At 38.7% G+C, this 71355-nt stretch overlaps 4 protein-coding genes and 1 pseudogene across 7 annotated transcripts; 3 read left to right on the top strand and 2 right to left on the bottom strand.

The window, feature by feature from the left end:
• Positions 1-26823: 26823 nt before the first annotated feature.
• On the bottom strand, positions 26824-33804 carry zdhhc18b (zDHHC palmitoyltransferase 18b). The gene is made up of 8 exons (XM_029514462.1): positions 32986-33804; positions 32279-32439; positions 30803-30952; positions 30500-30637; positions 30057-30108; positions 28256-28358; positions 27771-27880; positions 26824-27597 (listed from the first exon to the last, which is right to left on the bottom strand). The coding sequence occupies exons 1-8, from the start codon at positions 33234-33236 to the stop codon at positions 27345-27347; spliced, it is 1218 nt and encodes a 405-aa protein (XP_029370322.1). The 5' UTR covers positions 33237-33804; the 3' UTR covers positions 26824-27344.
• Positions 33232-43047, top strand: kdf1b (keratinocyte differentiation factor 1b). 3 transcript variants are annotated; one of them, XM_029514465.1, is made up of 4 exons: positions 33232-33379; positions 35452-36395; positions 36891-36977; positions 38938-43047. In XM_029514465.1, exons 2-4 carry the CDS (start codon positions 35471-35473, stop codon positions 39030-39032), a joined length of 1107 nt encoding a protein of 368 aa, XP_029370325.1. In that variant the 5' UTR covers positions 33232-33379; positions 35452-35470; the 3' UTR covers positions 39033-43047. The 3 variants fall into 3 exon arrangements, with proteins under 3 accessions (XP_029370325.1, XP_029370324.1, XP_029370323.1); XM_029514464.1 differs by lacking the exon at positions 33232-33379 and adding an exon at positions 34377-34533; XM_029514463.1 differs by lacking the exon at positions 33232-33379 and adding an exon at positions 34377-34558.
• LOC115051463 (nuclear receptor subfamily 0 group B member 1-like) lies at positions 39092-42416 on the bottom strand (annotated as a pseudogene).
• Positions 43048-44782: 1735 nt separating the features above from the next.
• LOC115051509 (uncharacterized) lies at positions 44783-61225 on the top strand. Its single transcript, XM_029514928.1, has 25 exons — positions 44783-44861; positions 44989-45118; positions 46779-46940; positions 47094-47231; positions 47883-48040; positions 50526-50629; positions 50747-50936; positions 51141-51272; positions 51374-51517; positions 52135-52270; positions 52871-53021; positions 53331-53467; positions 53957-54068; positions 54498-54561; positions 54817-55020; positions 55125-55270; positions 55739-55857; positions 56707-56828; positions 56918-57015; positions 57335-57471; positions 57718-57842; positions 58031-58176; positions 58773-58875; positions 59170-59306; positions 60244-61225. Exons 2-25 carry the CDS (start codon positions 44989-44991, stop codon positions 60368-60370), a joined length of 3222 nt encoding a protein of 1073 aa, XP_029370788.1. The 5' UTR covers positions 44783-44861; the 3' UTR covers positions 60371-61225.
• Positions 61226-62504: 1279 nt separating this feature from the next.
• nudc (nudC nuclear distribution protein) lies at positions 62505-67514 on the top strand. 2 transcript variants are annotated; one of them, XM_029514390.1, is made up of 9 exons: positions 62505-62679; positions 63255-63332; positions 63447-63656; positions 63752-63832; positions 64021-64134; positions 64391-64585; positions 65280-65363; positions 65487-65605; positions 67244-67514. In XM_029514390.1, the coding sequence occupies exons 1-9, from the start codon at positions 62605-62607 to the stop codon at positions 67293-67295; spliced, it is 1008 nt and encodes a 335-aa protein (XP_029370250.1). In that variant the 5' UTR covers positions 62505-62604; the 3' UTR covers positions 67296-67514. The 2 variants fall into 2 exon arrangements, with proteins under 2 accessions (XP_029370250.1, XP_029370251.1); XM_029514391.1 differs by having other exon boundaries at positions 62605-62679; positions 63758-63832.
• The last annotated feature ends 3841 nt before the right edge of the window (positions 67515-71355 follow it).

The following is a 71355-nucleotide window of genomic DNA, read 5'->3' as shown; positions in this document are numbered from 1 at the left end:
ATACCATACATACAGTGAAGCATGGTGGTGGCAGCATCAGGCTGTTGGGGCGGGGGGCGGCTCTCGGCCGCTGGGACAGGAAGACTTAACACAGAGAGGTCCTTTCAGAAAAACTTGTCCAGAGTGTGTGTGACCTGAGACTGCGGCGATGGTTCACTTTCCAGCACGACAATGAGAAGCATACAGCCAAGACAGCACTGGAGTGGCTTTGTGACAACTCTCTGTCCTTGAATGGAGAACATTAACAGTCGAAATTCAGGAGTACAACATTTGTTGGGCTTTGCCTTTAAAAATCCGAGGCTGCAACTGCAACCAAATTCATTCAAAGAAGGATCAGATAAATGTATGGTACAATAATAAAAAAAATTTGCAATAGGAATGTTTTTGAAAAATTTTGCTTCATGGGGAAATAAATGATGAAGCACTGGGGGCTTTTGTGACTGCGATGCTTGCTCCAATATTATTTTTGTAGCTGTTAAAGTCACATTTATAGAATGATTATATGAATGATTTGCGAGTACAACATTTTTCATTCACTGGTCATCTGACCAATTAAAAGGAAGTTTTTTATTATTATTATTACCTTTTTATCTATTTATTTGTTATTGGTGTGGTAGTTTCCATAGAAGTAACCAAAAAAAGGACTGTTTCCTCTTTTACATGTACTTTTCTGCTACTGCGCTTACACTCTCCATTCTTCCACTATTTATTGTTCATGCTAAATTAAATTTACATAAGTTAGTGCTAAGTATTAAAAAATTTTATACATTTAGTCAATTTATACAGTTTTTTTAATATACTTAGCTTTTAGTTTGTTTCATTTGGTTGCACACTGTGCAATGACAATGAAAGAGGTGAAATGAAATTTTTAATCTAGGAGTGAATTTGAGTGATTGACTATTACCAGTAGGGTGGGTGCAAAAAGAAGTTAATATTTCATTAAGATGAGCAGTTAAGTCTTGTTTATAGCTGGGCCAGCAGTGTGGGCCAGTGACACTATTTACTGTAAAAACCCATGACAGATGTAGCTGGCTGATCTCTTGCCATAGCAGGAAGAGAGAAAGTAACCATGGCTATGTCTTACTCTCACTGCTGTAATTGTTTTTAGTGTCAAACTACATCATTTTTTAAGCAGCCATTTATCAAAGAGCAGATGTTCCACACAGTTTACATTGGCTGCACTTATACCTTAGCAAGAAAAAGAAGGCGAGGATACCGCACAAACATCTGCAGCCCAGAAATCAGCACAGACTCGGATGAATACGAGGCCACCTGTGGTGTCAAATGTGAGGTCAGTGGCCTCAACCATCCAAAACCCAACCGAGGAGGAGGTTAGGTTGTGGTTGAAGGGATATCATGTCTCCTCTCATGCTCAGTCTTTGACGAGACCTGACTCCTCTGCTCTGTCTGCAAACATATGCCTCAGTAAAACTGCTGCTTTCGCTCCTTAAATGAATGTGAGACAACGATAGAAAAGCAAAAAACTGCAAGTAAATCCTGGCAAAGATAAACTGAAATTTCATGTTCAGCGCTTCAATGGACGAATAGTTAACTGCAGTGTGTTTTAAAGAAACCAATTGGAAGTATGAAATGGGCTGAAAGAGTCAGACATGTATTTTCTTCTTCCGATTTCCCACATTAACACAAAGAGGGAAATGAAAGCTGATTTGATATCAGCAGCCTATAAAGCTGCGGGAGGAACAACAAATGCCACACTGATGAAACCAGACTGCATCCAAACTGAAATTGTCTGACATTGACTACTTCCAGCTACTTCGTTTTAGTGTGATGTATAACTAACTTTGAGCTATTTCGATGTTTTGCATCATTACACAGGGACCATAACCATCCAGAAGGACTGCCAAGATTTTGCTTTTCCATAACCTTTATCCTATTGTGACATTAATCACACTCGTACTAGTTGTCTGGTTTTGTGTTCTTTGGTTATTTGCAAGACCATTTACATTTTAGAAGATTCATGAGAAGTCATTTGCTGCCACGTACTCTCTGCTGTACACTTTCTTTCCTTCCTGAAAGCTTTCTCATCAAGACTATTTGTCTAACACTGTGACTGTCAAGAGCTGTGAGACCTGAATGAGCGCAACACTTTCATATACATACCCAACGGTAGACTGAGAGGATTTTGTAATGCTTTCAAAATTTTGCAACAGCAAAGTGTGAAAACTTGTGAAGTCAAAGAAGGCAATGTTATTATTTCATGCCATTTTGTGATCCAGTTTCTTTCAAGTGATTCTACCTTTTCTAAGTCATATGGCCACATGTCAGGTCGTTCCCCATTTGTGCATTTGCACATTAATCTGAAGTGCCATTTCGCAATACACAAATACTCTTTACTTCTCACTTTATCAACTGATGTCATGCATAGCCTATCATGCTGCCGAGCACAGAAAATGAGTCAAAATCTGATGATCTGATGATCAAAATCTGAATATGAGAAGTTGCCATTTTATTGCTGCTATGAGGCAAAGATAAATGCCATGAATTTCCCATTGCCCGCCCCCCCCCAAAAAAAAAAATCTAATTAAATAAAGTCATAAATTGTTTGCCTTCATTGTGGTTTTGAGCATTCGGGGAAACACTTGGACTGAGATCATGTCCATTTTTTTTTAGGTTTTTTTAATCAACTTTCTGCACAAATGGCGACAAAATATAAATCTTTGCAATACAAAAATAAAGTGGTATTTGTGTTCTGTCCCACTTCAAGAGGGAGATGCATTTATGTCCCACTTTGTTATCGTATCGGAAGTGTTTTTTCCAGTTTATGACCTTGGGCTTCGAGCAGACCCAGCAGTGACTGACTTCCACACTAACTAGGTGTCCAAAAAGAACTAATCTTAAAAGAACCTCACAGTATGTGGGCTACGGAAACATTAGATCATGAAAACTAGTCAAGGCACTTTGTTGTTTTCTCAAATTTCCATCTTGTATTTCTTCTTGAATGTTTTGTTGCAAACTGTGCAGAAGTGTGTTAATGGGAGAACCCTGTGTTGTTTTCATGAATGAACTTGTTCACAAGTGTAATCTAATCTTCTTAGACACAAATACCCTAGGTGTGAAATAACTTTTTGTCATGATACACTATCTGCGGGAGTCAGTCAAGTGCATGGCTTTTTCTTCAAGGACAGATTCCCCCAACAAGACAGCAAGGACAAGGACATATGGCAGGAGCTCTCTCAAGTGGGGTCCTGGTGCTCCCTGGGGTGCTTAGGTTGGTTCCCAGGGCTGAATAATTACACATTACAACAGTCAAACTCATGTATTGTTTTAGCCATTTTAAATAAAGCATCTAAAAGGAAAAATCTTAGATGATTGGAACAGGATCCACAATCTGATTCATGTGATTTGTGCGACGCACACACATTTCTCTTGTTCTCATCAATTGAGATGTCTTTTTTTCTTTTCCCCCTAATAATCAGCATCAATAAGCAATCGTGCATTCCGATTGCTGAGATGCCTCTGAAGTTCAAGTTCAATTTTATTTATATAGCACGTCGACAGCAGTCAACTGAAGCGCTGTAAACTGCTTAAAACATAGTAAAACAATGAATAGATGCAAGAAAAGAGGATGATATATGGAACATTACAACAGTGCTCACACTGGATCAAACACCAGGGAGAAAAGGGAAGTTTTTAGAGAGGATTTAAACATCTGCGGGGTCTGGGAGGATCTAACATGGAAAGGGAAACTATTCCAGAGCCTAGGGGCAGCCAACGCAAAGGTCCTGACATCTCTAGCCTTTAGCCTTTTTTTTGGCACCACCAACAGCAGTTGGTCATAGGACCTTAAGGGGCAGGATGGGCTGCAAGGATGGAGAAGCTCAGAAATATACAAAGATTTTTTTCACAGTGGAGCAGATATTTGAAGTTAGGGGAACCAGAATATCAGTGGTATTGATGTGTAGTTTCAAAGCCAGAGTGAAACACGTCATAAATGTTGTGCTGAGCTAGGAACAACTGCAGCTGGGTATACTCTACTCTCCCTAAAACCTTGGATAAAAAGGGAAGCTGAGCTATTCGCCTAAAATGAGAACGAATTTTTCTTTTTAATTAACATTAACCGAGAAAGAGTATGGTACAAGGTAGGTATAACTGTGTGTCACTTTAACTTAAATTATACAAAGTGGGTTTCACCAGGAAGCTATCCAACTGGAGGTGCAGGTGGTGTTGCCACAGTTGCCTGTTGCAGATATATGACGCCATTTGATCAAGCTCTTCAATGGAAGTGTGTTTTAGGTGTGGCTAGAAATTAATCCACCAATTAACCACTAAATTCAGTCGAAATTCATCAAACTTTGGTGCGCCAGTAATTTACATGTTATTAACTGAAGCGCTACATAAGCAGGACAAGCAGATGTCAGTGGAAATGAAACCAGTGATTATTGCTGAGGGAACATCCTGTTGAACATCATTTAGTATTTTTCCCAGATGGAAATTTGCATTTGCTATGTTTTTGTGTCGAGAGCAGCAACAATAACCCCTGCATGCCTAAAGAGGCAAACGCGTCACTCTTATGCAATTCAACAGAATGCGGTCTGCTTCTTCTTTTCCATAGCGACTTTCCTCCTCGGAAGGAAAGAATGTGTTAATGTCTTGAGCACAATTCACACACACACAAGCTGGACTGCAGCGTATTAATGGTGCTGACAGGTTAAATAGTGACATTTTAAGCTAGCCTTTTGTTAAATGGGATGAATGGAAATTGCAAAAGATCTACTTATCTTGTCAGTGTGATTCCAGCTCTTAGCAGTTGACATTCAGTCAGATTTTCCTCATAACATTTATTTGATCAAATACCATTTCCACTGCCCTGTCAATCATATTTTAACCTTATTAATAAAAGCGCCATCATGTGGAGTCTATTGAAGTTGCACAGATAGGCTCGGGGATTGTTGGTCTAACCTTCGAACGTGTGAATGGCATGCATAATTTGTTCTGCAGTGAAAATGATATAATGAAGTGTTGAAAAAAAAAAAAAAAAAAAAAACCTGAATTTTCACTCAGCTGTGGAGGCCTCCCTGTCTGTCACAGCCATTCCTCAGGCAGAACGCTCAGCAGTGGCTGTGTCACTCCACCAACCCCCTTATTTACATTCACTGCCGCCCTTACATAAGAGCCTGCGTGTTTTTATGTCAACACGGAAACTATAGGTCAGGCCCACTGATATGATCAGCCTAGTTTAACATTTACTCAAGCTGCTGTTCCAGGAAAGTGTTGTACATACATGGGATTTTTGGCATTTTAGCCCCCAATACATACATGTGTGTGGCTGTGCACACATACTACATATGTCTCATGTCATTAAATTGGAGAGGAACTGAGGAACAGCTGCTGTTAAAACAGTTCTAGATTGGTCCAGTTCATACATATTTATGTATGCTTATATTGTAGGCATTATGTAGCATAAGATAGGAATTAACATTTTGAATGAAGGTGCATACATTAGTTAAATAAATAAGAATAACTAAAATATATGGTCTACTGTTTCAGAAACATTAATCATACATATGTTTTCCCCGCAATTACTAATAAAACATTTCACATTTCTTTCATATTGCTGTCATAAACCATCACCTTATAGGCGAAATATACGACAACTTTACTGGCACATACATCATGTCAACCAGTACCACAAATAAGATGAAGCAAGGTAAATAAAAAAGATGAAAATATACATCCAATCAGACACAATTGCATTCCTCCTGCGAAAAGGAAACAGACAAATAGAACAGACTGAAAGAGTCGTGAAACACGCCTTTCAAATGAATGCTCCTGGTGCTCTGTGGATGTGTAATACGTCAGTTTGTGTTAACACGTTATTTCAATGGACATACAGCTGTAACCTACATTTTTGGGATACTTCAAGAAGCCAATTTGGTTAGAGAGAAAACATGTCAGTCGCACAGCTGCCAGTAATAATATCCAGCTGCTGCTCTCACTTACAATATATGGACATAATTCTTTAAATATGTGAACTATGATTGGTTATCTGTTGTCAACACTTCCCAAATGACTCAGGTTGTTTTCGACACATATGTGAGTTAAATGAGGTGAAGGTAATGGCTGCCGGAATGGTGGGGACTCAAACCGCGAAAACATGCTTCACTTCAGAAGAGATTGGTTGCTGTAATATGTGCTGTGTGCCATTTGTAGTTAATGGACAAAAACATACAAAATTGCCAGCGTGTGCCTTGTAAATGAACCAACTATAACATTCAGAAGTGCTAAAAGTAATTCTCGTTTTTAGGATACTGTTGCTCACCTTTGATCTACCAACAACATGCTTAACTGTTCAAACTACAGTTTATACCAAGATGGTTTTAGCACTAATAATCTTATCTAATATCAAATGAAAGCGCTAAATACATTTCATAAACAATCAGACTAGCTTGTGTGCTGCATTAAAGAGAGAGGGGGTATATGCAACATTGAATCAGGAGAATAATGAGGACGTCAAATGGGTATCATGCTCCATTTCAATGTTAAATCACATGTTTTTACTTGCTTTTGAGAATGTCAGAAATAATGCCACAACCATGCAGTATATTTTCCTTTTTTTTGACAGAGTAAGCAGTTCTGTGCTAATTTGGGGCATATTTATATAACATAAATAATTAAAGGAATTGGTTGACATCTAATGAGTGTGTCATTTGAAATAGATACACTTTCTCTTCGAAAGAGATATACAGTGGCAGACAGCCTGTTGGGAGAAGTGGGACACTTCCCAGCGGCCTGGAGGTCATTTTTCGGCAGCAATAAATTTAACGAGAAGGAATGTGTTGACAAACGTCTTGCAGTCATGTGGTTTTTATTTACCTTACGTCAAAGCGAACGTGAGAGGGGACTGGAAAACTGCTGCCCTTCATGTTCATGTTAATGTGATACCAAGTGTCAGCCCACCATAACATCACTTGTTGGTTTGTGAGCTGCCATTTTGAAGCCTCTAGTCTTTTTATTTGTCTGTTCCCATGTTGGTTTTTTGAAACCATCACAAACAATATTTGGAGGAGAAAAGGTGGAGCGGAGGAGTGGGAGGTGGATTTGCTTTGTTCTCTATCCAGATTAGGTGGCACAGTCTGTCAATAAAATTGATAAAAAAAAAAATTGAGACTGAGACCATAAACTCATGAGTAAAAAATCAAGTGAAAAACAGGTACATTTTCCCATAGTCTTCAATACAATCTGACTTCTTTTTACACCCATGTTTCCTCTTAGATAATACAAATTCCTAACTAGTCTGGTACCCGTTACACTGACAACTAGCATTAGCTTACTCAGTTCGCGGCCTGTTTCTGAGGGTGGCCTGAGAGAGTTAAGTTCCTGGCCTGACATATTATTTCAGTTCAAACTTGGAGGAATACAAAATGTCAAAGGTGTTACTTCACTGTTACCAATAACAAGACTTTGTTGTCATAGTAACTTAGTCATTCATTTCAGTGTTTGCTTGCTTTCTTTATTGTGATATAACTACATCTATTAAACGACCAACTAAAAGACAGAAACATTAGCTGCTTTCATAAAAACGACATGCTCCAGTTTGACGGCACGCTCCATGGACACATTTGTATCCAGGAAACTCTGCTACTTTGACTGAAAACAAACAAGTGACTCTGCATTTTTCTTGCCAGACCACTTTGAACACCTTAATAGGTCACCAGTAGCAAGCAAGTCTGCCACAAAGGCCTGTTCCACAAGGAACAGAAAAAGGATAGCATTTGAAGGAAATCATAGCTGCTCCCATTGTTGAGTTGAACAATGTTTGTGAGCAACGGGGGTATCATTGTTCACAGAAACAATGAGAAAAGCCACTATTTCCTGGAATTACTATCCCTTAACCTCAAAAGCGTGTTTACATAACGCCTTTGCTTGCTTAGAAGTTGTGACCTATTAATAATCCAGATGAAGGTTCTCAAACAGAGTTAGTTTCTTTAGCCAAGAAAACCTTGTTCTACTTATTTATATGTACTATTCATTTTGATCAGCCAGTCACAAAAATTACTCTGAGTCTGACTTAATTTTCTTTCCATTGACTTTAAATGGAATAATGCTGGCTCCAAAATGTTTGATCAGCCTCTGTCCACTGAAAAGACAAATGCGTATGTCATTCATTACTCAACGGTAATGTCTGCGAGTTTGATGTCTGGTTGAATGAATAAAATGAAATGTAGCCACCTGACTACTGCAGCGTTATATGCCCTCCTGTGTGGGGACACAATAAGGCAGTGCAGGACATCCTTCTCCAGTTCTGGTTCCACGGTTGTGCTACCACATATAATATCCATCACATCTCACTTAGAGCCTCCAGTTGACCACATTATACTCAGGTCCAGATGTACAAGTTACCGACATGCACAAAGAGCCCGCTGCTTCTGAACATTATTATTTGTCTTTTTGAATATGGAATGTGCAACAACACTGTGATCACGTCACACTTACTCTTGCCCACATGTTTTAAAATACATTGAAGAGACATTTGAACATTTTACTGTTTACCAAGCCATAACTTCAAATTTTGCAATTTATTTAATCTGGCATTGCTTCTTCATTATTCTGTCTTCTTTATTCTTTACTATATCTTTATTTTTCGTTGTCAAACTTTCTGCTAATTCTTCATGAACCACAGTTCCGGATCCTGTCTGCAGCCTATTGAAGGCATCATTGATCCCCAGAAGTCTTTACAGATGAACTATTTTTATGAACTGAGTTTGTGAGACCAACAATATTTCCATTCTTCTTTCAGCTGTGTCTTGTGACATGTGGAAGAAAGAGCAATTGCACTGGCAAAATGATGGATTAAGGGAGTGCCATCATCTTCATATAGATAATTATGGGCGTGGAAGCAAGACCGGTGCACGTGCAGGAGAATTTCTAAAGTTTTACAAAAGGAAGTTGTGCATGCACAAACCCGATCACGCTGAACAAAGCTGACATTGTACAAACACACAACTTTAATCATGAAAGTACAGTAGTTTCATGCATCTGGCCCAAGGACTGGTGACTGGGCTGCACTTTGTTGTCCCTGATGTTTATACTGAGTTTGGATGAACTGATCTTGGCTTCTGAATTCACTACAAACCATTTAAGAAGTGATTCCTTGGCAACGCATAATCTCACATTCCTAATCTCTAATCTTTTCATTCTTTTCGGGTGTGCTTGTTTTAACTGATCATTGTCTTTACCCTATTTATTTAGTGCATTTATGTGTTTGTTTAAATTAATGTGTTTGCTCATTTTATCAGCTTGGTACAATTGTAAATTAGCTTTAAACCCAACTGAACAGTTTAAAGCCATCAATTGAAAGTGAAGTAAGTGAAGCGCTTGAAATTCACACCACATGATCAGTAGAGATCAAAACATGCTTTATGAGGTGTAATGGCAGTAAAAACTAATGAATGCTCCATTAGGGGTAAAGCAATTTACTCTACGGCATCAAACAACCAACAGGTCTGGTTTGACCTCTTGCAGCTCCAGCTCCACCCTGTAGTGTTGAGTAGCTGATGCTGGAGGCTGATCTGCTCACACCTGCCTGGGCCTTTGAATCAGTGGAAGACCCTCTTCTGGTTCATTTCCAGGACAGGGCTTTAGAATATGATAAGATGAGGCTTGCGTCAAGATTTCAGTTTCATTGCTCAAAACTCCTGGGTTTGATATCTTATCCACCTGTGTGATTGTATGGTTGCTGCTCCCCAGCTACTGCCTTTGAGGAGTCTTTATCAGATTACGGCACTGTTTAGAGGTGATTGGGTTTATACTGGCAGGTGGAGTGATGCGATCATCACCAGCATTGCCGTCATTTTAGAGCTTTAAAACTACAGTACTTCACTGAAGCTACAAACTAAACTGAACTTCCCAGCATGAATGATTTGTTCAGACTTGGTTGGTTGGGGCTTTTTCTGTGGGGGGGGTGGGTTTGGGATTGTATGTGTCTGAAGTGAAATTACATTAAGGAAGTTTCTTTTCACTCCATTGCAGGAAGTGAAAAAGGCTGACAAAGCTTTGGCATGCCAGTAAAGTTTCGAGTGACTGGAGTGTGAGGAAACTTTTCTTGTGAAAAGAAAAAAGCAGAATTCACATTTATTTGGAATGGTGTGAATGGTTTTCCTCTAACTCTATTTTGTTTTCCCTGAAATCCTGGGATAAATATTTCTCTACTATGCTCAGAGCCTGTACGTCAAACAGAGCTAATCTGAATGACGAAACAATGTTCTGAAAAATAAATCCTCTGAAAAATCTTTTTTGACTACTTCTTGCTGGCTAGGTCATAGCCTGTAGCGTAGCTTTTTAAAGGTTTGTTGTTTGCTATGGACTATGGTTGGAAAGGTTGGTGAGGGAAAGGTTTGATTTGAAACACTAAAATTGTTGTATTACACCAAAACAGTGACCTTGAAGTGGCTAAAATGCTGTTTTGGTCTGAGGGAAACTACAGAATCAGATAATAATTCTTTATGAGTTAACCACGAGGGGTCGCTCAGTTCACATTACACACACTGGACCAATTACCAATACCACATAAATCGTCACATGATTTTACATTACATTGTTTCATTTCATCAAAAGATTTTTCAGCGAACTGAGGAGCTTCCTATGTTTAGCCTCTTGTTGCCTCCACTGAAAAAGACAGGTTTTAACTTTTCACAGCTCCGAGTAGTTCCTTTAAAAAGACACAGTGCTGATTCAGAGTCCTTCGGCATCTAGACCGCTGACCGACAACCACCCAAGTGTTGAGTGCCCTTTGGTGGAGAAGTGTTGCAGAGCATCTTAGCTTTGTGTAAGCAGCTGCTGAGAAGACCGGCCCTATGAGTTCATGTGGTGCGGACAAAATAACAGAGGCACCACATGAAAAGGGCTTCCAGTTTGAAGTAACTGAGGTAACAATTACAAGAGCAGTCTGACAAACAAACCAAAATAAGTTAGCCTTAACATTCAGATCCTCTCACCAGGGGAATTGTGACATATTTTAGGAAATAAAGTAATTAACTCTTTTGCCAAAGGTCAGAGGTGAAAATCCACTCTCAAATATGAAGCCACAACCAGAAGCCAGTTAGCTTAGCAAACAACTTGCCTGTCTCTATACCCACATGTACTAAACACACAATTGTACTTAAGTTTCTTTGGTTAGCCAAGCAATGACAAGTCTCCATTATTAAAGCAAGACAAACCAAGCTACAATCTGGCACGCAACAACCCCCCACCCGAAAAAATGTGAATTCTTGCTTCAATACTGTTGTTGTTATGCAAACAAAACCATACAAATTGCTCAGTACTTTGGACAATGATGCCATATAAGATAGCAAATTTGTTCATTGGGGCAATTTTAATTTATTTAGTTGAAATTATTTAACAGGATATTCTGCATTTCATCTGCCATTCGGTGTTATGCTCTCATGGGAGATAAAACTGTGTGTCTGTAGATCAAGCTGTGGTTCATGTGTTCAGACTTGACCTTCTGATCTTGACCTTGTAGTGTGCTACAGTTTTAGCTCTGAACAGATCAGTGTTTCGGTCTATATGTAAAACCATGCAGGCTTGAGCTGTATGCTTTGCTTTTATCTGTGGTCAGAGGTGAGTACTGATGATCGAACCACATGGTTTTAGAGGTCACTAATAAGACCCCTACTTCAACAGCAGAGCCTCAACGCTGCACAGCTTCTCACTAATGTTTTCCATCAGCTGAATGACACATTCAGGCTTACCTGAGCTTCAGGCTCTGGCTCCTTCTCTCCTGTAGCAGAGAACAAAGACCCTGTGATCCTCATTACACGCCACACTGAAGATTGAGCACAGATGTCAGGCCATTTACGCTTAGCCTAAAACCTTTTTTAACAGCCACATAAATTCATCAGCGTCGATTCGTTTGATGTTCGTAGAGAGCATTTCCATCACGAGATTGATAAAATATAGGTCTTTGAAGTCTCGCTGTGATAATCCAGGTATTTTAACGTGTTATTGGAGGAAATCATTTTTGCCACATGTAGATTCCTTCTGCTGTCAGTCTATGCATAGTTTAGGTTCCTAGTTCTATGCTGTACGTGTCTATAATATGTGGGGACATGTCCTTCAATGGCAATGTCCAATTTTAACTCCAATGTAATGAACTGGGAAAAACACATTAGCCTTAAAAATAGAGATAATGTGATGAATGTGTTCAATCAGAGAATCTGGGCCAAGTAGCAGCTACATATTAATTGTTTTGATTATAGAGTTCCTTTTGTAATAGCACTACAACAATACACCTTTGTGCAGTTTTACATATTACACATATTACACTTAATTGCATAGCAGGATCTTTCAAGGGTGGTCTTCCCTCATTAGAGTTCCATGCAGATTTAGTATGGCCTCACAAACTTTGTGGGTTGATGATATAGGCCATGGCACCACACTGTGTTCACAGTACAATAGGGAGTGCATGGAAAAAACTGTGAAAAATGTGGAGGAAAGACCTCCCCAAGTGGCAGCAGCTCGAGGGCTCAGTTATTTCTTATGTAAAGTTAGCAGCTATATGAAGCTGCTTAGAATATCCTTAGGTTCCTGTTTCATACTAGCATTGTGGGCAACAGGCAAGGCTATGCTAGGCTCTTCACAGGAAGTGTTAAAGTAAGCATATATTTGCCAGCCAAACAACAAAAGGCTCACTGACGCCACTTCAGATCAAGATGTTAGATAACGAAGCAAAAATAATGCTATATTATTTTGTGGCGCGTTTGAGGTAACCTCCAATTCAAAGTTGAGCTAGAGCTACTTTAGGCAGCAGATCAGTCTAGCTGGTGTTTTGTTTTTAAAGACACACAACAGGAGCAGATTTACTATCGTGTTTTGCTCAAGCTGATTTATGAAAAGACTTAAAACAATCTGTATGGTTTGTTTGTTCGTTTTAATGCCATGTTACTCTAATGTATGCAGAATAAATGATAACGTACAATTTCCTAAAATAGAATGGAATAGAATAGCATTCACTGTTAGTGTAGCTCAGGTATACAACAAGGCTAGGAATGCTTTTGCTCGTGCTCAGTCCCTTAAAAAGAGTCGAATTACAAAAAGTCTGTCAACTTTCATATTGTTTAAGTGCTGTGCTCCTCTCTTTTCATTTATAGACCAGTCTTCTAAACTTGTGAAAATTGTAATTTTGTAATTAGATTTTTCTGTATGCTATTGGGAAACTTATTTGATTTCAAAAATAGATAAATAATCCATCCAGCCGTCCATCCACCTTCTACCGTTTATCGGTTTCCTGGTCACAGGGGTGCTGGAGCGCATCCCGGCTCACACTGGGTGATGGCGGGTAAAATATCATTGCCAAACAAACTAGAATGAGACAATGATTTCATTTTTCATTTGTCATCCTGTCATGTCGCTAGTACACTGCTTCTTAAGCATCTAAAGTGAATTAAACTGTGCACTCTTCACAATTTTGTCATCCACCTGATACTGGACATCTGCCAGGTTCATGATGTATATTGTCATCGTCAATAAAGTGACTCCCAGAAGAGGGAGGGTAAAAGGCAGGCATTAAGGAGTGGCCACAAAGCATTCAGGGTTTAATGTTGGTATATTTGTATCAGAAGGTGTGTTAGGGTTGCAACGCAGATGATTGTGGTATTTAACAGCATGTTTTTGGTGGTTGATAAAGGTATAGATACGTACTGTACTGTACTGAGGGCTGAACTACGCCATCTTCCTGGGACATACATGATAGAAATGGAAATACTTACAAATGTTTCTTAACAGTTGAATAAAAAAAAATAACTGGAACACATTTCATGCACTCAGTAACTAACCAATAGTGGGATTTTTCTCTTTTTGCAATCGATGCTATTTTAATTATTGAGCCCCCAATTTCTTCGGTGCGATCAACAGCATGAGCACAGCATCATATGGAAAATCGCTGTCCAAACTGCCCAACTGCTGTCCAAAGTGCTCATGTGGACACCAGATGGGGCATGATAATTTATTTATTTATTTACTTATATTGCTGGAATATTCAGAAAGCATTATTTCAAAGGGTTAGAGAACACAGGATTTTCTAAAGTCTTGAAAATGATGAAACCACAAAATGCCAAGAGAATTCAGTTTGTCCACTGCAAGTTGTGCCTATTTTGTACATTGAATCCCAAAGTTTAGACTAAGTTTAGAAGTTTAGAAGTAGTTCAACTCTGCCCGGGGTTTGGTTTAAGGCTGGGCAACTGAAACAAATGTATTTATGGCTTGGGCAAAGTTCTGGTTATGTTTAAGCGACTCAAACAATTTTGGTTAAAGTTAGGGAGAAGCTTTTCTTATGGTGAGACAACAAAAAGATTTACTCATAAATTAAGTCTTGACTCACAGTCTTCTCTCTATTAAAGTTGTGAATTAAAGGCCGAAGAATCCTCCCATCCACCACCTCGACCACACCACCAAACAATATTTTCTTTACTGCTCTTTCCATGTGCGACTGCTTTGTTTGACTGACTACATTTTTTCAGGTAATGTTTGTGATTTTGGTTTCATGTTGTTACATAGAATAGGAAATTTGATTTAGAAGGATTAAATAGTAGAATTGCATAAACCTTTTTTGAAACAGCTCACTTTCGTTCCCAGTCAGTCTTGGGCTCATCGTGGCTTGAAACAATACCTCTTTTTCCTTCACTATGTCAGCTGTGAGGTTCACAGCCGCTCTCTCCTAATATTACTGTGAACACTGTGGGGAATCCAACGCTTTCCTCTCACAGTTGCTTTATTTTGACTTGAATGGAGTCAAATACGGATAAGGAGCGGAGAGCCCTTTGATTATATTTTCCCACTGGATTATTTTTACTCTCACAACACGGCTCATTGACAGAATTGCATGCCTTTACTCTATTTTAGGCCTCTTATTTTCTGGTTCTTGGTTGGACTTGCACGGCAGGCCCGACCAAGGCTCAGGTCCATTTGTAGCCTCTATGGCCACCAACCTCCCAAGGTCAAAAACAAGCTCAGTAGTGTGTCATCTTTCATCACAGTCCATTCAAAAGTATTCTATTTTGTTCTTAAATATTCTATATTCTGCATAAATTATGAACTTGATACCTAATTGACTAAGTTGTTGAGTCTTTATTTGAGTTACATATTTAAATACATGATCTAAAACCAGCTAAAAAAAACTATTTGAGAACTGACTCTTTATTCAGCTTTAACTTTATTGTACAAAAGAATGTAAATGTATTTGGTAGAACAGTACAGAAGGTCCTCCATGAATAATAAAAAAAAAAAAAATGCCCCAATGCACATACAGGAACGTAAATATAACTGAAGCGAAAAATATATATATATTTTCTGCCTCTGTGTTGTTAGCATTTGGTTTTTACCATACACCTAGATATTGGTTGTATTATAATGATTTCTGTGCTGTTGGACCAGTAATGTCAACTTGGTCCAACAGAATTAATCACAGTAATGAATTGTTGGTTGTTGTTTCTTGTTTTGTTTTGTTTTTTTTTTTGTTTTTTTTTTTGTGGGCAGGGGGCTGCTTTTTCCCTACAGCAAGGCAGTTCTGTGACTTGCGTTTTGATTTGATTCCAGCTTTCACACCAACAAGTTAGTCTTCCTCGAGGTAATCTATCCACTAAAAACCAAGAAACACTCCAGTTTAAGCTTCGAAGTCACATTTCTGTTACATGTGTTTTTGAGTGTTGGGCTCATTGTTGCCAGTGATGTTGTCTTAAATCATTGTGGCTAAGTGGTTGTTTTGATGGTTGTTTGTGCACATATATAACCTCTACACTTTTGTGATGTCATCTATCAGGGGTAACTCCAGTGGTTGTAAAAAAAAAAGAAAAAAAAAGTAAGTAATTCTATATTGAGGTCTCTGGGAAAATGGTGCGATTATCCACTTCTTACATTCATTTCAAAATCTTTAACCAGTTTTAATGTTGTGTTTAGCTTTTTGTCATGAAATTGTTACCAGATTCAAACACATTTCAGTGCCTCTGTTGATTTAACTGCATTTTATTCATCTAATTTGCTACCACTGCACAAGCACATCTTGCACAGCGTGGCTATAAAAAGAAATGTTAAAAAGTTTGTAAAAATCAAGCAACTGCATGCGATTTCTCACTGCTGGGAAGAACCCAACCTTTTAACCTGCACATTCTCACCGGGCCATCCATTCAGCAGGTTTTTCACACTGGTGGACCCCACACAGCGTTAGGAGTTGAACAGTTGGTGGTGAGGAGGGTGAAGCAATACCAGCCCACACTGTAAAACTGGCCACAGTTTATACTAATTGTACCATGAAAAACCTGACACAGTCATTTTGTCACAGTGTACGGGAGGAGGCGGGGGCCTGAAGGTTGGAGAAAAGGGAAATAAAAGTTATCCAGTAGCCATTGGTCCTGAAACCCAAATGGAGAAATATAGAGGTAAGCTTTTGTTTTGCAGTGTCTACTTTCCAGCCCCAACCCAGGCAACACGTGGCCTCCAGGTGCGCCATCATAATTTCCATCAGCCAGCTGTGAGGCAGCCTGACTCTGATTACCAATCAAAACACACAAAATGACGGGGCACTTATCTGTTTTGGGATTGGCAGATTGAAGAGACAGGAGTGAGTGTGTAATGGAACTGAGTCAGCAGTGGATTTATGAAGTTGCGGATGTGCATGAACCTTCTTAAGGTTGGGGAGGCTGGCCAACATCTGTGTTGATGCTTTGGACATGTGACAAATCAGCCATTTCCTTCTTAGGAAGACAGTGCTGACTGAAGGAATTTTAGAACTGGACTGAACCCGTTCAATCACGCAGTGCACCAAAGACATTCAGTGAAAGTTACCCCTCACTGCTTTGATGTTTGAAAGATATGATTGTGGCCAAATCGGGTGGAGTTGAAACTGGCTTCTTTGGGACTGAGCCAGAAATATGAGTAGCAATAAAAGAAGTCATGCAGATATGAAGTGTCTGGATGCTGACTTTAATATACAGATGGTTGATTGTGGTGCTGATAGCGTCTACCTCAAACCACCTGTCCATAGATAAGATTTACATAAATGATCGAAATTGAGCTTTACAGATTCAAGAACACAGAAACTTAAGTTGTACTTTTTCCTCTCACTGTTAAAACAAGGCGAAGCTCAATCGAGACAAAATTTGCATGATGCCCACGGGTACGCTGGGAGGATATACAGGCCCTGGTGTTGAATCCTGCTTATTAACCAATTTGTTACAGCCTTCCAAGAATGAAATCAAGTGGGCCCGTGCTCCATTGGCAACTCACTGCGCTGAGAAAAAAAGAAGCAACCATTGGTGTTGAGTTTGAAGACCCTCACCTCAACAACTCATATGAGAAACATAGCTCAACTTCTTTTTCACAGATGTCCCCATCTTCATTTCATTTGTAATGTGCATGTACAGATCATGTAGGCGGTAATGCATGTCCCATCTGGACTAGGACAGTGTGGGATCCCACAGGAAGAACTGGAAAGCGTTGCCGGGGAGAGTGATCTCAGGCAACATTTTAACAATTGTGAAATGACAGGATTTTGCTGTTGTGCAACAATTTAATGGATGCACTGCATACTGCTAATAGCTAATATGGCAACATTCAAGGGCAATATGAAAATGTAAATAAAATGCAAACAAATATTGGCCTAAAAAAGACTTAACAATATTTGCTTTTCCCATACTTTATTGGATTGGCAAAGATCATATGTCACAGTACTGGGAGAGAATGGCATTGAGGACCCACACAGCCAGCATGGTTATATAACTGAACCTCCTTAGATGGTTGTCGTAGAAGATAGACCATCTGAAGTTACCAAAACTTTAAACTTCATTCTAATTTTGGGTTTTTTTCCTTTTCCTCCTCATATACCTCAATTTCAAATTCAGCCAAAAATGCAATCTATCACATAATCATCAGATTGCTGTACACTGTTCTTTTGTCAATCTCCTACTTCTTGTTTAACCCTCCAGGAATAAGTGTTAAACATCAGCTCTTTTCAGCCATATTGCATCCCTACCTACAAATGATTTTCTTTTACAATAATTCATTTTACCTTCAAGGTTATATGACTTTGAGCATGAATTGGGATTTTAGTTGAATCAAAACACCCACCTAAGGGGAGGGAAAAGGGTTATTGCGTTCACAAATGGGCAAGATTAAGCAGAGAAAGCACTTGGTTATGTTTCGAGAAAGTTCATGGTATTTGTCACATGTTGAAAAAGTCAATAGTGGCCTAAAGCGCGAGAGTCTCCGGTGTCAGTTTTGTGCTTTGTACGCCCAAGAATTCTCTCCGATTTCCTCCCTGTGACCTTTCTCTGCAGTGTGAGAACATCACACACATCAGACAAAAGAAAACGTCCCCCAGAAGACAAAGCAAATTGGTTGCATATGAATGTAATGCACGAGACATCAGTTAACTCTGAATAAATCAGACATGTTCATGTCCATGGGAGACAGCACAGCTGGAGAGGCCGGAGGATCTCCCCATCCTCCACCGCAAAAAAAGATTTCAAGTTCTCTCATAGTGAGCGGGATTTTTTACAGCACAGGGAAATTGCACAAGCAATATTTTGAGCACCAAATATTCCCTCAAAGTTCTCAAAAATTATAGTTGGTTTGTATATGGTTTGCTGGTCCACAACAGGTATTCTCCACCTCCGTCAGTTGCTGTAGTGTTTTTCACTAAAGATACATCATACATCACATGAAGCACTATAGTGTTACATAAAGCTGATCCAGATTGTTCCACTTCAGGGTCACAGCAGCAACTTGCTGAGCACTATCTCCTGACCAGATGCTCACCTCATCTGGGTCATTTCCACACTGAAAAGCCAGAGGTTCTTTTCCAACCTCCATTCAGATGTTCAGGCTCCATCATCCTGTGACTAAAATTAAGCTCCCTGTATGGTTTTGGTCTCCGCCATTGCTCTGTGGTCACCGGATATTTCTTTTCATATTGTAAACAGAGCTGATGAAGTTCTTGTTTGAGTTGACGGAAGTGCACGTTAACGAATCCAAGTGGTACAGAATTGTCAGAACATAGATACTGGGCTCTGTATGTGGTTTGCACATTAATAAAAAGAATCGATAAAATATCACAATTTTGCACAGGAAAATGCTTGCTGCAAGTTTTCAAGTTCTAATCAACTTGATATACCAAGTTCCTGCATCATAAATACAAATTCTCAGAGCTAAGTGGTGAACACTGACCTCGTTGACAAGACTGTTTAGAAGCTTTAGAAGCTTGGCAGGCTTCAACTCTTATGCTTGTCTTGGTTACAGCTAAGTCCACCAAGTCTGAATGCCACAAAGCAATGCTCACACTCTGTCACAAAACCTCTACAGACATCCAATGGGTTTGTCTGCAATGACTTAACACCCTTTCACACTCTTTATTCTGCCAACAAGACACGGATGCTTTTCCTCTTGGTTGCATGGAAACATTTTAAGAATCAAAATAAGCTTTAATGTCATTGCAACAATTTAAACTAAATCTAAAACAAAACCATAGACTCTGACAGAAAAATAATAATAAAAAAAAAAGAACGATTGGCAAAACATTGTAATGTGCAGTTATTTTTACCACTATTATGGTTATTGATACCAATATTATGGTTATTGATATGGTTATTGTCGGCTGACTAACCAACACCATCTAAATGTTAAATCTGTCGTCTGTTTTAGGTAATGAAGCAGCAACCTCCAAGGCGAATTATTGAAGCCAACACAGAAGTGCAGTTCCTCAAATTGCCATTTGATGGAGGCTCTAAAAGTGAGTCAGTCCCCACAAATAAGGATACATGGATACATATAAGGATACAACAACGTTAGCCTAATTCAGTAATGATGACCTGAAGTTCTGGAAACATTCCTACTCAGGTTGATCTTGACTGGCAGTGACTGCTCCAGGAGACCCAAACGCCTGGGTGAGAGTTGATCACAGGGCCTGATGAGACGTTATCTGTGCCAAGAAGTGAATGTATAGTAAAGGGTGGTGAAAAGCTCTAACCTGAAGCTCAAAGCGCAGACAAAGACACCACTCAGTAGACTGGGATGGGGGGATCTCCCTGGCAACAGTGCTGTGTTTGCATGACACAGTCATACACAGCAGACAAGGAAAGAGAGATTGGCTATTTTACACAGTGGTTCATAAACCATAAACATTTATTTGTTCTTCCGAGGAACTAATTAAAAATGGCAGACTCTTTTGGCCTGGAGCAACCTAATTTGTCTTAACATTCCTAAGAGGGTACACTAAGAGGGGAGCCCCACTTCCCTCGTAAGCTGCACGCATGTAGGACAAACAGGTAAACTGTCAGTTAGACAGCTGGAGAAAACCTGTAAATTGTTTTCTCTTGTTGCTCTTTAATATGATGAATTAATAATATTCTGTTCACAAACAAAAGTCACGATACATGACATCATCTTAGGTCAGTGTTTCAAGCCACAAACACAGGGATACATCCTGGCTGTTTGCTTCATTAAGGAGGGAATGTAAGCAATTGATCAACATGAGAGTGATCACTAAGCGATTTGAATGATTATTCTAGTTTAGCTTTATTTTAGTTAGTCATGGGAAACATTTTTCTGTTTTCTGTCTATGTGTTATTTAAATTTTTGGCAGATTCAAACTCAGACTATCATTGGAGGTCAGGAGTCAAGTGCATTGATTGGAATCACTGTGTCTGTGTTACTGTTAGCCAAATGGCTAATTTCCAAGTATGGTGCAATTTTACTGTATGCCTTGAATTTTTCACATTAGTGTGGCTTTTGGGCCAGTACGGATTTTTACCTCTTAAATATATTGCGGTAATGTTTCATCTGTCAGCGTTTTACTTTTCTTTGACTGTCTGGTACTTCGTGCTGGACAGGCCAAGTGTGGCTGTTAAGACAAAACCAAAACAGGAAAAGCAATGTGCTAAAATAGGCCAAAACAGAAACCTTGGTTAATACATATTTTTGCCAGTTTCTTCCTATACATTGAAATTTTTCTTTAATATCTGGCTCTTAAACTTTCTTTTTGGAGGGTGGGCAACCACTTGCCTTCATCTTTCAAAAATCATCTTTCTAAAGATACTGGAAGGTGGGATTGAAGTTTGTAGGCCTGAAACTCTAAATTCAACAAGTTTATAGAAGTTAAAACGCTTGAGAGTTGTCAGAAGTGCAGAGTTGGCTGATGATTCTGAACTAATTCGCAGTGTTTCCCAGTCAATGAGTGTTTTCACACACAATCTGTGAAGATTGGAATCATAAGACTGAATATGGCGTATGCAGTCATATGAGCATGAAGTGACCATTCAGGGTAAAAACTGCAATGTTAGTAAGATCCGAGCTAATGACAACAGTTCAAGCTGAAGTTGGCAACTGTATAACAGTGGCAAAATTAAATTCAGTGAATATTTACTAGTTTTCTCATTTTTAACATGGTACATGCGGTGCAAGTATTATATAATATATAATATAATATATATATATATATATATATATTATATTCATATTTGTATTATATTATATATAAGTAGTAAATGTTTTTTCTTTTAGATGATTTTCAGAAAAGTGGGTTCAAAAGAATCCAAACAAAAATCTTTGATTAAAGATCCCATAACCCTGGAGAGGCTATGCAGTAAAAAATAGAAGTGGGTGGCTGAATGGATGTTTATGATTTGAAAGGTAACATCATTATATAATCCAACTCATGACTCAGACAGCAGAAGCAAATGCCAGTCTCCTGAGTCAAAACAACTTAAGTAATGTCATGGCACCAAACATTTGGCAATCAAAGACAACTGTCAGTCAACTGGAATTAATTGGTGCTAACATCCGCATGTGTTGTCTTCTTCCTTCTATGGTACTCATTAAAGTCTCTGACAAACTATTTAATTTCAATTTAAGATTCAAGAATACACATGAAGACACCATTACCTGATAGTTAGAGCATGAATTTGTGTTTTTTAGCAATTGTTCATGCACCATCTGTGTCTTGACTATATATTTTAATATTCCAGTTTTTGGAGTGGATGTAATAAACAAAAATGCGTAACAAGTAACACAATGTGCTCTTGCAATCATACATGGAAACAAGTTTTGGATACGACCATTGCTTGATTTATGATATATATGTGTGTGTGTGTGTTAATTTTTTTCCCAAAACTTTTTCTGAATAATTTGTTAGACCAATTGCACTACTTCTGTGGCCCACCAGCGGGTAGCAACCCACAGGGTGGAAACCACTGGGTTTGCATTACTTAACTGTTGCTTACTTACTGCAATGACAAACATCAGGAATACCCCTAAAAAAATGAAAGCAATGAATTGATAGGAATCTGCTAAGGAAGAACAGAACACTATTCACTGACTTTCTCCATCTAGAGTTTCACAGTCTACTGTGGAATTCAGAGGACGAACCAAACGCAGTCCACCTCTCAGTCAGGTTTCAACACTGTGAAGCACCTGCCTGCTCCCTGAGCACTGTTGGTAATGAGGCGCACAATCTTTAAAGCATTTACTTTTTCGACATTTCACACTCAGTCTAAATGAAGAGGAATGGGGAGAGGGAGATCAAGAAAGGGAAGAGATAAGAATGGCGCTAAAGATGCCTCAAAGTCAATAAGTGTATGTAGTTCACTGGTTGACAGTGAATGATCTGAAATCGGACTCAGTTGCATGTTAGTTTAGTCGTCACTGCCATCTAGTGGTAGAATTGAGCTTTTCAGAGGAATAAAGACATTCACTTTTGTGACGTTCATTTTTCTTTATTTTGACAGTAGCATTGGCTTAAATAACCATACAGTTTATACAAATACAGTGCAAGTGTTTCTGCATTACTTTCATTCACTCTCACTGATAATCCACGAGCTGGTGGGATTGATTTAACACAGTCAAACACTCCACATGAAGTGATGCTTCTCTACTCAGTTTTAACACACTTTAGGTGAACTACAGACAAACGTTGTGCGTGTGTGCATATCTATGACATGGTGCATGGGGATGATTTGGGTCATTGCATTTTTGTGCAGCTATTGCCATCAGATTACACTGTGGATTAACATGGAATATGTCACATAGAATTTGCATAATTTGAATACCTAATCCCTACAGCTTTCCACCTGAGAACAAATCAACACATCTACCATTCACATTTATCTTTTCGATTTGTCAAAGCGCACAGAGTAAGACAGTTTTAAGGAGGCGAGGAAAGGTATTGCTGTTGCTGAGACAAAGTGCAAGCAGGAGGTGGATATTTCATATGGTGCTTCAAATCTACTGTGTGACAATTATAAACCAAGCAGAAATGACTAATACTGCAACAGCTGCATCAGTTACACATCTATGTTCATTAATCCAAAACAGCTCTCTTCCAAAAGAGGGTGGTGGTGGTCATCTGGGGTGTGTGATGTGACAGTGGAATGGATTGAAATAAACAAAAAAAAAAATACCAGAAAATAAGTCTGGAGTCATTTTCATGCAGTTGCATTCACTGCCATTTTACAGCATGGAAATCTGAACAACAGCACACACCATTACAACGTACACACAGCGAATCCACTATTCCGGTTGTGCCTTTCAAGGAAAAATCCACACAAAAACAAACTTTGCACTACTTGAGGTATATGCAACTCTTATGGCCTTTACAGTCAGCTGACTTTGAGCCAGTGGAACCTCTGTTTGAGGTTTCGGAGCAATGTGTTAGACAGTCAAGCGCAAGTACCCTTATTGACATTGCTGTTTAAATGTTTTTTGTTTTTTGTTTTTTTAAATACATTTCAGGTACTCCTTTGCTGGGCTGTAGTGTGGCTTCAGGTTTTCTCCATGTCAATTGGTAATTTAGTTACTGAATCCTGGATGTTGGTGAAGCACCAAAGTCATTCTTACTAAAACTTTTGACTTTGCTTTTTACTTTGATTTGATCACAGACTTTTATATGAAGAAAATAAAGACCCTGTCTCCATAGCTTTGAAGATGCCACATGGCTGTTGTCCAAATCCCATTGCATGTTGCATGTCATTCTGCTTTAGAATTGAGGGACAAACGACCTCAGATTCACACCGTGAACTAATTTTACCAATACTAATTTATTTATTTATTATTATTTATAGTATTTAATATGTGAATTCTGACTTCTTTTCACATTCACGCCCAAATTATCTTTCCAAGGTCCCCGTTTCCTAAAAGCCAGTGTTTTACAATACTTTGTGGATCTGACATGCTGGTAAAAGCCATGTTTTACAGGAAAATTATTTAAAATACATATTACTCTATCAGTATGATAGCGCCTCCATCTTAATATTAACCTGCTTATGTGCTTACTGTTCAATGCCTATACAAATCTATGGCCCTAACTCCCTTTACTGTTGGAGTTTTCATCATCCGTTCTGAGCTAGTATCTGTTTTTCCTGTAGCTTGATCACCGTAAACATCATCTCTGTTATTTTCGTTCCATTACTAAATGATGACAGCCAGGACCTTTAGAGAACCAACAAACAATAAAAGGAAAACAAATGAAATCTTACTGGTCATTTTTTACAGCATGCAAGCTTGAAACAATGTGTTTTCACTTGAGGAAGTTGGTCAGTGCAAAGAGCCGAAGCTGGCAGCATCTGGAGAGGTGGGGGATACAGGGATGTCGAAAGCAGGGTTGGGAATATGTAAAGCCACTCGTTGACTTTTTTTTGAGCGAGTCTTGGTCTGACGTGATGGAGAAATATCACCTTGGGTGCTGGCGGTATGGCGAACCCCACAGCTCATGGAAAGCTCTGGTGAGGGGTCAGAGTTCACCGCAGGGCTGGTGTCTGGGCAGGTATGAGCTGTCTGGGGCTTCCCCTGAGGACACGAGGTGGACAGGAGCGGAGGGAGAGTGGCTGATTCCAGCAGACCTTTAGTTCCCTGCGTGCACTGGGGAGGCACAAGAATGGGTAGAGCAGAAAAAACACAAGCACAAATAAGGCAAGACAGTTAACAGGATGAACAGCTGGGTGCTAAATCACTTCACTAAATGCAGCTACAGATGTGCAGGATGAATTAAAGGCAAGCTGGCTCGGGACATGAGTGACCTGAAGCAGCAGTGCCCAAACTTTCATGCCACAGATTTGCATATTTATTGGACCTCAGAGATCAAATCGGATTCATTTTTAGGCCAATAAAGATCTAAGTACATTTATTTAGTATAAGTAAGTTGAAAAGGATTTTGCAAAGAGGAGTACTGTAGATATCTTGAGCAGCAGTTGGAGAGGCATAAGTAAACGGTCTTAAAAAAATCTGAAAGGACAAAGTTACCATGTGGTAATTCAGCTGTGCATCAAGTTATAAACTACCTGTCTAATAAATGGCCAAATCTTTCAAACTTTAGGAGAGCTTGAATAAAAGGGGGAAATGTTGTGGTATCAGATCTGTAAGGCATGGTCCAAAAAAGAAAAAAAGGCTTTTTGTAAGTTTTGTCATTGCTACATGGAAGGTTAGCAGTAACGATACTCACTTACCAGTCAGCATCAGTCATCAAAGTTTTTACGACACAAAAGGTTAAAAGACAACCCGTGTAGAGCTCTGCTGAGGCTATTTAAGACAAAATAGATGCTATAGTGATTTGGTATCGGAAAATGATGAGATTGACAAAGCAAGTTGGAGCTAGGTGGTTAGCATGCTAACTTCAGCAGTACAAAATGAATGATAGCAGTTTGTAGACAACTGATGAGTAAAAGGATAGTGTGATGTTAAAGTCTCAACATTTCTTCTAAATTGGAAAGTGAATGGGCATTAAAGCCAACATTAGATATGTAACAATAGCATAACATACAAATTGCATTTTAAAGTTCAAGCTGATGCCAAAATGTTAATATCATGCGGTCGGTTGGTGCAGTTTAAATTCAGCTTCTTTTTTTTTTATTTTTTTAGCATCTATTTCCCTGGTGCTATAACACAATAGCTAACAGACAAACAAGACCATTCATCCTTGGAGGCACAATTTGATTAAGAGTATAAACAATAACTGTTTCTCAGGGTTGAAGGCAATGGCAGTTCATTATTCACCAAGCATCGCCGCAGTTCAGACCACAAGGATTATTTGATTCCTGTCAGTGATGAGACATTTCACTGATGGTCTCCAAGTTGTTGCTCTGTAGCTGCCATCCCTAATACATCCACCACAGATCTTTGCATGCCGTCTAAATTTCCATCAGTTAACCCTTTTGTCTTTATAGGTCATCATCAATTGCTTGGCTGCATTTAGATTTGTGAAAGGTTGTGTCAGGATTTTATTTACAGTGCCATCAGTTTTCACAGTCCCATGAAGGTCAACAGTCAAATTTAAAGCCACGTGTGTAATGTTTCGATGTACTACAACTGTGCTGAGTTTGTTTCATACCCAGGGAATCCTATATTTTATTACATTATGCTGTATTGTCTTTCATATGAAGCAATGCATGAGTGCAAAAATCAGCCAAGAGGACATGCAAGGCTCTGCACTAGCTTTCCCTATTTCTAAACAGGCTTACCAAACTTAAGCCTTGCTTTTCGAGCTCTAAATATGGCTAATCAGCCAGTACAGTACACAGCAAAGTCCAGACATTTCTCCTCCTAGCGTGGTGGCAGGACAGGTACAGAGACAGACCACATACAGAACGCCAGGTTAGGACTGGACAAATGGACACACAGCAAACATATTAATGCTACTATGGCTTTTTGAACTTTTTCCCATTTAGAAAACAATCCTAATTCTGTATAACAATATTATAAAGTGGAAGGGTGGATTAACAAAACAATGAAAAATGAGAACACACATGTGATAAACTGCATGAAAAAAATATGTAGGTTTTATTACACATTTTCTTTTGTGATACATGAAAAAATAGAAATATGTATGAAAATAACTAAATAACAAAAAAGAAATAAAAGGCACGTGGCAAAAAAAAAGTGGGAAATGACAGTTGGCTTTGTCACAGATAATGTGGCACTTAAACCTTTTAAATATGACTTAACATAAGGCAAGAAAAGGAGAACCAAGACATCACTGTCACTGAATTCAACAGACTATTTTTACTATCTCACCAAATTCAACAAAATAAATAATTAAATAACTTTTAAGACTTGAAACACTACAGCTTTAACTGGCTTTCAGTTAATTCCATATACAGGAAAACAAACAAACAAAACAAAAACATGGCTGTTTCATTCAGCAGCAGTTCTACAGCGTTATATGAGAGCACCGTGGGGCATGGTGACACTATGAAAAGTCTTGTAAAGAACTCTTGAGGTGTTCTAACCCTAACCCCTTCCTGTCAGGGAGGAGAACATGAACAGAGCACTGTGAGCAGGAAAAGGAGGAGCTTTAACTTCTTAACTATTGTATCAATGCAGTATATGGAAGGACTAAACCCCTACACAATTCAACACCAGGCAGCAGACTGTGTTAGGGCTACAGCAAGCAACAAGGCTTCTGTCAGGTTGAGGAAGAGGTTTGGTGGGAGTTGGGAGGGGGTAGGTGCATGAGAGAAGGGTTCCTGCAAGCCAATAGTCAGCTGGGAAGATCCTCCTACCACATTTATCTCGCTTTTAGCAGCCAGGGCTGGCACCTCAATGTCTGCACTGCCTGTCTGGGCCGATTCATCCGTGGGCAGGAAACCTCGTCTGTCGATCAAACTGAAACGGGGACAGAAGCAAGAAGAAAAATCCTGTTCTAACTTTTCCGTATTCTTTAGTGTAGTGTTGAATTTGATACATGCAAAAAAAAAAAAAATTATGTCTGCAAAAATAAAAACTATTGCAACCACTTCAGCTTGAGTATTAATCAGTATTAGAGACTGGACACTAACCTTGGTGGCATGGGTCCACAAAGCACAGAGCAGCAGTTGACGAAGATGTTTCTATGGCTGTATGGGTTTGTGACATCTTCTCCACTCTTCCCTGACCAGGAGCCTTTGATCTGGGGAAAAAATAACAAAATATAAAAACTGTTATATATGCATAATATTTTTGGTTTGTTTAAATGTAACAAAGGCATGTGGTTTTCAATTTTGTTTTTTGTGGCTGTGATGGATGAGAAGTAATCTTGCAATCAGTTAAAATGAGTAAAATGAGTTACTGCATAGTGTCAACACTGTCATCTACTGTTTAAACTACTGAAAAATAAACAGTGTGGGGGCCTGTGTTTAATGATTTAAATTACCATTTCACTTCTCAATGCATTTTTTAAAAGATAATCAATTCTAGTATTTTCTATGAAGTTTTCAAGCTACAATTCAACCACAAGACACCAAATCAGGGTGTTAGCAATTTCCAAATCCAAAGCTTTACTCACATCTTCATTGGTAGTCAGGTTGGAAGCAACCAAGTATGTATGGAAGCCTGAGAGGCCCAAGATGGACCAGACTGAGAAGAAACATATCACCAGCTCCACTGCAGTGAAATGTTGTGTTAGGGAGAATATCAATGTAAATAAGTAGAGATGTTCTGATATCTGAGCTGGTACTTTTAAAAAGAAAAAGGTGTATAGAATTATTTTTGTATGGAAGTTAAATGATTGCTAGTGAGTTCATGCTTTCTTAAGCCAAAGAATCTTATCATTTAATCAAACATTACAACTACACCTCCTTATCCCAGTGAGTAACTTCGCTCTCTGGATGTCGGTCTACTTGTAAATCCTAAAGTCTCCTAGAGTAAATCGGGAGGCAGCTCTTTCAGCTATCGGTCTGGTCTTTTATGGAACCAACTCCCACTGCTGGTCCAGGGTGTGGATTCTGTCGCAGCTTTCGAGATCAAGCCTCTAACATTTCTTTAGGACAAGAAAGGGTGTGGGGGTTGTACTGAGCATCTCTCTCCCCCTCGCCCTTTCCCTGTCTCTCCCCCATGTATGTACATTACAACATTATATGTCTGTCTCTGTTTCTTCTTGTAGTCTGTGTTCTGTCCTCTCTCTTCCTGTTCCAGTCCTACAGGTGCTGAATCATCTCTGCCCCATGTTCCTGTTCAGTACCTGCTGCTACAAGAGTTACCTTTAGTTATGATTACACTCTACTACTTACTTCCCATTGGAAACTCTTCTTCTCCCCTACTGCTAATATTTACTACTTCACATTTAGAACTACCAGGTTGCTATCACTGTATGTTTCCTCAATATTTTGTTTGTATTTTCCATGGCATCCTCTCTCCATCCCTCTACCATTCCCCCCTCCTCTTCTTCAAGCTCACTCTCACCGTGTCTCTCTCTCTGCCACCCCCCACATCTCCCTCTCTCAACCAAACCAGTCAAGGCAGATGGCTGCCCTCTCTGATGGATCTGATCGAGGTTTCTGTCTCTTTTCTTCCTTGCTACTGTCTCCAAGTGATTGCTCTTGGAGGAATATGTTGGGTCTCTTTAACAACTTCATTAACAGTTTCGTCTAGACCTGCTCTCTGTGTCTCGATGGGACTTTGTTATACTGGCACTATATATAGAAATTTGATTTGATTTAGAAGAGATGAGAAACAGCCAGGGCAGTGCAGCAGCATAGTGGTTAGCATTCTTGCCCCACAATAAGAAGGTTTTGGGTGTGATTCACAGGCCTGGGGCCTTTCTGTGTGGAGTTTGCATGTTCTCCCCATGCCTGCATGGGTTTCCTCCAGGTACTCCGGTTTCCTCCCACCATCTAAGGACATCATGTTTGGGTTAACTGGTGACTCTAAATTGTCTGTACGTCTGTGTGTGAGTGGTTGTTGGTCTCTGTCTGTCTCTGTGTGTTGGCCCTGTGATGGACTGGTGACCTGCGCAGGGTGTACCCTGCCCTCACCCAGTGTGAACTGGGATTGGCTCCAGCAGCCCCCACACCCCAGAAACAGATACAGCCAATTAAAAACTAAATAAATCCAGGACTTGATGACTGTTAAAAGAAGAGTACATTTCCGGTAAATAATTTAACATTGGTATGAATATTAGCATGAATGCCAGTACACAAAAATTTTATTATATCAGATTAGTAAATGAACTGGTCCTGCACTCTGTTACTATAGGCAGTAACAGAGGCATTTTTGATACTAGTGTCAGAAACTGAATAACTCCATATTTCAGGAAGGTAGACTAAACAGGTCCTACACAATAAGTGTTTTTGTGAGTTAAAGGATATCTCCCTGGACTCTCTTGCAGAGCAAACACCAGACCTTTTCCACCTTGAGCCCCTGAAAGACAAGAAATAACAACAGTGATACACGGCACCATGACTATGTCTGAATCTATTTAAAGGTGGAAGGGAAGCAGTAAAATCAGAGTCCAGCTAATAGTTGGTAATTATATTCCAACCCTTCAGTGACCTCAATGAAATTAGATTTGAAAAGTCTGGCAAGTGGCAAAGTGGAAAAATGGGACCAAAGCACATGGCACTTAAAGCAGGATGAGTAAACTTGTCTTATTAGAATCTTAAATTGCTCTGATGTGGTAAATCTCACTTCTCTGGTAGTACGAGCCTGACAAAAACACAGTGGCTGGCAGGTGTGATAGGATCTACTATCAATATGATGCCGTCAGCTTTTTAAAAGTTTAACAGGTGTCAACCCAAGTATAAACACTCACTCAGTGCAAGATGCGTGGTCACACAGCCAAAGATGAATGCTGTCAGGAAAGACAGCGACACAATGAAGGTGTAGAAAAAGCGGTAGTTGCGCTTCCCAACACAGTTCCCCACCCAGGGGCAGTGATGGTCGAACCTCTCTGAAAGAGAAGCACACCAAAGGAGAGTTCATGATGAAACCACTGACATTTTCATTTCGAGAGAAGGTTCAAGTTAGTCCAGATTCTCACTGAAGACCTGTGACGCCTATATTTATTATTCATAGATTGTAAATGTCATGGTGTTGGTGTGTGTCCGCTGCTCACCCACACAGTTGTCACACAGGCTGCAGTGGGAGGTGCGTGGAGGCCGGAACATCTTGCAGGTGAAGCAGTACTTGAGCTTGACCACCTGCTGGTTGATCAGGACCTCCTTTGTGCGTGGTGGAGGCCGGTAGCTGGTGTTTCCAGTGTTGTCTACAGCAAAGCGGACGGAAAACCGGGACCAAATTAATCAGATTTTCTGATCACTTCAACTGGCAAGGCTAGGCAACTCCTAGCCATGACTGAATGCAAGAATTTCCTCTCAGTGCTTTCATCAACGAGAGGAAAGCAGGAGACGATGATGTGTTATTAATATTTACAGCATTTAAGAAACGTATAAAGCTGTACTGCTTTATACATTTCCGTGTAAGGGTAACACAGAAGTGGCTCAATACCCACCCTTTGAAAGTGGTACAGCGCAACCCATTGTCAAGGAGTCAAACATACTTGGGCCAATAAATTGATTATCTCCTCAGCAAAGACATTTGTCCAGCTTACTGACTGCTGCTGCTTCTTCTAATAGCACATGATGATACATTACATATTGATCCATAAAGTTGGAATTTCTACAATTTGGATGTTACAATTAAACAATATTTAAGAATGTCCAAAATATCTCCTTAAGAGAACAAAAGTGGTTACTGTAAGTCTTTTTTTAAAATAGCTGGAACAACAGCAGAAAAGTTGGGTAATATGAACATCTTATATCATCACTGCCTAAACCTTGGTCACGAGTAGGAGTTTGCAAGGTGCACATAAAACCAACTTTAAACACTAAGGTCATTGTACTGAGTCATGGCACATGGAAAGGAAACATAAAGTTGGCAAGACTTGAAACTGAAAGTGAATATAACTGCTAGACCGATTTAAACAGGTCTGCAGTGAAAACAAGGACAGATTGCAGATCTTTGCAGAGGGTCAACACATTTCTTAGTCCTAAAATAGTTCAGGCTAAATCAAGGTGCTTCAGAAACCAACAGGACACCTTTCTCTACAGAAAAATTACCTCAATAGCTGCCAATAGAAAATTAATTACACCGAGTCACAACTACTGAGCTTTTCATAAAAACTAAACCAGTTCCTGCCCCATTAGGTTTTGCCTCGTGTTTTTAGTATAAGAGCTGAAGCCAGCAGAACAATACCCTCATACTAAAATGAGGGTTGTGCTCTGAAGCAAAATAAACTAAGTGAATGCTCTTATGATACTGCTGAAAATAGCATGTCCTTGAGGTTTCACTTAGTTGAATGCTGCTGTAAAAGGGGTAACAAAGAAGTTAGCTGAGAATAGGCTGTTTGAATTTTCGGTATGAAGTTCTCTTTAGAATATATAAAGGCCTGGGTGGCAGCAGTGGTCGTAAACTGGCAGAAATGCTACTCTGGGGGAAAACTGTAAGCACTGTACAATTTTATAATGCTGGAAAAAGCATTTAAATCATCCATGAAGACCTAACTCCAGCCTGTGAAGGAGTTGGCGCTCACCAATCTGTTTTTCAATGTCTGCAGCCTCGTCTGGTGTGGCTCTCGGCAGGATGCCGGGGTCAGTGAAGCTGGTCTGGAGCAGGGTGATGACCACGAATATAAAGAGAACTCCTCCCACGACAGGTATACAGCTGGTCAGGTGTCGGACCAGGAACGGACAGCTGAGATGTGAGGCAGCCACAGACAAAGAGGATTGTTTACACAGACTCACACATCGTGTCAAAGGATTACAAATGATCACAGCTAAATTTTGCCTCATAGCCGAGCCTCCTCCTCACCAAGGAATCTGGTTTTTAATTAATATTCAGTTCTTTCAATCACCATCTCAATCCTTGGAGAAAGGACACACTTTCGCTACACGCTGATTAAAGAAATTCATATTCAAGCATTAGTCCTGTTATTTTGTACATTACTCACAATAAGACTGTGATGTGAACTTTTTTTTTGCGAAACTTTGCTAGACTGCGTTTCGTATTTTGATATTTTAAGATGAAATGAATATTAGTAACTGCATGCCATGTTAGGTGATTACATTAAAAAAAAAAAACATTATATTTAATAATTAAGACCTGCTCTTTGGTTCGGCGTACATCTCACTTCAAATCAATTCATTGAATTATCAATGAATAGAACTGTGGTGAAACGTTGTCCTTGGACATCTCATCCCCAGGACAGCGGCTGTTGTGCAGAGGAGCACACGAACTCACTCAAATATAAAGAATAATCCACTTGTGACGAGAATAAGGCCCAGGGTGAGGGGCAGGACCCCGCTCTGCCGGGCCACGATGATCCGTCCCTGGCAGAAGAAGCGATTCTTTCCGGGGAAAACTTCCCACTTTCTCCTCGGTCTCCTTGGCTGCTCTTTCTCGTCTCTGTCGTTCCCATGATGAGGCGGAGGGGTCGGTGTGGGCGTAGGAAGTGCCTGCGGGTCGATTTGCTGATACTCGCAGTTTTTCATGATTTATATTGAGGTTTCATCGGTCTGTCCCAATTCAAAAAACCGGGTCATTTGGCCAGCGATGGATATCATCGCCGACACCCGTGTGCTCGTCTACCAGCAAACGTCGTCATTCCAAGGAGAAAACAAGCTAATCCTCCACTGTGGGCATCATGTTGTATATAACCCAAAGACCCTGTGCTCGTAATTGCATGCCCGTTACTTCCCATGCTTCCAAACTTTTTCATCTCTAAGTCGGTTTCTAGAAATACTCCACAGAAATCCGAGCAATAAGCCACTGGTCATCGTTAGCTTGGTAGCTGGGCCATTCAGACTAGACGTCTCCGCCAGCTGCAGACTATTTGACATCAGTAAACCCAAGCCCGTTAACACTGCTAGCTTGCTAGCGCGTATGTCTTGCACATTTTAGCTAGACCTTGTGCTAATAACCAGTTCGTCCCATGTGCGCAAATTTAAAGGATAAAAACAAACTTATTCATTTATGATACATATTTCTTTTTTGCTATCAAAAGTCCAGACACATCCGTGACCAGTAGTGGTTAGCTGTGGTGCCATGAAAAACACGCCGACCAGCACAATGAGCTTTTGTCAAATTTAATATAAAGACATGGTTAATATCCGATTATGTTGCTTTCAAAATAAACTGCCTATTAAAACGTCACATTTTAGTCATGATGTTTGCCCTCATAAGAATCAACAAAGCATTTCTTTGAATAGCGGCACTTTTTTTCACTATATTTACTTTATTATTATCTTTTGGAGATAAATTGGACAATGCATTACACAAAAGGTGTAAAGTATCCGGCATGTGAATGGCTCACTATGGCTAACTTGACGCATGGTCATCAAATTCAGGAGTTGCCAACAATCTAGCCGGACGTTTCCAAATAAAAGTATAAAATGATGGAGTAGTGTGTGGATTTTGATGGTATGAAAATGTGTTATTTAGGGCGACCTCACTTTTATGATTTTTACGTGATTTGAACAGATTCAATGTGTGTTATTTCCACAACAAACACTCCATTCCAAAGGTAAAATTGCATTGACTAGTTAATTTTGGCGCTTTATTTTTGAAGTCATAACCGGAAATCAAGGTTCTAGTTGTTGCTACCTGTTGTTCTTCCTCCACCTTGACGCTCAGGTACACGCAATAGTTCGAAAAGTTTACAGAAACTAAAGTGTCGAGGCGGATTTAACGAATGGGGCATTCCAGTGTGTGGGAAACAGAAATGTTCCATGTAAAGTGGATAAGTCTACATTAATTTGGAAGTCGGTTGTTGGACGCGCCGTGAATACTGTGGGTTATGTTTACCGACTAATTCGTAAGTCCTGTAATGGAGGAAAAAGCAGCAATGACAAGTCACCATGAAAGTGAAAATGATATTTGTTTACGACAGGTCGCTTCCAACGTTTTGTCTGACACGAATGTGGAATTGAGTTTAGTGGCTAAATGTTGGGGAGAGTGTTGTTTTTATTTCACTTGTTTATATAGCAAACAATGTAAACAATGTTGGCAAACAGCCCTACAGAACGCGCAGTGCAAGCCTGTTTGAGAATTTAGCAATTCTGAACTGCTCTATAATTTCTTTGAATTAATCCACCGGAGAAAATACAGTTCGAGGCAACTTCAGTTTTAACAATAATTTTCCTTTCATTCGGTGTCATCGCACATAGGAGTTGTTGCTTAGTTCAATACAGACTCGTGTTTTTTTCCATAGGTTTGCTGTAGTTCTCCCTATCATAATCGCCTCATTTCGATAAAACCATTTTAAAGTGGTATTCTATTGCCCGTTTAAAATAGATTAATAATGCCTTTAGTTATCCTGTGATTGTTCTCAACCTACTCGCTATTAGCAAAGGGACGTAAACTGTTTAAAGTGTATTTATCACAGGTGGTGTTGCAGTCACTGTAATTGGTTCACTTGGTTCACTTCAAGTTTAATCTTAGTATGCCCCATGACAATATATTCATACAGGTTATAGTCTTCAACTGTATTTTAAACATCCTCAGTATAACCAGTTAGGGGACTTTACCTACTACCTGAGGATAGCAGTTCCACACAGAGATGCCCTCAATTGGTGGCATGTGATTTTTTTTTTGTGTTCCTTTTTTTTCCCCTGACAGATGGGCTTTAGAACAAGATTTGATAACAGATGATTAAGGATTTCATCCTGGTATTTAGTTACACTGTTATTTTTTTTCATGCTTGTGCAGATCTTGGAGCCAGCAGGTCATGTCTACCAGTAGCATTGGCAGCCTGAGACACAGCTCAGGGCCTGGTAGCAACAGGCATGGACTTAGCCAGAGCAGCAGCCAGAGGTCGTCGTATGAGGAGCGCTCTGTGGACCCAGTGGATTATATGCTACCAGAGCCAAAGACAGTCCACAAAGCTCACCTAAAAGATGCAAATGGGAAGCAGTCTGAGACCATTGGCTTCATTCCTGGTTCAGTTGACTCCCGTTCTGCAGCACAAACATGCGATCCCTGCACCTCTCCAAAGAGCTGTCGAACCTTCATGTGTAACATTTTGACCTGTGGTCTTTACTGGGTTTGCCAGCAATCCATTCTTGCTCCCTGTTTGGCACCAAACGAGAGCACCCCAGATGAACCAGAGAAGGTCAGCCTTCAGAGTGTGAAACTAGGAGACAATAAAGAGGAAGACAATACAGACTGGCTGGAAGATGTCTGTATTGCCGGAGTCAAAGTGGACAGTCAGAGGCAGTATTTAGATGTTGAAACCAAATCTACACTATGTGTACCTTCGGCTTATAGTCAGACGCTGCGCAGCAATCACTCTTTACATGACTCTATGAGGTTTGATGACTGGGAGGATGGTGAGGAGAATGTGGACTCTCTAATTACTAAAAAGCTGCTGGAGCTCTACTCCGAATATCAAATTGAAGAGTTGGCAAGGTGCACTTCAGATTCTGTGTTTCTGAAAAAGAGCAAGGCCATCAATCACCTCATCAATTCGCTTGCAGAGGAGCATAAAATGGATGAACAGGAAGCAGAATGTCGCCTGGTGCGAGGCATCATCCGCATCAGTACACGGAAGAGCACAAAAAGGAAGCCGCAAACATCCAGGGTAGAGAGGACGCTGTCGGACAGCGGGAATGAGACAATGAGGGAGAGCGATTCCCTGTCTTTCAGCAACAATAGTAAGGCAGTGTTTTTCCTGCATGCACATGAACATACATGGTGCAGTGATATCCACAGCATAACATAATAACCACAAACCTGCCCTTTAGAAACAGTACAACATTGACTGAGGCAAGTAAAAAACATTGAACTCTAGCATGTAACCACACACAGATGCGAGCGTAGCTACATTTACGTTGGTCTGTGTGTGTGTGTGTGTCTGCGTGTAGTAACTGGACGACTCAAGAAAGGTAGCATGCAACAACAGTCAAGACCTACTCGTCTCTCCTGCAGGAATTCTGAAGTTCTGACATTGTATTTATCTGATGTGTAAATTTAGTTTTACTGAAGCACAATGGTTTGTTCTGTGTATAAACATGCTAAGTGCACTCACTACTTTTAAATCTTTTGACATGAATGGTATACAGAGACCTGGCAAGATAATGAATTTAAGGGGAAATTTTGTGTATAGTGACAGTTTAACTTTCACTCTTTGTTTTCATTGACTCCTCAAGATGACTACAAATCAAACCCAAACATCCAAATATCAGAGCTGACCTCCTCTGACAAGTGTGCCAGGGATATGTGTAGAACCAATGGAGGTAAGAAATTTGTTATTACTGTATAATTGTATACATGCCATATGCATACTGATATATTCATGACATATGATCTTGAATAGAATAAGTTGTAGAAATATAGCTTTCCATTATACATGTATTTGCCAACATGTTCCTACACTACTATAGTTTTTATTTGAAGGTTATAAAGTTTCTAAAGTACCTTAATTCCCTGGAATTAATACAGAGGATGTGTAGCAGTAAAGTAGGGGTGTTTGTCTCCAAGGATTATTTTGCACTTTATTCAATGTAATTAAATTCAATGCAATGTTAATCCATGAGGGATAAAGAGCAAATAAAAGAGTCAAAAATAGAAAGATGCCACTAAGAGTGATGTTTAATTAAAAAATACTAACCACAGGAAGCCAGACAATGATTTCAGCTCTTGACCCTAAAATGTGATTTGTAAACATTTTCTGGGTCCACAGCAAGCAACAATACTAAGAGATGGCTCTGTGGATCAGACAATCCATATGTAGCCTAACTTCAGAGTAAATGAACACAGGGGTACTGTTAAAATTTACCCTTAACCTTTTCATAGGGCTGCAGCAGTAACAGACTGAAATGTAAATAATGTTTATCAGTGAAGTGAGTAGAGCTGGCGGCACATGGTTGACTGCACACTGCAGTGCCTATGTCAACTGTTCTGAAAGATGTTTAACTGAGAATCATGGTAAGATAAAAGCAAGCTATAAGAACACAAGAAAAGGCCTGCAATGTGTAATGTTTTTGTTTTCTAATTATAAAGTTTGATCAACCTGATTTTCTTAGCCAGTCAGACTGTCCACCTGCTCCTCTTGTGTAGTAGTGTACTTTTTTTTCCCTCATTAAATGATCAGCCCCTTTTCTGTGACACTCTATACTGTGTGCTTCTTATGGACTAGTATTAACATGAAACTTGACTTGCTTCTGACTGGCTAACCCCGACATTCTTACCTGAACCATAATCAATCATCTTTTCATCTCTTCAGACCTCTCCTACCCCTAAGTGATTATCGAAAGCAGGTCAGGGCCAGGCCTTTCAGATCAGAGCTGGAGTCCACGTTTGGCCAATTCAGTTTATTGGACCAATACTGTGTCTCAATACGAATCCCTCAGTTGGTACGCACGTATATTTATACAGTATACTCAACTGATGACACTCCCAACATATGACCGTTAATGCCTCCTGCCAAAATGTGGCACCACATGAAATGAAATACTGACATTGTTTTCTTTAAACATCGTTTTCATCACTTTTGTCCTTTTCCACTGCCAAGATGACAACCTATACTTGTCAACAATAACTCTAAATAGCTAATGTGGCAATTGAAGAAGACCAAATCAGGCATAATATAGTGTTGAAAGGGACTATGGATTAAGGCTAATGTTCCAAGTGTAATCTCTAGAAGTCCATAGAGCACAACTTTGTAGACAGTTGAGGTGTGCAGCATCATCATATGTATTTTTACTTGCTAGTCGTCTTCTTTATCGCTGTTTTTTATACATTCCTGCATCTTCATGTGTACACAATAAAACAAATACAAGGGCATATACATGAAAACATTTGTATTAGTGCTCATCTTCCTTCATTTTATGGCAAACAAGTTTGTCCCAAAGAAATAAAGACAAACTCAGATTCTTTAGGTCTGTATCTGACTCATGGCAATATATGTGCCACTTAAAATCAAATAGGTTCATATGAGTGTTCCTACGTGAGGTCCATTATTGTGTATCTGTGCATTGTTGCATTGACATGATGAATTATGTTGTCAAATCTAGTGTGATAGCAGTTGTGTTTTTCACTATTGTGTGAGATCCAATTAAATATCCAGATATTCCTTACTCATTTACCCCTAATCTAAAATGCAAACAACCCACTTGAAAGCGTTTAATGATTTCTAGCTGCAGTACATTGTGGAAAGGTCTCCAAACTAATGCTGATTCTTTGTTGTTCTTTTAGGTCACACTTCTAGATCTCCAACAGCCTACTCTCACTCTCACATGGATACCAACTCTTCAGGTGTCTCACTAACTCACTCCTCCGTGAGAACATGATTTTCTACTCTGCAGTGGCTGTCAATGCTTGAAGAATTTGTTATGCTGTGTTGTCAAGGTCATTTATGGGACGTTGAAAGGCGAAAACTGCTTGCACAGGAGTCTCTGGCTGAGCCAAGCTCTTTATAGAGACCATGGCATCGCTGTGGGAAACGAAAATGTGAAAATTCACATTGTCTGAAGGACGTCAGTCAACTCAGGACTTGGTGTGTAGATATTTATGTTTGATTAATGTTGTGTGTAAATTTGAAGGATTGCTTGTTTAGGAGCTTGTCCTGCAGGCAGATATATCCAGCTCTTGATTAACCTTCCCCTTTGTCCTTGAAGGAGTTTAATGAAAGCTGACATTCTTTGCTGGTCAGATGGTTGTGCTGTTGTAAAAGGACGTTTAAAGCTTAGTTCTCTGAAAATAAAAAACTGTTTTATATTTATACACACACACACACACAGACACACACACACACACACACATATATGTATATATGTATAAAACATAGATTTAGTTATAACAGTTATTTGTGATTTTAAAATCTGCTCAAATTGACTGGTTATGTAACAGCTATTTCTTATTATAAATTCTTTATTTTTGATGATAAATTATTTTCACATTTTGCCATTTTTTTCTAATTGATGTGAGCACAACAGGATTAGCAAACTTTCCAATACTGTAAAAGGATGAAGGAAGAATATTTGGCATGGGGAAAAAGGCGGTTTCATTCTTCAGAATCATGTAAATATGCTATGTTTTTCATGCTTGTGCCTGGTAGTATGCAGGAATTAAGAATACTTAGCACAGGCTTTTGTCCACAGGCCAAAAGAGAAACTCCTGCCAAAGAATTCAAAGTCCAAACAACAGCTGGAAATGGTTTGCCTAATCATCATGACTCAATCTTGATGATTAGGCATTATGAGCATGATGAATCATCATGATACCACTCTTATGTCTGTATGCTTAAAATGACAGCCTGTCAGATTAGCATTGGCTAAATAGCGAGCCTGGATCTGTCACTACATGGCAAAGTCTGCCTAGCATCACATTATTTAATGAACTACTTAGTGTGTGCTTATAATGGATAAACCAGTGATACATAATTTTAATGAGTGATCTTAATAGTTACTTTTAGGACGGTAGCCCTTTCCCATTGCTTGTGGTCTTTATGCTAAGATAAGAAAATTGATTTCTGATGCTACCTTTGAATTTACTGTATGAGTATGAGTTGTATTGTCTTGGAAGAAAAAATAAGGATTTTATATCTGGGTTGTTTTTTTTTTTTGTTTGTTTGTTTGTTTTTGTTATGCTGAAGAAAGACAATTGAAAAAAATGCCAAGAAAGTGGGTGGATTTGAATTAAGAAAATGTTTATATCAGAGTTAATTTTTTCATGTCTATATGAAATGTGTTGGGGTTTTTTTCCTTTCAAAGTAGATTACGGTCTTTGTAATAACATGGCGTTAATATGAAGCAGATAGATCTAAAGGGTTGAAGTTAGCTAGTTTGCTCTGTGTGGATTGGAGACTTGTTTTGGTGGCTGTGTATTGTTCTGTCTGTAACTAAGCTCACAAACTGGAAAATATAATGAAAGCTGCTGTGAACTGCAGGTGTACTTCAGGTTATATCAGGTACTCATGAAGTGAATTTCCGTTCTCATTCCAACATACTCACTGTCACATACTGTGTTTGTTCCTTGGTCCTGATGGGAATTTGGCCAGGTGATGAATGGATTTTTTCAGCACTGTGGCCTTATTATCAGCATTAGCTTACGGTTACTGTAGTGGCTTTAGTTAATACAGAGGGGTTACTTATATACACATGTCCAAATTACTCCTTTCTTATTATTTGCTTAAGAAACAATATCATATTATATTTTTTAAGCAGCTGGTCCCAAATGCTTTCAACAATTTAACCCATCAGTGTGTTTTTATTGTGTTGGGAATTTGGCTGCCAAGCAATGTCAGTATAATGATGTGGTGTGGAACAGGTTGTGCTGGTTTGTACCCAGGAAGTAGTTCTTTAGAAATGACTAATTGGGAATTGTGACTAATTAGAGACAATGAGTGTGTCAGGGCCATATAAAGGGCAAATTGTAACTATCCTTGAATGCATCTTAGTTCTCTAAGCCAGTGTAAATGTCCATTTTCAGTCATACAATATGCCATACTTTGTGAGGTTTGTTAAATACTATGTACAATGATTAGGTCTTGACCAATAAGGAGCTATACGTTTTTGGCAAGAACGTGTTGGTCAGTTCTTCGGTTGACAATGACTCAGATGTCCCATAACACAATCATAAATTAAATTAGGCAAAAAAAAAAATAATAATGTTTCTGCTTGCTTGGTGTGGCCTCATGTGACCACTTGAGGGAGTCAGCGTTGACAGTTTGAAGGTCAGGCCAATTGAAGCGCTTTCTCAGTTTCCCTCCAATAACTTCACAATCTGTGTCATGATTCTTATCTGAAGTCATACATCATTAAAATTAAACTCAACAGGTATTGAATGTTTTGTTTCATCCATTGCATTGTATTATGATTAAACATTACTGAGCTTAGACTTAAAGAAAAGAGCATCTGCATCAGTAAATGTGACATATTTGCGGTGCCAATACCAGTTTGAAGAAAAGCTCTGTGACCAAGCTGTGGCTTATCGTCTGATTGGCAATGGCAGTTTTGGAGGATGTATCTGAGGCATCCAGCATCCTCTGGGTGCAAGAGGTAAATAATGTCTCGGAGAGCTCCCTCAGCTTCCTGTTGGAGACCCTCAATTAAGGCACTCAATCTTTGAAAAACTGAATCAGGAGAAGTTTCTCTTAAAGGTCATTTCTATCAACCAACGTTTAACCACAAGCAAGAAAACTTTTACCTGAGTTAAATAGCGGAACACTCAGGTAGGCATATTCCCTGCCATATCTCCATCCCATAATTGATGCAAGAAAGTTCTCAGTCTGTTGACTGTGACAAGAGTTGGTTGATTACTCTTCTTTTCAGAAAGTCCAAGTCTGAGCAAAATCTGTTGCAAGATACTTAAATTTGTTACATCACCAAACACTATCCTATGAAAGTCCCAGAACACATAATAGAGCCCAGCAATGTCACCAGTGATGATCAATCTCCCTTTGGCAGCTGACTGAACGATTGTAAACTTGTTATGAAGCAGGTGGTTTTAACCAGGACACCAAGACAGTTTGATATGTGGCCTTTGGGTTCTTCAGAAAAACCATCCTCCTCCATTCACAGTGGCAGTTAAGTGCTACAGAGTTAGAGTTCAGTTTGTAGTTGAGATAGGTGTTATCCCTCCAGCTCAAAATGTTATAGTGTAGTATAGTGTGAGGATACTGAGCCTGGTAACTGACTGGTTCTGTTTGTAATCTTCTCCTCAAGAGAAAGCATAGTGAAGGTCAATGTTTAAAGAAAGTTTACGCAAAGAGCTGGCAAGGTCCAGAAAGCATTAACCGCTTCCCTCCATCCCAAAGTTCTTCCCTTATTTATCCAGAAGCCATCGGCTTATAAATGATTCGCACCTTATCAGACCTCAGTAGAGCTTGATGATGAGCTGGGCAACATCTAAAACATGCAGGGCAGTAGCCCTCAAGGACCGGAGTTGGGGACCCCTGGAATAATGAAACAAAAGATAAACAGAAGCAAAAATAAATAGCCTAGCTGATAACATTTTGTATTATTTACTACTCCTAGAAGAATTTTAGATTACAAAAACTTGAAAATTGAAAATTACAACACTGTATATGAAGTGTTTGAAGGTGCAACTACCATGTGATGTGGTGCTGCTGTTCAGTTGTGACACAGACACACTGTCATCACCACACTGGAAGAGTTGCTAAGGGGCCATCATTTTCATCGTTTTCAGAATGGCAAAACTGATTTAGTACACAAAGTTAGAGATGATCTACTGTAACATGAAGCGCAGTGAACTGCTGAGAAAATGAGGAAGGTTTACTGCTGTTAAACTATGTACGGCTTTCCTAGTAATTGCTTTCCACCAACCGTGACCGTGATTTTTTTTTTTTTTTTTTTTTTTTTTTTATAGCTCCATGACGCTGCTTGGCTTTTATTCTGGAGTAAGCGCCGGAAGTAATGAACAAGTGATATTCACTGGCGGTAAAGTTCCGCTAGTAGTTCGTTAGACACTTCCGCCTTAATTTCTAAAGGGAAAGGGAGCGTGTATTTTTGTTTTCTTAATATACTAACGTCTGTCAGGCTCAGTTTCATTAGAAAATAATGTAATGTCGGTGTTATCTTGGTCAAAAGAGCAAATGAGCTAAATTAATATGCCAATAACCGATTGTTTGTCTTTGTCCGCCAAGAGTGCTAACGTTACGTTAGCTTCAGCTCTTTGCAAGACAAGACAAAGCAGCAGGTAAAAAGACATTGTGTTTAATCAGAATTAAAGGAAGACGAAAAATAGAGTCTGGGAATTTAGAGACACAGATAAGAAAAAGCTTTGCTGGTGTTTATTTGAGTTCGCTAAGTATAAAGTTGAGTTTATTCTAACATTTATACGTTAGCATAGGTGCCATTGTTTAAGGGTTTAACGTTAGCTTGATAGCCCCGTCCCCCAAGATTATCATAGAAATTGTATGAAACCCATGACAGAAACAGTCACATCTTGTCATTGTGTAACTTGAAATTAAATTAAATTAAATTCTAGTGAAAATAATTTGCTGAGGACACCTGAAACCCCTTAAATGACCTACTATGTCTTTAATTAGTTTTTTTTTTCCTCACAAGTTAACCTTTTGCTACCTTATTGTTGGCACTTAATTGATGCTCATGTGCTAGTGTTGGTGAATGTGTATTCATTGTACAAAATTTGTCATGTCCTGTTGTGTTTTCCATTTATTTTCTGTATAGGGTCCTATACTGTTCATTGGTTTGTGACATTGTTTTTATGCCAATGGAAATTTATTTTATGTTTAAAATCTGTTAACAATAAATGCCAGTTTTATTCACTATTCTCAGACTAATTCGTATTATTAATTCTTATTCAATTATATTGTTTCTAGAACATTTTTTATATCGCTGTAAAACACATCCCATTGTCGGACACGTGTTTTCTGGCCTCTGACAGTTCATTAACGCACAAGTTGTTCCCTGAATTTTTGTTTTTCCACTCCGGTTCACAGACTAAAAGCTGCTGAGTCTTATGTGTTATACTATTTGAAGCACCAATTTGACAGAAACTGCTCCAAATAGAATGACAGAGCAGATGTGATAAAGCCCCCAGACAGGCTTGACTCCTACGGAAGCTCATTGCATTCACTGGATTAAAAAAAAATAATAATAATAAGACACATTATCTTGTAATTACGAGATCCTGCAGAAAGAGAGCGACTTCCATCACGTCAGACTGGGCTTTCCTTCTGAACAGTCCTAACGACTTGAGATGCCTGCGCAGTGTTGACATACTAATATTAATACCATCCTATTTTTTAAGAAACACAAGTAATTTCCAGTGTCTCAAACCGAGAAGATAGTAATAGCAGATTAACTGCGAGAGCGCCGTTATTGCCACCGAGAGAGGATTAGAGAGGACGTTTACTTTTTTCTCTATTTTATCTGGTAATTATGAGATAATCCGTCTAATTTTTTTTAATCCAGTGAATCCAATTCCGTAGACTCCTTTCCTAGCTGTGCAAAATAAATTTCCCTTAGTGTGCATAAGCAGAGGTTTTTTTGGCCCATCCCACAAGGGGTGGAGAGGGCCAGCCTACTGCTTTCCTTTCGAAAGAAATAGCCCCTTCCACGATTCACAATAAATGCTTGAAAGAGAAACTATAAGCATCACAGCTGAAGAACTTGATTTTGAAACACATCAAGGTAAGCTGGTGAAACCTAAACATATAAATATATATTATTAAACATCCAGAATACATTTCACTGAATATCTTTGATATTGTAATTATATTCGAATCATTTTTAATATCTATGTATTATTATCTTTTAGATGGGTGCAATTTTCAACCTACTTGAGAAACACAGACTGCAACATTTCTACAACCAATTCCTCCAGTTGGGCGTGAAAGATGAAAGAGATTTTATTGACGGTATAACAGAGGAAGACTTAACGAACCTTGGTAAGTCTAAAATAGCAGTTAGCGGGGCATTAATATGTGAAATAAGGCAGAAGAAGGGCGTCCCGTGTTTAGAAGAAAATGAAACAGAAACTCAATGGTTATCAAAATGTGGGTTGCGCCCCATTGGTCGGCAGAAGAGACATGACCCCTCCCCTACTTAGGTGAGGGAAATTTTAGTTTTTATGCTTATCTTTATTAATGCCTTTCTTTATTGACAACAAAGATCCTGCAATCAAAAGTCAAAGTGAAAGTAGCTAAGTAAAACTATGAAACAGTGCATTCAAATAACCAGACTCTAAAATTTAAAGAGAATGAACTGATTTGAACTGAAATTCATTGAACAAGAAGCAAATCCTATTGAAACAAACTTCAGCTGACAAAAAAGACCAACACTGTAATTGTCCTGTTCTTTTTATTAAAAGAGATCCAACCCTGTTCAAAATCAAAATGCTAAATAAAATAAGTTAGAATAAACTTCTTGGCTCAGTGATAAAACCTCTGTAAATTGAATTTAAAGCCAAAAGACAGAAAGTTTATTTGGGGCAACAGTCCAAAAAGTGCAAAGATTTTCCGTCGTAGTTCTCTTATTCTCTCTTCTCCTCCGCTCCACTCATCACTTTCCTCCAGTCCTCCCTACCTCTCCTTCACGCCTCTTACCTTGCTTCCCTGTTGTCTAATGTTCAAACTGGAGGAAGTTCTTGGTCAGCTTTAGCAGAAACTGGTTTTCAAAGTTTTGTGAAGTAATTCTTCTCTGTCTCGGAGTGAAGATTAACCTAAAAAGCCTTTCACAGGCAGCAGAGGCAGGCAGGGCTGTGTTTAGCTTGAGAGGAGTAAAAGTGCAAAGTTTCCAAAAATAAATCACTCAAATAAAGTTCCTAAAAAACATTACTTAAGTGCAGTACTTCAGTAAATTTACTTCATTACTTGCCACCACTGTAAAACACCCAAACACACAAACAAAGGAATTACTAATAACTTAGATGGAGCCTTAATTAACATGCACAATGTCATCTGATCCAGCACCAGCAGAGAAACACAAAGCTCCTTCAGTGAACAGTGAAGGACGGTTTCTTACAGAATTTCCCAATTTGTTTTGTTTTTTTAAGGATTGCAAAGTGAGAATCTGAAGCACAATTTCATTCTTTTCAGTTTTTTTAAACTTGGTGTTGTCGGTTTAGATTTTAAATAGAATTTGATGTTGCTTGATATTAGGATACTTCAGTAAATGTGAAAATTTTAAGCTTGGTGTATTTAATTGGCATTTGATTGGGACATCAGGACAGGTGTGGCTTGAAATTTTCTCTTTGTCCAAAGTAAGGATTGACAGAAAAAGTTTGAAGATCACTGATAAGCTAATACCAGTTAACTATTAGCTAACTACTGTATGTTATAATCAGTGTGTTTGTTTGTTCATCCAAATATCTTTTTTGGAATTGCTTAAGATCCGATAATTTGCTTCACATTTGTTTGTGTAATGAAATGATTTTATAACTTAATGTCTAAAATTATATTTATTCAACATGTGATACTCATGCATTAAATATATTATATTTTTATGAATAGTCCAATCAGAAAGCTTCTTCTCCAGTATTAGTTGGACCTAAAAACAGTTTGTGTCATCTTTAAATCTTAAATAAGATAAACTTCTGCTCCTAAACAGGGTTAAGTCAAGTGGAAAAGAATAGATTTTCCACAATGAAAAAATCCATTGGCCGATTTCGAGCCCCAATGGACCTGACTGCAGCACCAGTGCAAAAGACAACGAAGTCCTTTTCTTTGCAGTATACATACCCCAAATGTCCAGAACCGAAATGCATCAAAGGTAAGACTGTCATACAGAATGACAGTGCAGTGAATTTTTAAGCATTATAATAACAGGCATTTTTCAGGGATTTTTTTAATTTACTGTCACAAGATAATTAAATTGATCACAGATTATAATACCAATATAAAATTTGTCAATTCAAACATACAGATATGGATCCAGCACAAAACACAGTGGAAGATTTAATGTTGAGGATTTGCCATCTTGAAAGTGTTCCTTCCTCTCAACGCGTCTGTCTGTACTCATCGGATGGAATGCCCCTGACAGACGACCCTTTCTTTAACACATGTAAGTCTTTCTGCTTTAAATAAAATTTGCCTTAGGTGGTTGTGAATATTGAAAAGAGGAGGGCCCGTTGTCCTGATCTCTGGGATCCTCTGGTTAATAGGGAGTGAAATAAGGACATTTGACTTTGCAATGGCACAGTGAAAAAGGCTTCAACCAAAAAAGGTGTTTTTTCATGGATGCCCAGTTGAAAAGAAAAGACTGAAGGGTGCGGTTCATCATTGTATCACAGACTGCTGAAAGGTCCAACACTTTGAGAAAAGAGAACAGAACTGAGGCTCTTCTCTTACAGATAACGAGAGTGTGCCATGAGAGCAATGCAATAGATTACGCCCTGGCATTCGCCTTGTCCAGTAACAACAAAGTGACAGTACAGTAATTAAACAATTACAATACAATAAATAAGAAATGAAAATTTTATTTCCTGCTGGAGTTGAGGAGGCACTCTTAATGACAAAGTAATTTTGATCAAAGACGTTATTCAGTGACTGGAATTATGAGACCTACTTGAATCACATGAGCTTGGAGATAACCCCCAATTGAGCCAAGTCATCCTGTTTGCAAGATGACTTGTGTGTATACTTAAAAGGGGACTTTCTTCCAACTTCATTCAGGTTCATTAATAAAATTCATTTGATTTTGTTTCATCTACAGGGTCTTTACAAGAAAGACATATTGCAAGTGGAGATGTGATCTATGCCATATTTACACCAAAGGAGAACTTGCATACAGGTGTTGTAAGTTCAGGGGAATCAAACCAATGGAATCAAATCTGTGGAACAGATACAGTTCGGTGCCATATCATGCTCAAGGTAAGTTTACTGTACCTTTGTAGGAAAAGCTGTATTTATAATTTTCAGCCCAAAGTGGAGTTAGATTTGAAGTGTGTCTGCTGTGGGTCAGGGTTAGAGGTTTAGAAGAGCTGCTGTCGGCCCCTTTTCACTGGGTAACTTCTATTTCTTATTTACCTACTTAAGGAGATTATTCAATCAGCATTTGTTTAACTGCCATGTCTACATTCGATGGAAGACTTATCCCTGCACAGATTGACCTTGTAAAGAGCGCTATGACCTCACTATGTTCAAATCTTGATTCTGCAGCTCCTCTGAAAAAGAAAGTAATGAAATAGAGAAGGCCGGCTCCTTGGTATAACTTTCAAGTTTGTGCCTTAACGCAAACGTCATAGAAATGAGAAAGGAAGTGGTAGTCCAGTACTGCAGATTAATTTTGCTTCCATATTAAAAACATATGAAAGGTACAAGAAGTTCCTACTTCTCAGCGCTGATAGAAGAAAACATGAACAACCCCAGGTTTCTTTCTTTCATCTTTAAAATTCTTCCAAGAAAGAGCAATTGCAAGTCGATTGTGTGAACATCTGCAGAGGAATGGCTTGTTTGAAGAGTTTCTGTCAGGTTTTAGAGCACATCATGGCAGATAAAAACAGAACTGGGGCACTTTGAAAGCACAACATCAATTTTCACTGTTAAGCAGATGATGCTCAGGTATTACTTGTCAATGAAGCTGATTGAAACTAATAAGCTGATGAGACTTCAGTGATCTATTACAGAGATAAAGGCCTGGATGACCTGCAATGTTTTACTTCTGAACTCAGACTAAACTGGAGTCATTGTACCTTCAAGAAGCAATATCTCATCATGTAACCGCTCTGTGGCATTATTTTGGCCCCCAGTTAGGAATTTGACTTTTGATCAGGACATGTCCTTTGTCCTTCATATTAACCAAGTCTGTAGGACAGCATTCTTTCACCTACACAATACAGCAAAAATCAGAAACATTCTGTTTCAAGAGGATTCAGGAAAACTAGTCTCTTCTCTGAAAAGCCTTCAGTTCATTCAGAATGCTGCTGCACAAATATTAACAGGAACTGGAAAAAGAGATGACATTTCTCCTGTGCTTGCTTCCCTTCATCAGCTCTCAATAAAATTCAGAATGGAACTTAAAATTATTCTCCTAACGTACAAAGCTCTTATTGACGAAGCTCCATCATATCTCAGAGAGCTCATAGTTCCTTATTGTCCCAGTAGGTCACTTCCCTCTGTGGATTTAGATTTATTTGTGGATCCTCAAGTTTCCACAAGTAAATCAGGAGGCAGATGTATCAGCCATCAGGCTCCTCTTTTATGGAACTATCTCCCAGTATCAGTCGGGGGGACTCTGTCACAGCTTTAAGATCAGGCTGAAAACCTTCCTTTACAACAAAGCCTATAGTTAAAGATTTAAGGTTTAGTGACTCTTTTCTTTTAGTTGTGCTGCTATAGGACTAGAGTGCTGGGGGATGCACTGAACACCACCACCCCCCATCCCCCTCCATCTATCTGTGGCACTCTCTTATATTGCAACGTTTCCTGTCTCTAACTTTGTCTCTTCCTGTAGTCTGTGTTCTGTCCCTCCTGTCCTCTCTCTTCCTGTCCCAGTCCTACAGGTGCTGAATCATCTCTGCTCCATGTTCCTGCTCAGTACCTGCTGCTGCAAGAGTTACCTTTAGTTTTCATTACACACCACTACTTACTTCCCATTGTAACCTCTTCTTCTCCCCTACTGCTAATATTTACCAGTGCACTTTTAGAACTACCAGATTGTTTTGTTTGCATTTCCAACAGCATCTTCTCTCCTCCTGTTCTTGTTCTTTCTTCATACCTCTACTTAGCCCCCCGCACCTCTGCCCTTTCCTCTCATTCACGCCCACTCTCACTGAATGCACACGTACTGATCAAGATTTACAAAACTATTTTATTGTGTCAAAAGATGAAAAAGAGACGTGTGTAGGTGTGTGGATGTGCTGGATCGTATGTGTGGTGCATGCTGTCTGTGTGTAATAAAGGATAAATGAGGAACAAAACGGAAAACAGCTGCTGTGGTGGAGGCCAAGGAGAGAGAGACCTTGCGTCGGAGTAGGCGGTCCTAAATATCCTGTGCACCAGCCAGGTGCACCTAATTCCCAATCAGCACCTGAAAAACACACAACCAGTACACAGAAACAACACCAGAATAGAACCCAAAGGCCCCCAAAGCCTGTAAAAAATAGATTTTCAACTATCTTCCAGTTCATGCAGTAACCAGGAGCAACTGGCTGCATCTACAAACACAGCTTGGATTGACGTTCAACAAATTTGAACTTCACACACCAAGTACACAATAATGTCTAGAGGCACATATTAATGCTGTGATAAGCTGGATACACCTTTATCATATGATGATAATATGATCTATATGTAGTTTTTGTCATAGAGGGCGTGATGGTGATTGTTTCTCCCCTATATGTGTTATCTCATTCAGGGAGACTTCGAACTGCACATGGACTTGGAAAAACACACAATCTCTGATTTGAAGAAACAGCTTTCAAATGAAAGTGGGATCCCTGCGCATGTTCTTCATTACACGTAATTGAGTTATACCCCTGTATGGGTAGCAGAGGGTAACAGTAACATCAGATTTGTTTTGTTGACTGTCAGTTCTATTTTCTCATGTGTTTATGTACTTATCATTTACATATTAAGAGGCCAATCTGGATCTGGAAGCACACTGGAAAGTTGTGGAATCTCAGAGGGGTCAACAGTGAACTTCTCACTGTCCTCCTTTACTTCGGAGCTTCCAAACTCCACAGCATTCTTCCTTGATGATATTAAGCCCTCAGTGCAGCAAACTCCCATTGGAATGAGTACCCTCCTGTCATCCCTGTATATCATCGTAAGTCCCTACTTTAAAAAGTGTCAATTTTTCTGTGCCTATTCAAAGCAGAAAGATCTTTTGTTTTAACTGTCAGGGGACAGTGAAAATGAGTTGGTCACATCTCTCTGCACAAATGTAATGGTTTCACTAACAAAGATAATGTAGAAAGGAATAAATCATGTATATTACTAGTAACAGATATGATTATATCCTGTCATTTAGAAACTTCGACAGCCCGTGGTCTCATACAAGAATTTGATTGGCTACATCCGGACACTAACTGGATGCAACCCTCTGGCCCAAAGTTTATATCAGCTATTCCACAAGAACGAAATCATATCCAGGACTCAAAAGGTAAATTGTACAAGAAATTATTTCAATTACCCAGATTGTTTCACCAGTGACCTGGAAAGAATCCAGTTTAATTTGATCCCATAATTTTGTTTCTCTTATAGATTGCTGTGGTCGAAGGCTTGTACAATCTTTTTAGAGAGCTTTTGCCAAAATGTTCAAAAGAACGAGGGGATAAAACTGTTGAAGACCTGGATGTCTTTGAGCATTCAGCATACTGCTGGGCATATCTCTTGTCAGAGGCAAAGGTATTTCCATTTTAACTTGAAGGCCAAACATGTTCAGGTGTTTTATCTAACGTGTTTTATTTTTACTTTAACACATTGGTGACTGGTCTCCTATGACCCATCAAACTAAGATTAGTCATGTATGTGCTCTTCTTACATACAGGGAATAGTGCACAGATTACCTTTAATTTACCCACGTAAACTTGTTGCAGTTTACTTGTGTTAGAAAATGATAGCACCACTTTTTTTTAACACTGTTTTTGACTGAAGAAGCTGAAGCTTTTGCTTGTACAAAAGTACAAAAGTAATTCCAGTGAAATTATGCATGCCATTGTTTTTCTGGATGGAGTAATAACTGAAGATATACTGCTGATTAAAAATTGGGTATTTTTAAATGAATGTGTTTGTAAAACCTTAATCTGAGAAAGTTATCATAAATGCCAAATAATAATTATAGATCACTGTAAAACACTGACAAATGATATCAGTAATTAGTGTCTTTCTCTGTCAGACCGCAGCATCATTGTTTTAACTTTAGTCACTTACGAGATCAGTAAGAAGCAGCATTTATGAATGTCTTTTTAATCACAGAAACACAGAGAAATGGCAGACTTACAAAACCACCTTATTTTGTACAGAAAGAGACATCAGACCATGAGAACTATGGCCCATGTTCTCTGATATCTGAAGAAAGCATCCGTTTCCGTGAACCAGTTAATGTTCCTGGAGTACCTGGTGCCTTAGAAAGAGCAGTTGTGCTGCAGAAAATCAAGGGTAAAAACACAATTAAACACAATGTTTTATTAATCAAAATTATATTAGTAAGTCTGCAAAAATATATGTTTTACATACATGCAAGTGCCTTTGCTTTGTTTGTTTCTTTGTTTTTTGTTAAGTCATAACCATTTCTTTAGTTCTTTAGTTTAGTCAGTCCTTTTTCAGAACATAATTCATTCAAGCTTTAATCACAAGGATGCCAGGCCACGCCAGGGCCACTGGGTCTTACATATTTCTAAGAGACCAAGAGTATGTGTCACTGGCTGAAGCAGCAACCTGGGAAAGAATACATTCTGTACCTATGAGCTGGTGGTTGGCAGATATGTAGGTAGTTTGGCTAACAGCAGTATGAGGTGCCAGTGCCAGTGTGAGAGTTCCTGGACAAATTAATATCTGGCTAACTGGCACCTGGGTAGAATCACACACACACACACACACACATATACACACATACACAAACACAAGGAAATCTAATTCAGTCACAATTTTGAAGATCTTAGATCCATTGAAAATATTTTTACTTGTCCCACATGTTTTGTGGGAGTAATTGCATGTTCTCAAGAGCATTGTATCATAATTTTTCATCCCTATGCTAAGATGGAGAGAAGATCCCAAACTGCACTGAAGAGGTGTTGAAAGAAATGTCTCTCAAGAGAGACACTCACACTGAGAAGATTTTGCTCAGTACTCATCCCTCAATTTCAACATATCACCTCTGGATTTCTCATGAGAGTGTGACTGCTAAGAAGTACGTACTATCAAATTCAAATTTTCTCAATTGTCAATTTTCTCAAAAAGCATTGTTTCCTAGAATTGTACCATGTAGTACACTTTACTGGTTGCTTTCTAAGGATATCAATCTTTATTATTTGTGAATGATTCTTATTTTGGGCACTATGCTATCCTATTAACTATGAATGCACCCAACTCATTTCACAGTAGATTATTTATGAATAAGAATTTAATTAAATTTAATTAAAATTATTTAATTAATTAAAGTTCTCACAGTTTTCCAAACACTGTAACCTGGTCATTAATTCAAATGTTAATATTGCAGCTTTGACATAAATACAGGGAAGACTTTTGGAGACATGGCAAAGGAGCTGGAAGCTTACCCTCTACTCAGAGCAACTCCGCCAATGCGACTGAAGGATTTGGGATATCAAGACCCATGTCTTGTATCTCTGAGTGAAGGTGCAGCATAAGTCAATGGGCAGGCAGATCACTCCATTCACCATCAATCTCCAGACTCATTCATTCACTCATTTTCTACCATTTATCTCTTTCACTGTGAGTGCTGGAGCCAATCCCAGCCAATGCTCCAAGCAAGGGCAGTGTACACCCTGAATGTTGCAATTCCATTGCAGGGTCAGAGAAGAACAACCACTCACATTCACACTACCGGCAATTCAGAGACACCAATCAATCTAAACATGATGTCTTTGGATTGTGGGAGGAAACCCACGCCAACACGGGGAGAACCTGCAAACTCCACACAGAAAGGCTTCTCACCAGAATCCATTTTTATTGGCCTCTTTTTCCTTCCATCAGTTTTCTGTTTTAGCACACGAACAGACAGAGAGAAAGCACGTTCTTTCACTGTAAAATTTATTTTGTGCTCTGTTGCACTGTTAATGCCTTCCCTGGTCTTTAACAAGTAATTTTGCCTTTTGCCTTTTGCAGACAACCTTGCTGTTTATATGCATAAAGACAAGTTGAAACCAGCAGAGATAGTGGTGTACAATTGTCTGTCTGGCAAATTGCAACACGTGGATGTGGATATTTTGGCCGCTCGGTGAGTAACTACATTTTATCAAGACTTTAGTGTGAAGTGAATAAAGATAGCTTGGCATTTATATGATCAAGTCCACAACAATACAGTGTCTTTGGAAAGTATGCTTCACTTGCACATTCTACTATGGCGATTTCATTTGAAATTGATAAGATTGCCATTTTGCACAAGCTTGCTTCAAATCCTTGAAGAAAACATGCCCAGACAAAATTAGAGACTGTCTCTGAGTGGCCCATCACATTTAAAATCAGTAGATGGGCCACACTGTAAATGAGAGATTTCATTATTAGCATTTCATAAATTAGCAAACAAGCAAATAACTAACATTAGATAAACAGAGGATGGCAAACAATGTTGTATTTAAACAGTTATTTGTATTTTTGCAAAAAATGTCTCACGTAACATATAATGAAATGTGCACATTTCATACAGAGCCGGTGACCTCAGAGATGACCATTCTTTTGTCATAACCAGGACTCCAAAAGAGGCCATACTGGTAATTTTGTATATATTATAGAGAAGAGGGGAATGTTACATTTGTCCAATGATATATATTCCTTCAGAAGCTAGGGCTGCAGTTATTTTATCATTTAGCTTTAAAGGCGGAAATTATATTGCTGTGAGAAGGATCAGCTGAGATTTTGAATTCAGGTCACATTTTAAAAATCCAACTCTAGGAAAAAAACTGTAGAATGCACAACTATCGTGACACATAAACAAAATATAAAACTCATATCTAAACTTTCATCAGGTACTGATAGACACAAGCTCATCCATGGCTGAGAATTGCTATGGGAGTGTGGACATCCAGAAAATCCACGCTGTGAAAGAGCTTTTTGATAATTTTGCAACGCGGACCATGGCTTATGATTTCCATCATATCATTGGCCTTGTTCAGTTTAACTCTGAAGTGAAAACGCTCCACACGTTCACAGAAACGCTCGAAAAGTTTAAGGTAAGTACAGTACATCACATGATATTAATTGTTTCAAACTAACCCTGACCAACTCTGTCCACTTCTGTTAAAAGTCTTAGACCTACAACTGTTCCTTTTTTTAGGAACATGTGCACACTCTCAAGCCATCTGGAAATACCAAACTCTATGATGCTCTTCTACATGGAAAGCATGAGCTGGAAAAAGTGAAAAAGGACTTTCCAGATTGTAGACTTCGCATTCTGTGTCTCACAGATGGAAATGATGTGCGGTAAATTGTCTTTGCTATGCCATGTTAGTCATTATGCTGTAGCTATGATGCTATAGCTAACAAAGGTAAATAATCACAACTTAGTGGACCAAACTGTTTCATAAATGACACACTGGTTTTCTCAACGAAATACATATAGAAATTCAGTGGGGGAAATAAGTATTGAACAACTAAACATGATTACAAATCACTTTGCTTGTGGAATTTTATGTTTTGATTTATTTATATTTGTGGATTTCTTGAGTTAATGCCAAAGTCTGGTGAAAATTTAATTTGAATAGCTTCATTGGACATATATTTACAGAAAGAAATATTCATGTATTCAATACTGCTTTCTCGCAGTGTTTTTACAACAAGTACACAAGTGTGTGTGTGTGTGTGTTTGTTTGCTCTGTGTGAGTGGACTGCATAATCTATTTTTGTAAGGTGGGAATGATAGGATTTTTACCAATACCAATTTTTGCATAGTTCCACAAACAAACCAGTGCCTGTTGCAGTCTCCCTGATACGATCCAACATCATTTTGGATTCAATTCTTCTTGGAAAGGTCGACAACAACTTTCTCCATGGAATCAGCATTGCGACAGGTAGAGTTTGAAGTTCCCTTTCTTGAAACTTGAGTGTGCTGGTTTTTCAATTAGTAAAACCCAAAAAAGATTCACAAACCATGATGACCCACGTTAACAGAACTCCAAAGTAAGCATGGAGTAAGTAAGTAAGCAAGACTCAGAAGCTTTAGTTACATAGTTCCTTACTACAATATGTAGGCAGTAAGAATTGGTCAGGAGTGACTTAAAAGTAGACCAGAGCAAGAGCATAGTTTGTTTTCATACTGGGACATCATGGGTAGCGGGACAAGTGAGACAAACTATACTGGATGCTAACCAACTCAAAAGAAGAAAATCACAAGAAAGAAAGAAGTCAAACTATAAACCATCCAGCCAAAAATACTGATGCAAAGCATTTCAACGCTTTCTTTTTTGTTTGGGTTTTGTTTTTCAGATTCAATATACAGTACCAGTCAAAAATTTGGACACACTTTCCCATTCAAATAGGAAAGTGTGTCCAAATTTTTTCCTATTCATAGGAATGTTGTATGTTGTCAATCACAACATAAGGTCTCTGGCTATATTGACACCTACTGAAGTAAAGCTGAGACATGGAACTTAAACTTGCTGTATCTATTATTTTATTTTAACGTAAATGTGAGAGCCTGAAAAACAAGTAAGGTGTAAAATTCTTTGGATTGTAAGCGCAGATGATAAGACAAGGCAACACACAGACCCTGATGGCAACAGAGCAGCAGCCCTGAGCAGAGTGTGAAGAGGAGTATATCTAAAAACTATTTTGGGGATTAGATCCTGGAAAACATCACATGTTTATGTGTACATAATTTGTGGATGCTTGGCTTTTATTTTTAATGTTTTTTCTTGCAGGGGGTTGCTGTTTCAAACCAGAGACAAGTAAAGATGGTCTCAAGCTTTTTGAGACAGAGACTGTTCTTTCTTTAGAGATGAGGAAACCCAAGGACAAAGCTGACCCATCCTCCATCACTGAAGTTAGTTGCTTGATTAACCCTAACCCATGATTCTGTCCTGCAGTGCCTCAAATAATCTGGTTGTTTCTGTCCATTTGTTATGTTTCCAGAGTCTCTTAAAAGGGTTCTTTGCTACTCACGGATACGACCAATGCCCAAAGGCGATCTTACCAAGCCAGATGCAAAATAAAGTGACAGTGACGGAGAAGTAAGTGACTGGATAGGCCTCTTCACAGATAAATTAAATGTACTCCATCTGAAGCAGATTATTTTGTCACCTCAATAGAATATTAAACTTATTTTATGCTAGGGAGCTGGTCGGGTAAAGACTCTCACAGGTAATCACTACATAAGATCAGGGTTGAAAGCAGGGTGTGATGCTTATACCTCCCTGAAAGGGAACATTGGTAAATTCATTCTTCCTGACTTGTTTTTACCAGCTGAAAAAAGTACATCACACTGAGCAGCCTGCAGTCCCAATTTAACTTAATTTGTATTAATGATAGAGCTCTAATATGTCAAACTAGTGTGCTGAAAAAAAGGATCCAGGAGAGTAAAGATGGGCGCTTCATGGACAAGGACAGGCGCATCCTGGAGGAAATGAAAAGCCTGCATTGTAATCCACATCCATTCTTCACTGTCTTTCCATCAGAATCTGACTTCAGTAGGTGGCAAATTGTCTTGAAAAGTGTTGTGTAGTTTCTTTATTTGTAAGAGTTCCCATACTCAAAGATGAACTGACTAATGAACTTCTAACTTCTAGTACAAGTAAGATTTTTTCTTTTGCACCAGATTTATTGGTGTGTGCAGGCTTCTGTACTATATCAACACTCATTTTGTTTGATGTTTGATGCAATACTGGATAAAGAGCCAACTTAAGTGAACTTTTGTATTCATACTTAACCTTTAGCATTCTGGAAGATTATCATGGAGGGCCCTCCTGAAACACCTTATGAGGAAGGAACCTTTGAGCTGTTTTGTCAGTTTGGGCCCGACTACCCTGTGAAGCCTCCAACTGTTCGCTTTGTCACACATGTATCCTTCTAAATAAATCAACACTTGAACAAGACGGACCTCAGTCAGGAATTACACTGCACATTAAGACTCAATTTGTCTGTTGTATATGCACAAATTACAAACTCTATTATGAACTGTTCGTTAGAAAGTCAATGTATTATGAGCAGTACAATGTGCTTCTGTATCATTTTCATAACACAAATAAGATCTACCACTGCAATATTAACAATGTGGGACGCATCTGCCACAACATATTTGATCGGAACTACAACGCCCAAATCACCATGAGAGATATCTTCGATGCTGTGTTTGGACTGCTGATTGTCCCTGAGCCTGAAGATCCATTGGACAGGTAAGACAGCCCTTTAACTTAACAAAATGGGCTGATTAGGCCTGGCCTGAAGACTGTGCGAACAAAAACCGATTATAATTAAACATTGTCAAGTCCTGCACCTGCTGATTTCACAAAAAACTACAGGGGATCATATACCGTCTATATATAGATTTTTACAGAAACATTTATAGAATTCATAGATTTGTCTCAAATTGTTTTAATGACACTTGAAAACACTTAAAAGTGTAATTAAATTTTCTTATATTAATCTTTTGAAGTGACGCCTCGTCTTATTTTTGTAGGCAAATACAGTAATAATATGAAATATGAATTTCATACATAGATACAAAGTTTTGTTCAATATATTTTCAGGGAGTTCTACAACCTATAGCACATACCACCAACCATACATGTTCATCTTGCCATGAAATAAGAAACCACCATTTATACTTTTTCTGGTGATAGATTTTGGTAGAAATGATACTGGGTTAGGGTTAGGGTTATTCAATTTATTTGAGCAAACAACATATTCAACATATTCATTTCTATTCATTTCTTTTTAGCTTTGGTTAATACAGTATATGTCTGTAAAATATATGTCCTCTTTATGAAAGTATTCTGGCAGAGGAATTCCTGACCAGCAAAGAGGTGTATGAACAAGAGGCCAAAAAACATACCGAAAAGACAGCTGGAGAGTCACTGGACAATATGGAGAAGGTGATAAATTGTATTCAGAATTTTATTCTGAAGGTTCTGAAGGATTTAAATGAAATAATAAATCTCAAACTTATATTTATATAATGGGTTTCTTTGTGAAAATCCACGATTTCATAACTATAATTGCCTTATTAAGTGACAATTATAAATCACTATCTCATAATTAAGAGAGAAATTAGCAATGTTTCAAAAGCAAACAGCTGTTTTGTGGTGTTTTTATATTGTATAGCATTTTACATGTCTAAAGAATCATGACACATTAATTCTTATTCCTCTTTGGTCCTGATGTGAAAGAAATTGGTGGAGCCTGAAACTCAGTTTGTACCCAGCCATCTGAAGTGCCCACTCAGCAAGAGGATATTTGTTGACCCTGTGAAAACAAAATATGGGACAGTGTATGAGCGGAAGGCCATTGAGAAACACCTCAAAAGGTAAACCATTTGTTCATTATATTATATTAATTGTTTTTCAATTAATTAACTTGTTTATATTTATCAGGAATCTTTCTGTGCAGAGTTTGCATGTTCTCCCCGTGCCTGGGTGGGTTTCCTCCCACCATCCAAAAACATCATGTTTAGGTTAATTGGTGACTCTAATTAACCCAGCCCCCGCAACCCAGAAACGCAATGCGATGCCATTAATACAGCTAAATGAGCATGGTTAGAGAATGTCAGAATTAACAACTTTGAAGAATACTTATGTGTACAATGTTCACCACATTTGGAATATGTGCCTCATTTTTATTGTATTTTACAACACAACCTTTCTTAATTACAGCCAGTTCAGTGCATGGTACACACCATTGTAGTGAAGATCTTCATCAGAGTTCATTAGAGTATGCATGTCAGCATGTAACCAGAAACATTAATGTAATCATCCTAAAAATCTTTGTTTAGGATGATATTGTCCTTTTTCAAGAAGGGAAAAAACTGTAAGTTATAAGTAGACATAGTGAGAAAATAAATTCCTTTGTTAAGAAACAAATATGCAAAGAACAGAGGGAAAGTGTCTGACCAATGAATTCAATAATAAATGTAGGTTTTTGTCATAGTAAATCTATATATTGTCATTATATAAAAAAAAAAAATGGGGGAGCATAAAGGAATGTAATTAAGAGAGAGCTTTGAAATTGAATTTACAGAGATGAAAAGAGTCAGAACCACCAATTCTCAGTTTGCTACTTTTAAGTATGTATGTTTTAATGTGCTTTCTTCCAGTCTCATCACTTGGGACTAATGTAGTATTTTACACAGAAGGCATATCTTAGTATGGGTGTTGCAGTCACCATTATCCTTATAAATCATTAAAAAGAAGGGCAGAAAATGTGCTATTGTCTTGTATTTTCAATGACTGATCACTTTTTTGCAGCTCCAGATATGATCCTTTCGCCGGCGAAAAAAAACTTCTCAGAAGAACAGATTATAAGAAAGACCGCAACATGGAGAAAATGGTGAAAGACTTTCGCTTAAATCAAATTAAGGAAACCAGCGTTTAGAAAAAAGTTGGAGAAACAACTGTTAGTCAGTCTGACATGAATAAATACAGTTGTTAATGGGAATACTGTAAAAATGATGATGATGAACCCAGCTTTTACACTGAGCACATGCTTGGTTATCAATTATCAAATTGTATCACATTGTATCACAAAATTAAATATAATAATTTGCTTATTTAAGAAATGTTTTTATCATTTTAATCAAATTGCATAAGCCTAAATGTGTTCAATATAGAATCAATCGTAGGGGAGAAACTGTATGGCTTTTATTATAATTTTTTTATTATTTGTTTGATCAACTTCTGTTGCATGTGTATTTTTTATCTTGTTCATTAACTGTATTATCACCACTGCATACTATCTGTCAGCATGATTTTTATGACTTCCAGATTATTGATTTATGCAATAATAATGATGATGGTGATGGTGATGATGAATTCATCAACCGAGACATCCACTGTGGATGGGTATAATAGCTTACATCCCAAAGAACATGTCAAGTTTTGTTACCTTTCTTCCTCTTCCTGTCATCCATCAACTTGATATTGACATGTTCCTCTTCAGAGAATCCATGCATGAATACTAGACCAGATTGGAGTAAACAACCTATCTTCCTTTGCTCCTCCTTAGATTACGGGACAATACATCAGCCATTTTTAATGCTAATTAGTGAATATAATTTGGAGGTTTTTGATGTTTTTTAAAGTTTTTCCATATTTGATTGCATGATTTATTTTATCTGCTATTAATTAACACAATTTATTTGCTGCACTTGCTGTCATTACTACATTTTGAGGATTATCAGACATTGCATTTTCAGTTTATTGGTGAGTTAATAAATGTACTGTTCTTTTACTGTTGCTGTTCTTTTGAAGTAGAGTGGAGATCCTCTGAATTATGAACTCACACCTCATAATTTTAAACAACTCATTTACGTATGGGCTTCCTTTTGGTGTTTTTGAAATAACTCCAATCAGAGTATAAAGTATAAAGATGGATACACTCTCACAAACAAATTTTACGAGATAATGATATTTATCTTAGCCGGTGTAGTTGTACATTGGTAGCTTCATGGCTTCATGGCACCGCTCAGAAAGAGTAGTCCCAGATTTAGGAAGCAATTGACTATGCAATGTAGTCATCCTTTATGGACAGATAACTAACCACATTGATGTTACCCAAGTGAGAGACTTGCTTTGCTAGTTTTCACTTATATAAGACTTGCTCAATAGCAAAAGGCTGCAATGGTTCTCCATGGGTGAGTCAACTGAGTAAACACAACAGACACAAGCAGGGGCTTCTCATCAAAGGCAAGAATCTTCTGATGTATCATAGTGATCAAGCTACCCAGTTGCATTGCTGCCTCCTGGCAGTAAAAAGCAACAGCACACCTCTTTGCAAATGTAGATGAGTGCAGTTATTAACATATAAAGCAGGGAAGTGACATCAACACCCTATATCAATGTGCAGAGGTATTACAATGCCACATGCTTTGAGCTCTTCTTTAACAACCGAAGCACTTGTCTAAAGCACGTGGCTCATGTGTTTGTGCATGTCCATATCTACTTTTGATAGTTAGAAATGAAAGATTCTCAGACACATAGTTCATAAATCTATTAATAATCATCATAATCATGGGCGCGTTTTGAGCGCCCCCTTCGCGGGAGAAAGTGCGTCCCTCTTAGGTTCAATACGGCATGCGCATTTTTGTTTCTAAATAGTGGACGTATTCCGTTTTTCTGTGGACTGTTGGCAATCCTAGGGAACACAAAACAAAATAGGCCGCAGAAATTGGACGAAATCAACATTAATGCCTGGCACTACACGAACGTATTTGATGCCGCATATTGTTTCTCTGTTCATACTCTGGAACCCACTTGTGAAAAAAGCTTACTTAGTTTTACGTTGTTTCATTTTGAAAGTGTTTTCTGGTGTTTCGCGGACACACACACACACACACTAAATAACTAAATACCTAAAAAAAAACACACAATCTAGAAAGTTCTCATCCTCACGAGGCGCATCGGTCCCGCCCTGACACAAAGCGCTCACTTCATTGGTAATTTAGGCTGACATGTAAAACTCCTCTTCCAATTGGCCCAAACAATTGTAGGCGGTGCTTGTTTCCAGGAAGTCAGCGGCGTGGCTACGGCCCTCACATTGTCGCTAACTCAACTTTCGTCTTGTCATTGTCACAGCAAGCGTCTTGTTTTACATTTTCTAATTCCACAAACATGGGAGACGATGAAGAAAAGTATGACGGGATGTTGCTCGTCATGGCGCAACAGCATGAAGGGGGCGTACAGGAGGTAATTCACTTTGCTGCTAACGTGGTATAAACCTTCCGTTCCACTGTGGAAGCTAATGTAGCTAGCCTGTAGCTTAGCAATTGGTCATTCCTCTTCTTTCAGCCTTGAAGCAATAACGACAAAGGAAATCTTTATAACACGGTTACATGTTTTAACTAATGCGCTTGTGAAAATCCTCTAATGTCGAATAGATTATAGCCATATATTTTTAATGAGTGAGCAGGTTGTGGTGAATTCGGCTTGCGTGTGACCAACAAAATCTGAAGAAGATGTCAAATAAATCTTAATCTAAATCTGTTTTTGTTGTTGATATACTCCATTTATGGATTTGGTTTCCTGTAAAAGCATCTGTAATGAAATGCTGTGTAACACTGAGTTACTAGGTCTCCGCTCACAGACGTCAGATGTCTGAAATTTCTAGTGGGACCATTATTCCCCCAACATTAACCCACATATTTTTGCCAATGATAAAGGAAATCGCCATTCTCAGCTAAGAGTCATTAGACGTTCCACATTATACATGCATGCTTTTATAGTTACAAATTAGCGTTTGTCTTTCTTTTTTCTTTCAACAGTTGGTAAATACATTTTTCAGCTTCCTACGCCGCAAAACTGATTTCTTCACCGGTGGAGACACAGGTGCTGCGGAGCAGGTGAGTAATGTCACTGGTAAAGCTGCCTGTTTGCAACTTGTGTTGTACAATGTAGTAACAAATGCAAAGTGAGGGTTCACTTAACATTTCCCTTCTCCTCAACTCCTTATTTAGTTAGTGAAGGATGCTTTCACCCACCACAGTAAGCAGGCACTGAAGGCTCACAAAGACAAGCAGGTGAAACAGGAGAAGGAGAAGAAAGAGAGAGCAGATAGGGCTGCCAAACAAGCGGAGGAAGAGAGGAAAAAGAAAAATGACGACGGCCCCAGGATTCAGGAACTGACTGATGAAGAAGCAGAGAAACTTAAGTCCGAACTCGAGAAGGTGACACGTGGACTTTGATGTTCTGCAATATAAATAACATCAAAAATGTGGCTTGCTTAATTAATGTTTATTTTTGTTCATACTGTGTATATTAGAAAAAGAAAGAAGAAGAGAAAGTGCAGAATGAAACCAAAATGGCAGAAAAGGAGACTGACAAAGAAGAAAAAGAGAAGGGGGTGAGTGAACAGTCCAAAGTAAATGTTGCTGATGAAACAGTTTGGATTTGCTGAGCAAAAAATTCAGTTTTTATTTTTTTATTTATTTATTTATTTTTTTTTGTTGATGTGTTTTTGGGTTTGTTTTTTTTTTTGTTAGTTTGTTTGTTTGTTTTTTTGACTGACTGTCTTAATTTCCATGTTTACAGTCTGATTCAGAAGGAGAGGAAGATGAGAAAGACAAAGATAAACTGAAGCCTAACACAGGAAATGGAGCAGACCTGCCCAACTACAAGTGGACACAGACCCTATCTGAAGTTGATGTGAGTTCTTTTTGGCCCATAGCTTTGATGTATCAGTTTTGTTTGTACATGGATAAACCATATCAACAGAATTGATATCATGCAACATCATCTCTCCATCTGATGTTAATGCAATGTGTTCTTTAGGTTACCACCCAGTAGCACAAGGCGCTTTCATGCTTTTTGTACACTCTAGTATGTTTAGAAACCTCTGATCTGAAAACTAAGCTGACTCTCATAATATGTGTTACTGTCTTTAACCTCCTTCCCCCCATAGCTGGCAGTGCCTTTTGATGTGAAGTTCCGTATCAAGGGGAGAGATGTTGTGGTAGACATCCAGCGGCGCACCATTAAGGTGGGCCTGAAAGGACACCCCCCTGTCATTGAAGGGCAACTCTACAATGAGGTGAAGGTGGAGGAGAGTTCCTGGTTGATCGACGATGGCAAAGTTGTCACAGTGCACTTGGAAAAGGTAAGACAGTTGTAGTACATCGCCGTTGACCATTGTTCCTCACACTTCCTCAGACAAAGGATTATTACTAAGTAATATCAAACTCCCTCTAACTGCACTGAGTGAAAGAAGTAAAATAGAGTGCTACAGTAAATGACTGCACAAGTATTAACCCCCTTGAGGTCAGTATCTTTGGCTGCAATCACAGTGCTGAGTCTGTGGACATGTCTCAATCACACTGGCACATGTAGATGCTGCAATTTTTCTCCATTCCTCCTTGCAAAACAGCTCAAGCTTTGTCATGTTGCTATTGTTGCATCCGTAGTTTGTCTTGATGTGCAATGTTGGATGTTGACCAAACATAGTATCTAGTCTGATGACCAAAAAGCTAATTTTTCTCTCATCTGACCAAAGAACCTTCTTCCAATTGACATTGGAGTCTCCCACATGCATTTGGGTAAATTCTAGGCAAGATTTCCAGTGAGCTTTTTTTTTTCAACTGGGGGCTATCCCATACAGCTTCAACAGGTGATGAACAGTTGTTGCATGTACAGTCTCTCCCATCTGGGTTACTGAAGCTATTAACTCCTTCAGAGAGGTCGTAGGTGCTTGTAGCGTTCTTTTGTCCTCATTTGCAATTGTAGCAGGAATACTGATGATAAAAAAGGCCTGCTCAGTTGTCTTTTTACGGAATTGGTCTTTATCTTCTCTTCAGATTAATAAAATGGAGTGGTGGAGTAAGGTCGTCACAACAGATCCAGAAATCAACACAAAGAAAATCTGTCCAGAGAACTCAAAGGTAAAAGATGTCTACTTAAAACCTTTAGTAGCAACATTAAAGTGACAAAGCAATCATTGACAATTGCTTCTTTTGTTTCCCTTTCGTACTCACCTCCCTCTGTGGGTGTTTTCTGTCAAAAAGCTGTCAGACCTGGATGGAGAGACGCGTGGTATGGTGGAAAAGATGATGTATGACCAGAGGCAGAAATCAATGGGTTTGCCTACATCTGAAGAACAGAAGAAACAAGACATTCTTAAAAAGTATGTTCCCCCTGTTACATCACCTCTGAGTGAAATCCCTGTTAAGTTTAGCTCAGGTTTCATCATGAAACTGTTAATGTCTTTTTATTCTGTATGACCTGAGGGCAACTATCTTTAGCATATCCAGTAGACAGTCAGTTTAACAAAAGCTTTATGACATCCAAAGATTTTAGTGGATTTTAGAGAGTGGTGATTTTGAAAGGAGCATAAGTAGTTTTGTCACCTCTTACTGCTCAAGGCCAAACTCAACTGCTTGCAACTGTAAGTAATAAAAGCCAGTATGGGATTTCTAGAAGCAGCTGACATACAGTTAGCTAAATTAAAGAGACAATTGTATTTACCTGCACCATATGTGTGGCTCTGTCAGCACCAGTCAGCACTGTCTTCTTCAAATCCTGATCAAATCCTCATTCTAACACCACACAATCTCCTAGAACATTAGATGCTGTAAACAGTGTTCAACATTTCCGCTCTCAGTCAGAAGTGATATCTGTTGTCACCTGCTCATCATTACTTGAGGCTATATTAGTCAGAAGCAGCATAATGCATCCTAATCTTCAACCAACCTGCTGTTGGGTTGCATTGTGAGTTACGTTGGCAAATGGGGGAAACAGTATCTGTTGTGTAGCACAGATTTAGTCATTTATCAAAATGTCAGTTTTTGTAATTGACCTTGTAAGGCTGTAATATAAGATTGTTGAACATACAAACAGGAAGATCTTTAAAATTCTGCTTTTTTTTTCACTGGTTAACACTGATCTGCTTGCACAGATGCATGCCAGTTAAAGGTTATTTCTCTCTGTAGCTACCAGTTGCCAGTGTTCAATAAACACCTAGCATGCAGGCTATCGTTGATGCCAAGGCTATGCCCAGAGAAGCCTCGGGCCTCTGCTTCATTACTGCAGCATACACACCTCAGGGTGTGGTCAAAGTTGAATAAAATTAGTGTTCTACTGTAATTTACTCTGATTTTGCACAATAAAGTGAACAGTGAGTATTTCAAGAGTGAAAAACATTTACTTACAGAAAATGATCATCATCATGGTCATAAAGAGCAGGATAACAAATTTCACAGGTAAAGGGCAAATACATCAAACCATCAGTGTGCTGCTTTCATTAGCATATTAAAGGAGGGCTGGATTTATATTAGTCAGTATTTTATGGAATCAGTAGTCCCTGCGGGTCATCATGTCAAACATTACACAGAGTAGTAGCAAACTGAGTTAACACCTGGATGTGGGCTAAGGTCACAGCTGGCACAGATGTTAAGGATGCTGTTATGTTTCAAGACCACTTCAAAGCTGCCTGTACAGCTCATGTAGAGTTAATAAGTGTTAAACAATAGAGCTGAAGAGATAACTGGTCTCACTTTCTTATTAGCATAAAGGTCACATTATGTCTGTCTAATCAAAAATGTTAACTGATGGAGTCATTACGGAGAGATCATCTGAGATGTAAAAAGAAAAACTCACTCATTGGCCAGATGGAGGTGCTACAGTGCAAAATATTCTGAACTTAATCAGAACTTATTTGGAGGACTGGTGCGTGGTCGTTGAATAATTTTGGTATGATTTCAAATAAACCTTGACTGCAGCTTGCATTGAGAACGAGATCTGAAGTGTTTCCTTGTCTCTGCAGGTTCATGGCTCAGCACCCAGAGATGGATTTCTCTAAAGCCAAGTTCAGCTGAGACCTGCTGTCGTCACCTATCGGATCCACACAACAATTTATGTGAATCACATCACAGCCGACATCCGGCACCAACCAACCTCCCTTCATATTCTCTCCTTGTGTGTTCTCATGCTGTGAGAACAGGTTTGACTGTAACACCTTCATTCTCCCTCTGCATGTCGTTTGAATATTTAAAGATGTGACTGGAATTTTTTTTTTTTTTTTTTTTTAAATAAAGGAATATAAAATTGAAGCAATGTGACATCAATGACATCTATCAGTCATCACAGGATTTAGCACTTCACCAGAGCCATCAGCTATCCTAACTAGTAGAATTTAACAAAGAAAAACCAGTGACAATCGGTAAACTAAGTGTTTTTCCTGCTGATTTAGTCATTTTGCTGGCAATGAATGAAGGTTCACAACCTTAAAGAGTTAAAGGCTAGAGGAGGGATTCTTACCAGCCCCCGAGTCACTGAACTCAGTTAGGATCACATCCAAAGGCTAGTGGCCTAAATTCAAAGCAAACTTTCCTCAGAGTCACAGGTGGATTTCGTAAGAGCATGCGTCCTGATGTGGTACAAATTTATATGTAAGACAGCACTAATCATATACTTGAAATACTGTAAATTATTTGTACTAGTGGCCCGTCTGGGCATCAGCAAAGCGTACAGTTTGGACTTTCACTTTTCAGCCACAAGGGAGCAGCGGTGTCTACCTTAAGTAGCAAAGATGCTCCCAGCCATTAGCAGGTTGGCTGTCACCTGACTTAATTCATGTGCGGTGAGTGCCACATCAATCCTCTTAATTTGATGGATTTGTACATTTAAATGAAGGCGCTGATTTTGTGCTCTTAAAAGCAAAAAGTTCTCGACTAAAATGAGAAGGTGTTTTTTAATGGAATTATTCCTTTTAGTGTAGCAGTGGCCTAAAAGAGCAGCTCACAAGTGATCACCTTAGCACAGGCCTGTCGTTGCCAGTATGATGGAAGAATTTAGCATTTATCATACAGAATAATCCGTCATTACTTGTATTTTCTACTCTACCTTTTACTCTGCACAAAGAGTACATGATTTAATTTTATTATTTAATGTGTTGTGTGTGAAATGTATTTACATAAGATGTATAATATGATTTAAATAGTTGTTTATGTTAACACTGATAATAGGAATTTGGTTGTCATGGGGAAAATACAGGCTCCCAGTGCCAGTAAAAAGAAAATTTAATTCTGCGTCAAATGTGAATTTTAATAGCAGCTGCAGTTTAGAGATACACATTATATCAGCTCAGTCTGAGCTCTGCACCTTTCCATGATTTAGTCTCACCAACTTAAAGGGCTCATGAAGCTCTCTTAAAGCTATACAGTACTCGATTTCCCGATTCAATACCCTATTGTTCTATTAAAGGATTTCGATGTGAAACAGCAGCAGGAGGAAAATGGTTAACGCCGATGTTGGTGTCAGGGAGATAATTCCATTGAATACATGTATCTTGCATTTCCTGTGGGACAGGAGGTCATTTGAATCCCACATGTGAATGGTGCACTCTTAAGCAGTGGGCTACTGCTGAAAACATCATAGAGAGGGGTGAGAGGCTGCTGAATGTAAAAAAGGGATTTGATTTCATTTAAACCTAAGTCTTTTAAAAATTCTAATTTAAAATTGTATGTGTATTTAATAAGACCTATGCAAAGAATCAACAAATGAAACTGACGAGTTGAACACAGTTTATAGCTGCTGCTAATTTACAACTGTTGTCACAGTTGGGCTTTTACATGAACAGTCAAATTAAAACTTAATGAGTTTTTACTGTCATAGTCTACAGTCAGGGCAAAAATGGTGTGAAATACTATATTGAAATGCAATGAGTGTGAGCCTTCTAAACAGACCAACAATTGATAATATCACAGTTAGCTAATAAATAAACAGATTTATAAATAATACACAGAGAGAACACACTAAAATAAAGCAGCTTAATTGAATTTTAAATCCAATATCTATTTTGCATGATGAAACAAGTTGTTATTTATCAAATCAACTCCATTTTATTTTTTCTCACAGTGAAAAAAGACGTTCACCAGTGAATACAATTATTATTTTTTCTTTCTTTCTTTTTTTATTTTACCACAATCCGACTGTCATAATAGTTTTCTTTTATACAGAAAAGGTTTATTATTACTATTATATCAATGTGAAGGAATTACTATTGAATTAATTTTATTGAAAGGAAAAATAACAGTCAACAGTATGGAACTTTTCCAACGGTTTATTCGTTGTTAATATTCTTTAGGAAGTGAATTATCAAATACATCTCTTCTCTCTTCTCTTGTCCAACAACAAAACAGCAAAGGGTTGCTTAACATTGAACATTAGCACATGTGGGACAGTATGTGCATCCGTGAGCATGGGCTTTGCAGACGTATTTCTCACACGTGCCGCACACAACTTTCGTCTTGCAGTCCTTCTTCCAGGGGCAGAAATTGCATCTTTTTCTGCTGTCTGACCCAGCTGCAGCCTCAGGTGGCTCAGGACAAGATTGCGCACATCGCACACGCTAAATGTCATGATGTGCAGTTTTCTGTTTGTTTGTTTTTTAAGCCCAGCTGAAGCAGATATGTTCAAAATATTTCTTCTGTGTTAAAACCTGGTAGCTACTTTACCCAGAATGCATCTTGGTTGAGCAGTTTCGTCAAGGATTTGTTTATGATATGCTGGTAGGTAGCAAGCTGACATTTATGTATTTTGAAGTAAATTTTAGTTTTACACTTTCACTATTACAACTTTTAATTTATATTGCAGATTATTGCCTTTATTGTAAACAGGACTAAATATATCAGTAGCACATTTGGCTACTTACCAATTGCCGTCTAATTTTGCTGGGCAAGTGCAAAACTCAACATCACATTTTCAATATCTTACTCTTAACCTCCCTCTAGGATTAACACACACACTACATATCCACAAATGCCGCACAGAGCACATATCAAAATAATCCATATGTGTGTCTGAGGTTATGGGATCATCCGATTGATGCTCAAATTGATGCTGACTTTAAGAAGTACCTCAATGGAGCAATTCACTCATTTAGATTGTGACGTTAAGAAGCCGACACGTCCTGGGGATGATCAACATACAGCTACCACTGAGTGAAGAACAAGGTTCTCACTCAGACCACACTGGAAATCATGCACCTCTGCTAAATGTTACTTCACTGAGGACCAGTTTGCTTACAAGTCTTCCCTGCTTGTGTGACTGTCCACAGCTAACTGGACTGTCAGGATGGTGAGAGGCTGTCACCAGCACTGTGGTGACCGCAGGAAACATACATTAGCTTATGCTGGCTAGCAAGTCCTCCTAATGCGTGAAATTGCTCGTCTAGTTCAAAAACACTCTTGGCCCATCTGTATCGTGGGGACAGCAGTGGTTTTGGGGAGACAGCTCTGCTGATTACAGAGCACAGGTCCCCATGTGTGAGTTCATGGAATATTATCACATGGGCCTTTTACATAGTATTCATTTTTATCAATCTGTGTTAGGGGCATGGTGTTGCACAGATGTTGGACTCTACAGGAATTTTAATTTCAGAGTTTTTGACTTAAACCCTCCAAGGGGCATCGATAACTGTTTTTTCTTTTCTTTTTTTTCTTTTCTATTATATTCAATACTCTATAACTTATTTTGTGCTATTTCACGTTTTAGCCAATTTGTCATTAGTAGTATTCTTTGTTTGTATCAAACCTAAAACGTTATTATGGTGAATGAGTTAGCAAACCTATTCAACATAGCTACAAGAGCACTGATTTGTCGTGTTTTTTTTTACCCACTCCTGAAGAAAAGCTTATCTGGCTAGTTGCTCATCTGTGTTCACCAAGCCAATCATTTGTAACTTCAAGTGTTTCTACTAAGTATAATTTGTAGGAAAATACTTCGCAAAATGGTTCAGTTGTATGCTGTGCAGCAAAGATATCACAATGAGTGGCGCCTAAGTTTCATATATATATTATACATAAAATCCACAAGTCTTCATGCATAATATTGTTGAGAGCAGCTTTCATAAAGTCTTTGTTCGGGGAAGCCATT

This window comes from Echeneis naucrates, chromosome 11, assembly GCF_900963305.1.
Source record: "Echeneis naucrates chromosome 11, fEcheNa1.1, whole genome shotgun sequence".
Classification (NCBI taxonomy): domain Eukaryota; kingdom Metazoa; phylum Chordata; class Actinopteri; order Carangiformes; family Echeneidae; genus Echeneis; species Echeneis naucrates.
The sequence above is the reverse complement of the archived record's forward strand: the minus strand, read 5'-3'. Positions and strand labels throughout refer to the sequence as shown.

Excerpts from the sequence above, each read along its gene's own strand:
- kdf1b (XM_029514465.1), top strand. The coding sequence starts at position 35,471 with ATGTCTACCAGTAGCATTGGCAGCCTGAGACACAGCTCAGGGCCTGGT. Across the intron at positions 36,396-36,890 it reads CCTGTCTTTCAGCAACAATA|ATGACTACAAATCAAACCCA; the intron begins GTAAGGCAGTGT and ends TGACTCCTCAAG. Across the intron at positions 36,978-38,937 it reads TATGTGTAGAACCAATGGAG|GTCACACTTCTAGATCTCCA; the intron begins GTAAGAAATTTG and ends TTGTTCTTTTAG.
- nudc (XM_029514390.1), top strand. The coding sequence starts at position 62,605 with ATGGGAGACGATGAAGAAAAGTATGACGGGATGTTGCTCGTCATGGCG. Across the intron at positions 62,680-63,254 it reads ATGAAGGGGGCGTACAGGAG|TTGGTAAATACATTTTTCAG; the intron begins GTAATTCACTTT and ends TTCTTTCAACAG. Across the intron at positions 63,833-64,020 it reads AAGAAGAAAAAGAGAAGGGG|TCTGATTCAGAAGGAGAGGA; the intron begins GTGAGTGAACAG and ends CCATGTTTACAG.
- zdhhc18b (XM_029514462.1), bottom strand. The coding sequence starts at position 33,236 with ATGAAAAACTGCGAGTATCAGCAAATCGACCCGCAGGCACTTCCTACG. Across the intron at positions 30,638-30,802 it reads CCTGTGTGACAACTGTGTGG|AGAGGTTCGACCATCACTGC; the intron begins GTGAGCAGCGGA and ends CTTCTCTTTCAG. Across the intron at positions 28,359-30,056 it reads CTGCAAGAGAGTCCAGGGAG|TGCAGTGGAGCTGGTGATAT; the intron begins ATATCCTTTAAC and ends ACAACATTTCAC.
- LOC115051509 (XM_029514928.1), top strand. The coding sequence starts at position 44,989 with ATGGGTGCAATTTTCAACCTACTTGAGAAACACAGACTGCAACATTTC. Across the intron at positions 55,858-56,706 it reads TGGAATCAGCATTGCGACAG|GGGGTTGCTGTTTCAAACCA; the intron begins GTAGAGTTTGAA and ends TTTTTCTTGCAG. Across the intron at positions 58,876-59,169 it reads CACTGGACAATATGGAGAAG|AAATTGGTGGAGCCTGAAAC; the intron begins GTGATAAATTGT and ends CTGATGTGAAAG.